The sequence below is a fragment of the Corythoichthys intestinalis genome, chromosome 5, assembly GCF_030265065.1.
Source record: "Corythoichthys intestinalis isolate RoL2023-P3 chromosome 5, ASM3026506v1, whole genome shotgun sequence".
Lineage (NCBI taxonomy): Eukaryota > Metazoa > Chordata > Actinopteri > Syngnathiformes > Syngnathidae > Corythoichthys > Corythoichthys intestinalis.
Window position 1 is genome coordinate 50313421 of NC_080399.1, and position 72089 is coordinate 50385509.

Here is a 72089-nt window from a genome sequence, read left to right on the forward strand (position 1 = left end):
TGGCTATTGGGGAAAAATACTTGGATAAAAAGAATATTCTCTAAAAATACTGGAGTAGAGAGACTGAAACAATGACATTTTGCGGCTCTTTTCGTTGCGTTTTCCTCGTTCTGAATATTCCCCCCTCAATGGGCTAAATAGTAAAACCGATGAGCCCAGTCTCCCGCTGACGTCATCCACCTGTTGGGGACGCTCAAGCCCTATAGACCCTACTCACCAACGTCACAGAATGACGTGTCGCTGTATCCGGCCGCCATATTGTCCGTCTCTGTTTAGCCCTATTCTCAATGGTTTCAATTTGTCGTGCAATTTATAGTGCAATTCATGGAAGCCCCGGTGCTTTCAGTCGCTGTAAACTCATTGGATGCGTTGCATAAAAGGCGTTATGTGTAAAAGCTTCAGTCTATCCATTCGCCAGATCCATATTTGATGTCTAAATCGATATTTTTCGACCCGCTGTCTTCGCCCTCTCTGCCTGACATCTGCTACTCTGATATCTACAACTATCTTTTCCACAGAAACTCGGCCTATTCTCACGAACCTTTGAAAAACATTAAGAGCAGCACTCTAAGCAACACTACCCTATGTGATTTCTAAAATGGCGACAATCAAAAAAAAAAAAAAGTTGACTGCGATGGCCAACGCTTCAAGGATAGGTAGATATTGGACTATTTGTTTAATAAAACACGCAATAACTGTGTCTGCCTCATTTGCAAAGAGTTCGATGTGACATGATAATGATATTACCGAACAAGACACGCTGACATGTACGACAACATTACAGGGCAGATACACAGTGAGAAATTATAGCAACTTGAAGCTAGTTTAATTGCACAGCAGCAGTATTTCGCAAGAGCCCGAGTGTCGAAAGAGAACGCCACAAAGACGAGACTGTTGAAATTATGAATTAAAAATAATAATAAAGCAAATGTGACACACAGAAGGGTTTGCTAACATTTGTTTAAATATATTGTTCTATGTAAATCAGCCAAGGTAGCCTCCCGCATTTTTACCACACCAAATCTGGCCCCCTTTGCAAAAGGTTTGGACACACCTGTTTAACTGATGATCCGTAGACGAGGCCAGTTTCTTTCACTTGGTACCAGCTAAATATTATTCAAAATGTAATGATGGTGGAAGAAATAAGCATCTTGAATTTGAAACTGTATGTTGTCGACGATTAGCCTCGCAATGATCTTAATTGTGGTTGTCAGCCCAAAACCCTCTAAATATATATTAAATGCATCTTACCAGATATAAAATGACTACTATATTATAGGATCTATAACGGTAGGCGTGGCTAACTGGCAGATGAAAAGACTAATTTCTCGTCATCTGCGCTTTGCTAAATTGTTGTATATAGACCCTACTCACATGACGTCACAACCACGCCCCCGCGCCATATTGTCCGTTAACTCATCGTGTTGACGTATTACCGCTATGTAAATTCCTCCTGTTATGGCATGTTTTTCTGCTCGTTAACATTAATAATCAAAATGGTGAAGGCGTGTGTGGCGATCGGTTGCAATAACAGAGAAGATAGACGGAGAGACTTGAAGTTCTACCGTATTCCGAGAGACCCAGAGAGGAGAGCGAGATGGACTGCTGCAATTAGACGAGAAAACTGGGCTCCAAACGATTACCACAGATTATGTAGTAGTCATTTTATATCTGGTAAGATGCATTTAATATATATTTAGAGGGTTCTGGGCTGACAACCACAATTAAGATCATTGCTAGGCTAATCGCCGACAACATACACTCAGACGTTGTGAATGAACTACCTGAAAAATATATAATTATAAGGGGATAATAAGACAGTTGTCATACAATTAATTTACAATTTCACTATTGAGGTCAAAAGCCAAAAAATCTGGAGTAGTTCTATCGCACTTCATATTTATTACGTATTATACAGTATATGTATGTAGTGAGAGTGCTATCGCTAAACCATAAAAACATTAAAAACCCTAGCTCCATTGACAAAAGACATGAAATACATTAAACTTGACAGGGGATGTTACCAAGAACAAAAGATTTTGAATTGAAAATTTCGTAACTCACCTTCCCGAGCACAAGATAGATTCCTGCCGAATTTTCGTGGACGAGGACCTGTTTCACCCAACCAGCAACGAAGTATTTATAAGCCTCCGAGCTCTTAAAGTTTTTCAAACTTTCGTGAGAATAGGCTGATTTTGTGTGGACAAGATAGTTGTAAATATCAGGGCAGCAGATGTCAGGCAGAGACGGCGAAGACTAGGGTTGCCACCTTTCAGAAATAGAAATAAGGGACGCCCCCCTCGCGCCCAAAGCCTTACGGGCGAAAAAAAGGGGCATCCCCAAAACTCCTAAAATGCATAGAAATGTATCTATTTTTAGATGAGAAAACTGTATTGTGCACTATGTGGACATGGCAGTTTCCTTGCAGCAGATTGTTTTTTTTTTTTTTTTCTTTCTGCAGGTTAGTGAAAACAAAGTTGTGAATATCGTAATTAACATTTGTGTTGTCGGCACTGAATCCGGTCATGTGATCCATTGACAAGCCAAATTTCTTAAGGGAATGTTCCAGGAGAGCTACAATTCCAGCAGCTGACTCGTCTGCATTATCTATGAAGTCCAGCATTTTGTTGGTTAGCCCAGACTCTGGACTGAAGTACTGGACAGCAAGGGGAAGCATCTTCCTGCTCAATTTATTCGAGGCATCGGTCTGTATGGAGAATGGGATGGGTGACGTTAAGATCTTGAGCACATCACCCACTGCCTTTGGACCCAGGACTTGTTTCAACAGTGCCTCTTGCTTTGTTCTCCCCAAAGTCATTTTCATCAGCATTTTGGAATCACATAAAAAATCTTCTGATTGAGCCTGTGTCCACAGTCAGCACTATTGTAGCTCTCGCTGGCTACGTTTTACTGTGTGGTATACCTGTGTCACCTCAGCTGCAGTAATTTAGAGGGTAGGAGTGGGATGATGTCAAATTCACTATCAATCAATCAATAGATAGTATATATCCGCAATAGGACTATTTAGTCAGTGTTTATTTGCTGTTAATCTATTAGGAATGATTCCAAATGAGGAGCATTAGTTAGCATAACAAAATATGATGTTCTTTATGGTTACATAAATTCATTCCATATGTTTAAAAAAAATATATATATATATATATCAACATTCCTGAAAATAATCAACCATAGTAGCAACTGAAATAGCCTAGCTATGCTCCTATCAATGCAAGATGTATGAAGGAAAATATAAATATAGCCTATATGTTATCCATATACAAGAGCATAATAACCAGGGGTGCACATAATTTTTTCACCCAGGTTCTCAGAGGAGGACCTGGAGATGTGACTTGGTCCTCATTGAGCTTGAGAGCCGACCCGCCTGATGCGATAAATTTATGACAAGCTTTACTTAGAGCCAATTAACTTTAATTAATTATATTAACAATTAATGCTTGATTAACATCAACTGGCACAACAAAATTGCCATTACTTTGTAGTGAAATGTAAAGAAATAAAAAGCACCAATTCAAAATAAAGGGCATTATGTGGCTCCCACATTAACTCCAAGTCTTTTTAAAAGTGGGATGTTCTCCTCATAAGACCTCATTGAACGTGCATGTTTAGCTTTGTAAAATGCGAGCAAAAACACGTTTGTCAGCGCATGTCGCTGTTCATTACCTTTATTCCGTCCTATTCTGCCACTTGTCCATAGGGCGAGTGGGGTCCTGTTTGACATCGATAGTTTGCTTAATTGCCACATGCTCTGTTTTTTTCGTGCTTTTCAAAGTTTGGATGGCTGAAATTCTTTGACCCTACATAAAATGCGCTGCTCTTATCGGCGACATTGGGATTCTCACGGCACGTTTTGTACCGCATTTCCGTGCGAGCATCATTTGTTTCTAGTCATGGTAACTCCTGTAGCCACTTTTCAGCAAAAGTCCTTTTTTTCGGTAGCTCCGGTGACGTCTCTGTCGTCTGTCTGTCTTTTGACGGGGGTGGGGGAACACGGAAGTAATTACTCAGTGTGGCCTGCCTCTTCGACATTTTGAGAAGTTATTTTCTCGTGTCCGCCGCAAATACAGTGGTCAGCCATCGGTACGCAAAAGCGTATGGAAACCGTTGAGGGCCAGCGCGTTTGTCTACGTCCAGTCCGCATGCGCGCATGCGGACCACTTATGTGCACCCCTGATAATAACATACCAAATCAAGCTCAGGGGATGTTTCAGGTACAAATAATTGTGATGAAGGCTCTTCTGGGATCTTATATTCCGTTTGTGGAGGTCCCCTGCAGCATGCTGTTTTACACTTCCGTGAGACGCTGCAAAAACTCTCCTGCCTGCATTGCAGTTCGCTTAATAATCATCATCAGTGACTCTATCAAGCCACGGGTTCCCCTCTTCCCACTCCACTGTATTTTTTGGAGACGTTTCCCCTTTTGAGGATGAGGTGGGGTGTCCTGAGTTTCTGCTGCTGAAGAAGACATTGCGCTGAACAAAGCGAGCGAGCGAGGTAACTAGGCAACGAACTCAGAAGTGGAGCGCAGTGCAGGGCAGACAGCAGCGGGCAGGCAGGTAACTATCTTGATGTCTTTAATATCTCCTGCCCTTTTTGTTCATTATTGTTGGCTCAGTGGTCACTCATGAGCGCAGGAGGTGTTTGTTTGTGTGTGACAGACATGCATGGGCTGGGCGCACCGCCGCCCGCCACTCCCCGCCACCGGAGCCGCGGGTCGCGCGGGGTCGCCCCATGGGACAATTGTGAAATACGGAATAAACTGCGTTCTGTATTGGTTCAATACGGAACGCAACTTTTAATTCCCAATCACGGAACGATTCCGTATTTCAAGGGACGAGTGGCAAGCCTAGCGAAGACAGCGGGTCGAAAAACATCGATTTAGGCATCAAATATGGATCTGGCGAATAGATAAACTGAAGGTTTTCCACATAACGCCTTTTATGCAACGCATCCAATGAGTTTACAGCGTCAGATAACACCGTGGTTTCCATGAATTGCTCTGTAAATTGCACGACTAATTGAAACCATTGAGAATAGGGCTTAAAAATGACGGACAATATGGCGGCCGGATGCAGCGACACCTCATTTTATGACGTAGGTGAGTAGGGTCTACAGACGTCACAGCCACGCCCCTGCGCCATGTTGTCCGTATCCTCGTCAAGTTAATGCATTACCGCTTCGTAAATTATGGTGTGTTTTTCTGCTCGTTAACATTAATAATCAAAATGGTGAAGGCGTGTGTGGCGGTCGGTTGCAAAAACAGAGAAGATAGACGGAGAGACTTGGAAGTTTTACTGTATTCCGAGAGACCTGGAGAGTAGAGTGAGATGGACTGCTGCAATTCGACGAGAAAACTGGGCTCCAAACGACTACCACAGATTATGTAGTAGTCATTTTATATCTGGTAAAATGCATTTAATCTACATTTAGAGGGTTTGGGGCTGACAACCACAATTAAGATCATTGCTAGGCTAATCGCCGACAACATACAGTTTCAAATTCAAGATGCTTATTTGTTCCACCATCTTTATTTTTTGAATAATATTTAGTTTGTAACAAGTGAAAGAAGCTTGCCCTGTCTACGGATCATCAGTTAAACGGGTGTCCAAACTTTTTGCAAAGGGGGCCTGATTTGGTGAGGTAAAAATGTGGGGGGCTACCTGGGCTGATTAACGTAGAACAATACATTTAAAGAAATGTTAGCAAGCCCTTCTGTGTGTCACATTTGCTTTATTATTATTCTTTTAAATACATAATTTCAACAGTCTCGTCTTTGTGGCGTTCTCTTTCGACACTCAGGCTGTTGCGAAATACTGCTGCTGTGCTAGCTTCAAGTTGCTATAATTTCTCGCTGCGTATCTTTGTTGTCGTACATGTCAGCGTGTCTTGTTATTATCGCGCACATCGAACTCTTTGAAAACAGCGACTGTCTCTTTGCAAATGAGGCAGACACCGTTGTTGCGTGTTTTATTGAAGAAATAGTCCAATATTCACCTATCCTTGAAGCGTCGGCCATCGCAGTCAACTTTTTTCCTTTTTTGATTTTCGCCATTTTAGAAATCACACAGGGTAATGTTGCTTAGAGTGCTGCTCTTAATGTTTTTCAAAGTTTCGTGAGAATAGGCCGATTTTCTGTGGAAAAGATAGTTGTAGATATCAGACTAGCAGATGTCAGGCAGAGGGCGAAGACAGCGGGTCGAAAAATATCGATTTAGGCATCAAATACGGATCTGGCGAATGGATAAACTGAAGCTTTTCCACGTAACGCCTTTTATGCAACGCATCCAATGAGTTTACGGCGTCAGATAACACCGGGGTTTCCATGAATTGCTGTATAACTTGCACGACTAATTGAAAACAATGAGAATAGGTCTAAAAAAATAGGTACAATATGGCGGCCGGATACAGCGACACGTCATTTTGTGACGTAGGTGAGTAGGGTCTATAGTCGAATCGTCTCAAAATATGATTCTAATTCACATAGTAATGCTATTTAAGACTTTTTTTTCTCCTGTCGTATGCTCTTTAAGTCAAGGTCGGTAAGGGCGGGTCTGGTCAAAGGTCGTCAAATATGAAACATTTAAAGGAACAAAGATTTAAGGTTAAACGTCGGAGCCAGAGATTTTGACACCGTCCTACTGCACGTGTTGCTTCATCTTGGAGAAACTGAGACGCAAGCGGCAGGGGCACTGAGGGCGTGACGTCAGAGGTCAGCTGACGGGTTTGTTTTGCTCGCTTTTCCCAGCTCGTCATGATAAAAACACAGAGGAAGGAAGCGAGCACGTCGAAGCACATCGGGTAACGTCAACAGCTCCTCACTGCCATTACCACACAGTTCCACGCGTCCTTTGTCACGGACGGTGTCGTCAACAGCGGCCTTTTTGTTTGCTGACACCGCCATTTACCTCCGTTGTCGACTGGGACGACGACTTTGACGCAGTATGCCTTCAGAGAAATCCTTCAAACAAAGAAGAACATTCGGTAAGTGTTTTCCATCCACACGGCTCCATTTTTCCCATTTATGTCTCGTTCTTTGTGTGAGTAGCCTTGCCTGGTCAAAAAAGAAGGAAAAATGCCTCTTTGTTTGCTTTTATTTTGTCCAGTTGGGAGTGTTAACTGCGTCAAACACAAGTAGGAGCAGATGGATTTTGTTGACTGAAGGGCCTCTCTGTCTTGTCACTTTATAGCAAACATGCGAGCCATCTGACACTTATAAAAGCGTCTTTATAAATACAGTAACTGTTGTCTGTTCTATTAGGACTTTGTGTGTTTGCGAAGCGGTTGAGCGAAAACAAAAGTGGTGTCGAAACAGGGCACAGGACTGAGCTGAGCTGCAGGATTGGGGGATGGGACACATTCAGGAGCAGCAAGAAGTGCCTGTCTGGCAAAACAAAATAAGCAACACAAGTTAAAAGTTCCTGTATATATTTCTACGCCCTCAAAAATATGTGCAACGTGTACTTGGAAATGTCCGCTTTTAGCCCCTATATAATGGAAATGAAAGCCACTTCCGGTTAAAAGTCACGTTTATTGGTCTCACTTTACAGGGAAAGCACGTGAGCAACATCAGAATTTGAACATCTTTCTTGTCCTTGTACGCCGCCATTCCACGAAACGTTAGTAAAAAGTAAAAATACACAGTTGAAAACTTGTCAGTTTCGGTATGAAACGGTGTAAAATAGATTCCCAACATCCATGACCAGTATAAACCATCACAAAGAGTTAAATGGAAGAGAGTCCGGTTGTCCTTGTTATGTTATGCAAAGGGAAGGGTGAGCTCTCATGGTAAACATGTGGTCTTCCTGTTGACCACCTGATCAATGATGTTTATTACACTGTCACAAGTATCCTTACACTTCACGTAATCACCTAAATGTTTATTGGCATGTCAGTTATTCCCGAAGACAGATGTTTTGTTTTGGTACTGTAAACCTCACATTTTGGCCATTGGACATATTGCAAAGGCAGCCATATTTGGAAACCTTACCCGTTGAAATTCTATACAGTTTATCCTCACTAAGGTCACAAGATTGCTGCAGCCTATTCCATCTGTGTTACTGACCAAGAATAACTAACCAGTCAGATAAAATAATTACATTGTTGGCATCTTTGCACCAATGAATTATGTTGCACTAAATATAGAGTTTGCCAATAAAACTAACAAACTCCATTCAAGTAAGTTTACGTGTTTCATTTGTGCAACGAAGTATTATTTTTCTACCCTTTTATGGCATATATTTAGGCAATTGTAAACCTTTTTGGGCGGCTAATCGCTTGCTCATGGATTTCATCTATCTGGTGGTAAGGCTTGGTCCTTGTTATCCACAAGTTGGGCTGGCATATTGTCCTGTAAATCTTTAACCAAGCACCATTGGAATTGAGATCAACAAAACTGTTCTTTTTATGAACTAACAACCGAAAGCAGGTTTTGAACAACCTATTGGGGCACTTAAAGTGCATAGGACACCAAAAAGCATGTTTATTTCATATTTCACGCGGTGTTTTATGCTCCTGAATAAAACGGACCGCTTGGGTGTGTATAGAAGCGATCGTTTAAATATTCAATTTTTGAATCCCGCGACATGAAAATGAGTGACTTCCGGCTTCAGTCTCAGGTTTAGGACGAATGCAAATGTGAAGTCACCCGGATCAGCGTCTCACAATGCAGCGTTGCTTTATAGCTTGCAGATGGACTGCGGATTCAGCTGATCTTGCTTATTAATTCGTTTATTTTCCGCATCACGGCTGCAGAAATTTGTTGCCGCACTAGGGAGAGACCTGTGAGCCTAGAGCAGGGAGGTAAACCGGAAATTTACCGTCACCGAAATTCTTAACGATGACCGACGTAATTTTGACCATGTCGGTAAATTCGGTGAATTGATAAAACAAGAAAATAGTCTTTTCATCCCGCTTTGATTCTGTGTTGTTCGTTTATGTTCATTCCCCTTTAAGAAAGCAGTCAATGGGCTTACGTAGAGAGTCACGTGATCATCAAGAAGCCAATCAAACAAAAGCCTGGTAAACTAACGCTAGCAGCTAACGCTACAAGCAAAACGTGATGGAGTGTGGCTTAAGGGAGGTTCACCAAACTTTCACCCGACATTTAGTAGACTCATGGTGGCATCCAGATGGGCTTTCACCCGCTGTCCTCCCTTGTTCTCACGATTTCCAGAGATGGTGCTTTCAGTGCTTTCTACTGGTAGCCAGGCTAACGCTAGCTAGCGGCTAACGCTACAAATGAACGTGATGGAGTCGGATAGCGGCTCTAACTTTGTCGAAACGGCTGAATTTAATGAGTGGATTGGGCACGGACAGCATCTAGCAACTACTATGTGGCGTTATTTTGTATCTGTCTGTGTGTGATTCCTCTGATAGCTTTTGTGATGGTAAAGCATTCAGTATAAAGTACAATCCAACGGCGAAACTTATAATGACCGAGAAATGGCCCCAGCTATTTTTCTGTATGTGCTTATTTCTGTGTCATTATTGCTATCATAAAATCTTTATATAGCTTTAATGTGTCTGTGTGTGTGTCTCTCTGTTTGTTTGGGGGTTCATTTGTGCGTGCATTTATTAAAAAATGAACGGGGGGGGGGACCCTGAAACCATAAAGTAAACACTTGTATTTAATAATTATGTCACAGCAGCCATTAACAATAAGTTGTCTTTTTGAAGTGTACTGTTCAAGCTGCAAGTCATTTGTGTTACAATGACATGTTTGCACAGACATATTGATTTTGATAATGTACATTGTTCAAGTCATACACGCTGTTATAAATGTTCATACTTGAATTCTTATTGCTTACAATACATTTTTATAAACTGTAAAATGTTTAGACTGCATGTACAATTGTTAAATACAGTATATGAAATTGAATGCCGGTAAATAAATCAACAACAAACAGTTAATCTGTATTTCATGCATTGATTCAGATTTTCAAATTATATAACAGTATGCTTGGGCGAATTTATCGTCATTTATCGTTATCGAGATAAATCTGCTCAATTTATCGTGATACATGTTTAAGGCCATATCGCCCAGCCCTATGTGAGCCTTTTTGGGTTTCAGAAGGTTCCCGTTCATTTTGGCCTAATTAAGACCTACTACTGTGGGACCTTTGGACTTACGAGGAAGTGAGTAAACATCGTATTTTGTATTATGTCAGATACTGGGATCATGGCACACGTTTTAATACGGAAGTGGATTGCATTTTGTGGCTGATTATCCACCAAAAATGCCACTCGGCCGACGACCGGCGTCTTGTTGCACACCCCCTTACCAGGAGAGCGCTATACTCGACTTATTGCCCTCTTTGTGTGCCTGGTGTTCTGTCAAATTTTCAACCCCATCAGAAATTGCAACTTTGTGTTAAAAATGGCTGCGAATACAGCGATTACAAAGTAAACACTACAAACTTTCTTTAAACAAAGGACTATTTACTTACCTTTAATCATGGACAAACATGTAGAAAAGTTCTCCTCAGACAAATCCTGCCATGTTAGCTGCACAACAACTGCACGCCAGTCTCTGTTTATGTCTTCGCCATGTTGAAAAGGATTATTTTACGCCATATTCGTGTTGACCATGTGCCAGCTACGCGCTCCTCCGACGTCGGCCGGTTTGTCCGGCGGTACTCTCCAGCTGCTTCCCCAGCGACCTCTCCTGTCCGTAGTAGGGGAACAAGCTGTAACTTGCTCGCCGCCGGGTAAGTTGCAGATGGGCAAAGACAATCGACAAACCCGCCGTCGTGTGAGATGATCCTGGCTAGTTTTGTGTGATTTTTTTTTTTTTGCTTCGAAAAGCATAAATAAGACTTGGAGACGTCACTCGACTCGGGTTAGCATGTCCGCTAGCTGTCACGCCTCTTGGTTTGTTTACATTCTCCGAAGCCGGGGCAGGGAAATGACAAAAGCCTGACCAACTACGGTGGCATAAAATATCGTTTGGGAGGTGCGACAGTAAAGGTGAAGTTGACAGTTTTCACCATTATGGAGTAATATTGCCATGTCGTGCTAAATAAATGCATTTTTTATTCCGTTTAGCACAGGACTGTTGTTTGTCATGACCATAACATTTATTTAGCAATTGGGTGAAAATACTTTCGCAAAAAGAATATCCTGTAAAAATATTGGAGTAGAGAGACTGAAACAATGACATTTTGCGGCTCTCTTTGTCGCATTTTCCTCGTTCTGAATAATTCCCCCTCAACGGGTTGAATTCTAAATCAGATAAAACCATGACCCTGCCCTGCCGACGTCATCCTCTTCATGGGGACGCTCGAGCCCTATAATGGTTGGCGTGGCTAAACGGCGGATTAAAAGACTGATTTCTCGTCATTTGTGCTTTGCCAAATTGTTGTATATAGTCGAATCGTCTCAAAACATGATTGTAATTCACATAATAATGCTATTTAAGACTTTTTTTCATCCTGTCGTACATTAAGATGTAATGAAAGGGAAGAAAAATATCCAGATTATGTTTACAGCGTGTTGATTTGACTTGTTCGCTCACTTTCTGTTTATGTAAAATGGTTGCCGTTTAACATAAACAAAAATAAAAAACCTAGACCTATAGGTATATTGCAAAATACAGGTAGTCCCCAGTTTATGACGTTCTCGACTTACGTGATTTCGACTTTACGACGCTTTAGTCCCGTCCGCCATTGTGTGTCGTTTATTTTTTTTTTTCCCGCGTAAACAGTGTCTTATGTTTTACTTTACTAATATGACGCATTTCCTCACTAAACGTGAAGTTGTTCAGTTTGACAGACCGCAAACAAGGCAATTGTGGTTTTTGAAACTTTATACTAGAGCTGAAACGAATACTCGAGCAACTCGAGTAACTCAAGTTTAAAAACTGATCCGAGTAATTTTATTCACCTTGAGTAATCGTTTATTTTGACAGCTCTAAGCATCACGTTTTGCTTGGACTACTTTTAATGCGGGACAACGCGCTGATGTCACGTGCGTAGAGGAAGAAGCAAAAAAAAAAAACTTACTGCAGCCGACAACCGCTACAAACGACGCCGACGTTGCTAAATACTAGCCCGCTCATGCTACGTTAGTGGCAGGTAGCGTCCAATGAGTCTCATAGAGATCACATGTATGTTGAACTAGATGCGCAATGACAGACTAGGCCGCGTCTGGGCAGCGTTAGCAAACAGCCGCCATCTTAAAGCAGTAGAGCGCTAAACGCTAATAAAGAGCGCTAAGCGCTAATATATAAGATTACCGTTACTGTCACTACTAGCTCACCTTACGTTAGCACTGCGGAGGGCTAGGTTTCAATTCATTAAGACCGCTTTCGATGCGTGGCTAACGTGTCTTACATACAGGCTTTAACATAACATAGCGTTGTGGAGTGATGAGGGTGTCAAATAAAAACTCAATAATGCTAACTATCAATTTTAGCTCAGTAGTCATTGCTGAATAAAACACCAAGTAGCACTAGTCCCTAATGTGCTCCAATACAGCCTGTATCATACATTTATTTTGAACAGTGCAAAAACTCAAAATCCTATCAGGACTTACAGTTTAGACTAACTTAAAACTTAACTAGAACTTAAAAATGGCTTGACACAAATAGAAATTTAATTGAAAAACGTGGGAAAAAAATCCTAACTTTTAAGTGATGAGTGTTATCAAGCGTAAAGGCATTTTTAGGTGTGTGTTTATATCTATATATAATATATATATATATTTTTTTTAAAATAAGATCTAAAGGTTTTTTGAGTGAAAGCAGTGAATTAGTCATTTTTTAAAATTCTAGTTACATCTGAGATGCAATTGTTGGCTGTTTTCAACAATATACATCAAAAATAAAGACATTGATTGACTGAAAATGATAAAATGTCTTGTTTTCTCATGTATATCTATAATTGCTCTTCACCTAAAAATATATTTGTTTTATCCGATTACTCGATTAATCGATAGAATTTTCAGTCGATTACTCGATTACTAAAATATTCGATAGCTGCAGCCCTACTTTATACTTCCTTCACTTTTGACAATTTGTAAAGCTGTAACACACATATGTACACTTATGTTCAAAACGACACGCATTTTAACAATAAAACACTTGACACAAAACAATAGGTGTTCAAACGTCCATCTAGTATGATCAAAATGTAAATTTAGTAGATTAAGTTAGCCTTAAAAAAGTCCAACTTAAATGCTACTAATGTTAACGTATTTACAATAGCGCACCGCATGAATGCTATTTTTAGATCGCAAGGCTGCATGATGTTTGCCTGGCACGGCCAGACTGTTCTCGCTGTATTTTTCAAACGCTGAGAGAAAAGTCTGGGATCCAGCCCATTAACGGCCTCTCGAGCAGGTACAAAATCAATCGACAAATCAGATTCGCTTATTTGCGTGACGTGTTCTTAATGAGCAACGTCACTCTTGCGCGTTGAAAGTCGTCTCCACAACAACACAGATGGTGAACAGGAGAGCCGAGAATATGTTCCAATTCACTGTAAAATCGGTTTTAAATTACCAAAAACACATCGACACGAGTCCTTGACAACAGTCTGTCTCGCGCTAGCCATGTTAAATAAACTCTGCTCTCCTCGTATGTTTACTTCCGCGCGCAAGTCCCTCGTCCTGCCCTCGTCGTTTTACTAACGTCACGTCTGCCCGTTGCTGATTGGTCCACTCCGCTGTCTGTTTACTGTGGCTTGCTCCGCCCTGGAAATTGTATCCGCTGAATGGTGGCCAGACTCAATAGCTGGAACAGCGGTGAGTCTGGTGTACCAGGCAAGCATGATGTCACCATCGTAAACCGGAAGGGGGTCAACATAGAAGCGCGCTCGCATACAACCAATCCTAGTAATGCTTGTTTTCTGCCGCTGATCTTTCAAAAAAGAAAATGCCGATTAAACACTGCCACTATGGAACTTGTAGAAACGACTAGACATTACGACCGTCCACATATGAAGATTGTTTCTTCATATGTATCCCGAAGCCAAAAACTCAAAGGAGAAAAAATGTGAACAATGGATTAACTTGTGCGGACGGCCAAAAGAAAAATTTAACGCCAGCAAGGTGAAGCCATTCGCCTTCATATGCATTAAATATTTTGTTGGGGGCCATGGTCCTACAGATAGACGATCCTGCCCCGAAGAGGTTTTATATTTATATTTTTACTTATTTTTTAGCGTGGTGTTTTGCCGTGCTGCTTCTGTCTGACAACGAATGACCTGAAATTATTATCTTTTTGTAGTAAGCCTGTTCATGCCTACAGGTAGGCTCTAGACTTAACAGCTTTACCTTTTCTGTTGTAAAGAAAAAACCTTAGTACGGGGGAAGTGTGAATAAATTAATAGAATTAAGATTTGATATTAATCAAAAAATTAAAAGTTCGTTACTGCCACTCAGCTGTCACTGAGTGGCATTTGTGATCGCTACACAAAAATAGCAATATAAATGCCCCCTATGAACGGTCACAGACGTAAGACAGACGACATAATATATAGGAAAGACAGGGCATATGGTGGTAAAGGATAGCTTGTTGAAACAGGAGAAGGTCATCATCAGTGTCGCAAGGCAATGCACACAAGATAAAGGTGTCGATAACAAATTTACCTCTGTATCAGGTCGGCTCTTTTTCTGGTCCTTTTCAGCCCTCGATACTCAAGTCATCTCTTTAACTGAACATTTGTATGTTCTTCCACATCTTTACCAGTAATTCTGGCACCAGCGACATCATTTTCAGAATTGGTAGGTTTACCTCAGTAAACATCTCGTTCGTACACTATTTGCATGCATCTAGCTTGAGGGACAAACGTGAGTTTGACCCCCCTTGCAACAGTTGCTAACATCATGAATATTAATGGGCAAAAGTGACGTTTTACGTGCGGTACGCTATTCTCATACCAAATTGCTTACCCATAACTCCACAAACTGTAGCTCTTAATTACAATTACATACACAAACATATATTAGGTGAAACAACTTCCAGCCTTATGTGGGTCAAACCAGAGCACCTTTATCCATGTCAGATGAGTTTGCTCCTCAGTTATACAAGGCGACAGTCCAGCCAGACCCAACACTGCCACCACACTTTAGTGTATCCCCATCATTAAACAAAATACAATACGTTTAGACTTTTTGGGTAGTTATTTTGTGGTTTAGGGGTACCTAAAGGGTTAATACGTCAATCGGGTGCACCGATTTACGTGAAAATTCGGGTTATGTCGCTAGCGTAGGAACGGAACTCGTTCATAACCCGAGGACTACCTGTATATATATTTATATTTCCACTTCTGAAACAAACTTTCAAATGTTCTGAGATGGCAAAAAAAAAGTAAAGAAAGTCACAACCAACATAGTTCAAATGGAGAAGCACTGTTTAAAGTGATCCTCTAACTTAAATACACGTAGGCTCTAATAAACCACAATTGTTCTCTTGTACTAAAATATGTTGTTAGAAACACATAAAATGTCAAATCAATGGCAATATTTTATAATATTTCGTACATATTTTGACCGTTAGTTGGCGCCATGGTTTGCGGGCTCGCAGTGATGACGTAATTGGGATCTTTCCAAATGTGTAGCGTGTTCAAAAATTGCTTGTTGCTGCCTAAACTCACGAAGTAAAATGCCACGATGTGCTGCTTTTGGATGCAATTTCCAGTCAAATGGAAACAAGGGGAGTGAAGTGAGTGGTCAAGGTGGAATTATTATTTTTAGTGAATAAATGTGCATAAGTGGAAGCTTCTCCCCCTATTTGGTCCCTGTATCCACCTATCCTATCCACCGATCCTACCCACCACGGCACAACTGGCGCCCGAACATTTTTCCTGGATCCTCTGTCAAGTAAGGGATCCGTCTAATTTCTGGATCCCACAGTCCCACCGCGTCTGCAATGTTGGTTTCGGATCTGTCCATTTTTTTTGATTCGTCAGCCCCATAGCAGCTTTTCGGATCAGTCTATTTTGTGGAATCGACAGCTGCGACATTGCCATGGGATCGGTCTAATTCCTGGATCTTCGAGTGAGTAAAAAATGCGGATTTGGATTACTATTGCTATCTTTTATGTTGACTATTCTTCGTGGGAGTTTTCCCCAAATCATACTAAATAATTAAAGCACTATGGCACGCTACACTGACGACAGTGACTCTGATGTGGACCTCACAACAATGTTGGAGTTCGTCAGGGAACGCGTGTTTGCTTACTGCTGAGCTCCCGAGTGAAGAGTGGTTAAGGTGGAAATATTTTTTGTGAATAAATGTGCATAGTGGAAGCGTATCCCCTTTTTGGTATGTTTATACACATATCCTAGCTACCACGCGTTACAGTGTACAAGACATGGCTTACACAAGGTGTGCTCTTTGGCCTGTACTGTATGTAAAGCACACGACAGCTCTGGATGCTACATAATTATATTGGGATAAGTTTGAAAACGCAAATGCTTACCTTGAATATCTGCTAATAAAACCGGAGTTCCAAACAGCATACACTCTCGCTCCCAACCGGAGTTCCAAACAGCATACACTCTCGCATCACCAGTTTTGCCCAACTTTGTCTTATCAGGTATTTGATGCATGCATTTTTCGCTGAAGGTCATCTTGTTAACAACCGACAGTGCTTTCCTGCTCTTCACTTTCCAGATCTGGTTCAAATAGGAAGGGTAGAACTGACGACATGTTGGGAAAGCTAACGAGTAACACGCTGGAATTTCCGCAACGGGCCCGGTGACGTCACGCACTGCGACATAACAAGAATGGCGACCTATCACTTAAAATAATTTTACAAACTTTATTAAAACAAAAACATAAAGAGGGGTTTTAATATCAAATTATTATAACTCATACTAACATTTATCTTTTAAGAATTGTCTTAAAAATATAGGATCCCTTTAAGTCTATAGCTCCATCTGGAGTTAAAGCTGAGAGTTGCAACAGAATTTAGAAAAGCTTCTTTATGGGCCATTTTCAATGAAATTTTGATTATTTGATGCAGGCTGATTAAAACTGCAATGGGGCCATAGTTTTTACCGTTGTATTTAACCATTACCTCCTTGGTTGGGCTGTGACTAGCAAAGCAAGTAGTTACCTTTTTGACACAGACAGGAACAGACGACCTCTGTGTTATGTATGGTGGACAAATTTATGATTATAATAAACTCTTGGTGGTGGTAAGGTTCTAATGAAGAAGTCCGTTTTGACCAAAATGTGATAACTACCCAACCTGGTCTTTGAAAGGGTCAACATTTCCAAGATTATGAAAACAAGAAATGCAATGGAAAATCCCAACCCCCTAAACCTCCACCTTCCTCAGACTAACACGGGCCAGCTTCCTTTTTGTCTGTCTTGTCCACTGAAAAGCGATGACTAAAACATGTCATGAGAGACAAACGAGCTGTCCTGTTCCTGCTCAGTGAATTTAACCTAATTAAGGTGTTATCAGAAGACATAGTCCCACATTTCACAGTAACATAAGCACACTTTAAGCATGGAAATTTGATTTAGGCACTTAGTTTACTGTTACAGCAATGTTTGCTTGTAAATCAACAGATGGCAAGTGTCTTTGTGTCTTCGAATACACCAATATTAAACTAGAACCACATCTCTGATGTGCACTTGAATGTGGATTTTGAGCTGATTGCGACATTCTTGCATACATGCTCTTATGTCATTCGGACAACCAAATTATGGTGTTGTTGAATTAGTAGGTTCAAAGTACGCTAAGCCTTCTATATGGGCGGCTAGAGGAATGAATAAATTTCACTATGATTATTGTTTTCACTTTGTTTGCAGTTCATCACCATATATTGAGTACAGGTCTTTTTTATTTGGGTGTTTTTTTTTAATGGCAGGATGGGTAATGCAACATAAATGGAAAGGGACTAATTATTTTTCCTTTCTAGCTGTATATACTGTAGTAAAATGTATTTATACTGTGAATGGATTATGGATAAGCACATTACACTTTGGCTAGGCTTTTTTTTGGCTATTCATTATCGGGTATTGCCTTTTCAGCCATTTTGTGAAAATATGACAAAGTTCCTTGAATTTTATTAGATGTTCTCATTGGTTTATTTCCGTATACCTGCTACGAATATATTCCATATATCAATCTGGGAAAGGTCCAGTTGAGACTTCTATCACGGGAGGAATCTTAAAAAAAATTCATGGCTGCTGATTGGATGATGACTCTTCTCGTCACACGCGAAAACATCGTTTCCCATCAAAAAAGGCTTTTAATGAGGTTCTTTGCTCCTCTTTTTACCGTTTAACACCTAAGCCTATTTCGGCCAAAGCGCATGCCTTTGATGTTGCCTTTATATTTCAAAGAAAAATTTTTTCACCATGGCCAGGTTAGGTCTCTTTTTTCAGGACACCATAACCTTAATGTCCAAACTGTTATTTTCTTCACTGACCAATTATAATCAACAACCCTAATATAAATACATATATTTCATCTAACACAAAAAATGTTTTTTTTTTTCTATGTACAAATTGAAAAGATTGATAGTGAAGAAAAAAATATATATATAACATTGAAAAAAAAAAAAGGCTTTTCACAAATATTGAAGATAAACTAGTTGAGTTCAATTTTTTCAGGAATGCGACTCAAAGGTTAGTGGAGCTACGTCACATACCCCACTCTTCCGCCGTTTGCGCACTGCTGTCAGCCTGTCACTCTTCTAACTCGCCGACTCATCTGAGGAAAACGACGACAAATGCGGCTCATTATCTTCCTTGAGTTGATGAAAAAATGCATTAGCTTGCTCTAAATTTAGTTTTTGATTCATTCTGCGTGTCGCCCGCTTAATCCAACCAGCCGTCGTTCGCTCTCATGCCTCCCGCTCCTTAGGTGGCGCCTCTCTCGGCAATTAATTAAAAATGTTCACATTAAGTTCTTCTTGAGCTTACAACGGCTCCTGGGATATGTAGCCTTTCATAGTGCTTTCGGTTTTGGAAAAAGGACAAGAAATGATGGAAATATGGACATACGGACATGGTCAATGCAGCGTTTGATTGCTTATTTATCAGTGCAATAAAACTGAAATGACATTATCTCCTGCTTTACTTGGTCGACTGACTTCAAGTAAAAACTAGTGTGGACCTCAATTTCGCACTTTCAAAGTGAAAGTGGGAGAACAAGTGGGAGCACAAGTATTTGATACATTGGCAGTGTATCAAATACTTGTTCTCCCCACTGTATGTCCATTACATAGCAGCTGCTGATCAGTATTCCATATAACTGTTACTTTATATTGCGTTGATCATAAGGGTGTAACGGTACATGTATTTGTGTTGAAGCGTTTCGGTACGTAGTGCTCTGTTCAAAACGGAGGTGTACCGAACGAGTTTCTGACGTAATGTAACTTACTTTTTGAGGCTGTGAGTCGATCGGGTTACAATATCTTTGTGTAGATTATATTTACTCCGTCTTCTCTCCTATAATGAGGACCAACATGGTAGGACCGTATATTACCCAGAAACATCAGCGGCGCGACAACGTGGCCGCTGCGAGAACGCAGTGAAACGCGGGCGTTAAAGTCAATCAGCCAATGCACACCAGTCGCAATGCGGCCGCGTGTAGACGCGTTCCAGAAGCGGCTCAATACGACGCACGCGAAAAGAACGGCAGATTTTATTATTTGACGCCAGACGTGACCCTCCTGCGTCAATACTACTACCGGTAGCTAGGATCGGGCCGACCGGAAGTCACTCGTGTAAAAATACGGTGGATCCAGTCGATTTTCAAACTAATATGCAATCGTAACCTACTTTTTGACTCCATCAGATCTCTTGAGTGGTAGATCGGGGCACAGTTGACTTGTCTTTGTTGATTTACTGCTGTCTTCTCAGCTATAATGATAACCAACATGGCCCCGTGTTCAATACAAAACCCTCCTACCACAACGAAACAAGTAGGAACTAATATTCACATAGGAACTAAAGTTATACAACATAAAATATACAATATAAATAATTACTACATCACATTTTTAAAATATAAACAAATAATAAAATAAATAATTGCCCATTTAAATAAAATTTATTGAAATGAGCTAAAACACCTGTAATTAAATGATAAGAATACTAGACAGATCCTGCTTACACAATTAAATTTATTAATTTCTGTGTGGCGCTTTAACTTGAGAAAATCCACCAATAAAGCTTTTGAAAACTGTTCATAAGAAAAAAAAAATGATTCATTGAGGCATTTCATTTGTAAAATCTTTGTCATTGGGATTGCTTTTCTCTTTAGCACAGGACTTCTTTTTTTCTTCTTTCTTCCAGAAAGAAAGATGACCAATAACCGGGGTCTGAAATGCAAATTGTTGTTGGATTATCTTTAAATACCCGCTACTTTTTGAGCAGAATTCTAGCTTTGTATAGGCTATTGGCTGGCAACCAGTTCAGGGTGTCCCCTGCCTACTGCCCATAGTTAGCTGGGATAGGCTCCAGCACCTCCGCGACCCTCGTGAGGAAGAAGCGGCATGGAAAATGAATGAATGAATGAATGAATGTTCCTATTGTTGAAAGCACAAAGGTGTGTAATAAACAACTAGCACATTTATATTTTGCATTTTGTTTTCTTACTACCGAACCGAGATTTTTGTTTACCGTTACACCCCTAGTTGATCAGCATTTCATACAGTAGTACTGTCACTTCATATTGCATAACAACTGCATCAGTTGCACCATTGTTGCTATATCATATTACTGCACTTGAGTTCACTTTATATACTAATGGACATCACTCTTCATCAATTGCACAGTAACTTAACTCCATTCCATTAATGGCTAAATGTCTCTCTGACCCCAAGGGTCACGTTCTAAATGTGCTTTGTTATCGAATAGCTTACTTGTTGTTCTCTGTTTTTCTAACTTGGCCAATAAAGGTTATTCTTGTTCTGACATCCCATTTAATGACAAAATCTCAATATATTTGTCTTGAATAACCAAACCTCCGAAATATCATTTGCGATGTTGTTATTGTTTCTAACATAACATGAAGCCAGAAACCTGACGAACCTGAGTGGCAGTAAAAGCTGCTCCTCATCACCACTCTGGCATGCAGTGATGGTGTCAATTGCATGACAATTATTTAATTTAATGATTGCCTAAAATGGGATAGGGGTTACTTGGCTCTTCATAGCAACACTTCAAAACACATCATATACTGATTGATGTGACCCACAGTCTACTCAGATGGTGGCATTCGGCCATACTGTAGAGACATCAGCCGGAACCTACCGGCTCAGCCGCTTTCAGACATGAGACATGCCTGTGTAGAGGGAGACAAAGGCATGACGTGACGTTTTGCTTTCTGCTTTTTTTATATTCCGCTAAGGAAATAAAGTTAATTTACTGTACTGATCTGACATTCACTTGTAAGAGATGAGACTGTACGACGACATGTTCGCAATCACAATTATTTAAAAAAAAATTTTTTTTTTAAATTACATGAAGAAAATACTGCTGTAAACACTCCCGCTGCCTTTAAGCAGCGATGACTCATTCAAAAACTTTCCATGCTATGTGATCAGCAAACAGTTGTTGGATTTAATTCGCCCTTTTCATAGTTAATAAGTTATTTTCTTAAGGTTGGCAAATGTTATTTGGTCTTCCGATGAAGAAAAATAAGAAACGTCATCAACCTCTATGCTCTGAAACAGAACCCTGGGAATGTTCCGGACGTGTGACTAGGTTGGTAGTTAGGTTTCAGGTAATGTCCGAGTCAACTTAGCTGGCAGAAGTTCACACATGAGTACAAATCCGGTAACATTCTGGACTTCAGAGCATGTCTTAGTGTCTTAATGGGGCTCAGTTGTTACTAGGAGTATAACTTACTAATCCTATTCATTGTATGGACAGCTATACGATAATGGCCTATACAGTGATACATCTACTTACGAAATCTATATACGGAATTTTCAGGTTACGACAAGCCTAACGGGAAAATACTGTCTCTTGCGACGAAAGAAATTTCAGGATCCGAAAGACATAACTACAGTATGGGCTGCTACTCACAGCTCCCAGTGTTTACTGAAAGTAACATCATATAAATAAATTATTCCTTATTGTAGGCTATCCAGGTGTGTGAATGCTGTCTGTTTTTATATGTGAAACTTGTCTGAACAAGCTTCCCTGGGAAAAAAGATCATGGTGTCTGTATTGGAACGGCCTGGTTAAGGAAAGGCAAATGAATAAAGTAATTGTCTAAATATTCCCGCTTAATAACACGTGTGTTTTTTTTGTCCTGCAGATCAGAGGGTAGAAGATGTCCGGCTGATCCGAGAGCAGCACCCTAACAAGATACCTGTGAGTGTTCTTATGTTTCAAATGTGTCATGATTCACAGTTCCCTTTGAGTTTAGTACTATTAAATTTATTCTTAAAATTAAAAAAAAAAAAAAAAAAAAAACAACTAAATAATACGATAAAGTTGAATAATAATACCATATTTTTCGGGCAATAGCAGTAAAAAATGGAGGGGGGGGGCATTTAAGTCACGCCAGAGTATTAGTCGCATTTTTGAGAGGCAATTTTTAGTTTATCAGTAACTGAGAACAAACATTGTAAAATGGAGAACAACAGGCTAAATAGGCATCTGATAACGTAACATATGTTTTTCAGATAACTAAAAAAATCATAACAGGTTGTTGGCTCAGAAAGGGAAAAACCAAAAAGGTCACACTTGTGTAAAAGTCGCAGGCCCAGCTAAACTGAAAAATGTAGTACGGAAAATACGTGTTTATACACTGCTCCCCAAAATTAAAGGAACACTTTTATTATTGGGCCTTGCATGAATTGAATTAAACCTGTCTGATTATTTTCTGGTTGGTTAATTAGCTGAGGGCCTCGCTAATCAATTTTAGCTGTATTGGTGTTCATGCAATTAACAAAAGGTGCACTTCAGTGGCAACAATTAAAAACCCTCAAAACAGGACTGGTTTTACATGTGGAGGTCATTTCAAGTATCTCTTGATCTTTTTTGGCTGGTTTTCCACTCGTGCTGATTTTGGCTTGGGTAATTATCTCTACTGGCAGTATGAGGCAATTCCTTAACCCTACAGAAGTTGCACAGGTTGTTCAACTTTTCCAGGATGGCACATCCATACGTGCTGCATGAAGGTTTAATGTGTCTCCCAGCACAAGCTCCAGAACATGGAGGAGATTTCAGGAGACTGGTGGTTATTCTCAGAGAGCTGGACAGGGCTGTAGAAGGTCCTCAACCCCTCAGCAGGACCGATACCTGCTCCTTTGTGCAAGGCAGATGAGGCTGAGCACTGCTCATGCCCTACAGAATGACCTCCAGAGGGGCCACTGGCGTGATTGTCTACCCAATCAGGAACAGACTTATGTCTCTACCCAAACAATCAGGAACAGACTTCATGAAGGTGGCCTGAGGTCCCGCCGTCCTTTCGGGCCCTGTGCTCAATGTCCATCACCGTGGAGCTCGACTGGCATTTGCTCAAGAGCACCAGAATTAGCAAGTCCGCCACTGGCGCTCTGTACTTTTCACAGACGAGAGCAGGTTCCCCCTGAGCACTTGTGGTAGACCTGAAAGTGTCTGGAGAAGACGAGGAGAATATTATGCTGCCTGCAACGTCATTAAACATGACAGGTTTGGTGGTGGGTCAGTGATGGTCTGGGGACGCATATCCATGGAGGGACGCACAGACCTCTATTGCCTAGGAAATGGTGCTCTGACTGCCATAAGGTATCGAGATGAAATCTTTGAACCCATTGTCAGACCCTACGCTGGTGCAGTAAGTCCTGGTTTCCTCCTAATGAACGACAATGCTCGGCCTTGTGGCAAGAGTATGCAGGCAGTACCTGGAGGATGAAGGAATTAAAACAATTGAATGGCCTTCACGATCCCCTGACTTAAACCCAATAAAACAGCTCCACGAAATTATGTTTCTGTCCATTAGGCGCCGCCAGGTTGCGCCTCAGACTGTACAACAGCTCAGGGATGCCCTCACACAGATCTGGGAGGAAATGCCCCAAGACCCCATCCGTCGTCTCATTAGGAGCATGTTGTGACGTTGTCAAGCATGCATACAAACTGTTCAGGGTCACACAAGATACTGAAAAGCATTTTGAGTTGCAGAAATTAAGTTTTGGAAAAAATGGACTAGCCTGCCACATCTTCATTTCACTCTGATTTTATGGTGTCTACACAACTGAGCCCTCTTTAGGCTGAAAACTTTTATTTCCAATAAAAGACTTGCCCTCATTTTGTTCCTAAGACACTGCCCTGTAGTTATTTGTATAGATATCCAACTTCATATTGAGATCTGATGTATCTAATGTGTTTCTTTAAAGTGTTCCTTTAATTTTTGTGAGCAGTGTTTATAGCTATATACAGTGAGGAGCAAAATTATTTACACGCCTTGTGATTTTTTGTAAGTTCACCCACTTAGAAAATACAGTGGGGAGAACAAGTATTTGATACACTGCCAATTTTGCTGGTTTTCCCACTTGCAAGCCATGTAGAGGTTCTCTTCAACTGTGAGGGACGGAATCTAATACAAAAATCCAGAAAATCACATTGTATAATTTTTTACATAATAAATTTGTATTTAACTGCATGAAATAAGTATTTGATACATTACCAACTAGTAAATATTTCGGGTCTTAGTTCTTTTTTAAGAACCCCTCCTGTTCTCCACTCATTACCGGAAGTAACTGCACCTGTTTGAACTTGTTGCCTGTATAAAAGACACCTGGTCACATGCTCAAACAAACAAACTCCAACCTCTCCATAATGGCCAAGACCAAAGAGCTGCGTAAGGACATCAGGGATAAAATAATAGACCTGCACAAGGCTGGGATGGGCTACAGGAAAATAAGCAAGCAGTTTGGTGAGAAGGAACAACTGTTGGAGCGATAATTAGAAAATGGGAGAAGTTTAAGTTGACGGTCAATCTGCCTCGTTCTGGGGCTCCATGCAAGATCTCACCTCGTGGGGCATCACTGATCATGAGGAAGGTTAGGGATCAGCCCAGAACTACACGGCAGGACCTGGTCAATGACCTGAAGAGAGCTGGAACCACAGTCTCGAAGAAAACCATCGGAAACACATTACGCCGTCATGGATTAAAATCCTACAGCGCACGCAAGGTCCCGCTGCTGAAGCTAGTGCATGTCCAGACACGTCTGAAGTTTGCCACTGACCATCTGGATGATCCAGAGGAGCAATGGGAGAAGGTCATGTGGTCGGATGAGACCAAAATGGAACTTTTTGGTCTAAACTCTCGTCGTGTTTGGAGGAAAAAGAAGAATGAGTACAACCCCAAGAACTCCATCCCAACCGTGAAACATGGAGGAGAAAACATCATTTTTTGGGGCTGCTTCTCTGCCAAGGGTACAGGACGACTGCACCGTATTGAGGGGAGAATGGATGGGGCTATGTATCGCCAGATCTTGGCTGACAACCTCCTTCCTCCAGTGAGAGCCCTGAAGATGGGTCGTGGCTGGGTCTTCCAGCATGACAACGACCCAAAGCACACAGCCAAGGCAACTAAAGAGTGACTCCGTGAGAAGCATCTTAAGGTCCTGGAGTGGCCTAGCCAGTCACCAGATCTGAACCCAATAGAAAATCAATGGAGGGAGCTGAAAGTCCGTGTTGCCCGGCAGCAGCCCCGAAACCTGAAGGCTCTGGAGAAGATCTGCATGGAGGAGTGGGCCAAAATCCCTGCTGCAGTGTGTGCAAACCTTGTCAAGGACTACAGGAAACATTTGGTATCTGTAATAGCAAACAAAGGTTTCTGTACCAAATATTAAGTTCGATTTTTGTGACGTATCAAATACTTATTTCATGCAATTAAATGCAAATTTATTATTCAAAAGCATACGTTATTTTCTGTTTTTTTGTATTAGATTCCGTCCCTCACAGTTGAAGAGAACTTATGATACAAATTACAGACCTCTACATGCTTTGCAAGTGGGAAAACCAGCAAAATCGGCAGTGTATCAAATACTTGTTCTCCCCACTGTAGGTTGAGGTCTGAAATGCATTTCCACTCATAGAGATGTAATCTTAAAAAAAAAAAAATCCGATAAAACATATTGCGATTAGGCAAGTGCTGTTTTGAGATTTTGACGGTACGATAACCTTGAGGAAAATAGTGCGGTTTCACGGTATCACGGTATTGCAATTATAGCTCCAAAATGTGTCATTTTGAGGTGTATAATTTAAAAAAAAAAAAAATTTTCCGAGATTTTTTTTTTCTTTTCAGAAAATATTTGCAAATTGGAACATGAGTATAATGTTAAAATAAATACACAAAAAAATAACAAATATTTTAAATAAAATTAAAATCAATAGAATTTCGAGACAACCCACAGCTCAGGTTGCTCAAGATTAGAGCAAGAACAAAAATAACTGCCATAAAAAAGTAGAAACACTTCTAAATAAAATTAAAATATATCTACGGTACGACCTTTTTTTTTTGTTGTTGTTGAGGGGGCAGAAAGCTCAAATGAAGTTTCACCATTTTCAGCCACTGTGTCAACTACAGTCTACATGTCATGCCTTTGTGTTAAAAAGACATGAAGAATTCATAAGTTATTAAGTTATAAATGTATAAGTTGGTTAAAATGTAAATATTGTTGTGAAAAGGTTTCATCTAAAAAACATTGGGAGTGAGACAACGTTTTAAATGTATTTGTTTTGTTTATTTCAGTTACCATGATTTGAGACATCCATAAATGCAAGAAAAGTACACCTTGTGTTTGGAGTGTTTCTTTTTTGGTTCACTGGCTGTATGGAGGAAGTCGGCGTGTTGTCATGATGACGTCACCTTGCTTAGCAACGTGTCGCCATTTTGCAAAAGGGGGCACGCACAGCTAAACATTCCGTAGACAAACGACTGAAATTCATATATTTCAGGTGTGTTTTGCGTCTTTTTTCATAAAAACGTCTTAAACATGGCTTACTATTATCACGAGTCACTGCCGACAGACGCGAGGAGGTGATACAATTTAAAATTACTGTGTATTGGCTTGCAAATCTGCCCATACAAAGTCTCAGCTGATAGCTGGATGAACTACCTCATAAAGTCACCCAGTAAGTTGACCTTTATCAATTACGTGGAATATGTACTGTGTGGAACTAAGAAAACTGGTAGTATATACGGAGTGATTATTTCTGCCGTAACCGGTAATTTGGATCCAAGCGTTATTTAGCCGTGAACACGTCACGGCAAAATAACCAATTCCCACCAGGCCAATAATATACCGATTGACGAATCAGAGCAGTTCACGGCAAAAGAAAAATAACGCTTTGCGCGTTGCCGGTTACGGTAATAATAACCACTGTCTAGTCTATTGAATCCTAGCAGCTAATTGGGGCAAAAAAAAAGATTAAAGTTTACTCACCAGTAATAAAATGTCAGCTGCAAATGTAAATGTGCTTGGATTTAGGTTCCCACAGGCGAGAATAGTCCACGGAACAGTCTTCTTTTACCGTGCCTTGATTAATTGCTTTCAGCCATTTGTTTCTCCTTTTTTTCTCACGAGGAAGAATGAAGAACTTCAAATGCGGCTCTGAACTCTTCCTTATGTGACAACCCACAACACAGCAACTTTTAGTCATTCCGACGGAAAAAAGACCGCAAATAAGACGAAAGTTCAACATGTTTGTATTACAATGCACGACAGAGCAACTGCTTGTGACTCGTCTTTTGCCCTGTTTTAAATATGGCGACGCTTTGTTGTGGCTGGTGACGTCATTAATGAGCTTGAGAACAATAAACCGATACGACCTGATATCCGGTTTTACAGGTGAGAGATACAGATGCTTCGATAGTAAAGTTACCACTCGACAGTAATTAGCCATTAAATATTCAATGAACCGATAGTAGAAATAGAATTCGGCTATCGCGAGCACGAGAATCGGCTTCTAATGCCTAGCTCAATGCATTGCTTCATATTTTACTTCGCATGCTGCACTTGTGTCATTCACCACACAGCGCACTTGGATCGAGACCGCACGCATGATATAATTATCTGGTCTTTGCCTTTTTGGCAAAGCCAGATAATGTTATTCTGCAACTTTATATGGACAAGCACTACTCACAGTCGTGGTTGCCTCAACTTCCCATGCATTACGGCAGAACCACTACTAGTCGCCGTCATTACCCGATCGTCACGGGCGTGTCATAACAACGCGCGAGCTAACGAAACCACTGTAACGCACGCTACGTAGCCTTTTCTTCACAGCCCAAAACGAAACTAGTAGTGTCAACGAAGCAACATGCTACAACAATGGACAGTTTGCGCACCACGCCAGCGACGTGCAGCGATTGATTTTCAATGCACCCAGGAAAACAAAAGTTGGACTTTGAAGTGATGAAGGCAGCCAGATCTGTTCGCATGGGACAGAGCTTGTGTGAAGTGTGGAGCGGTACAGCGATCGTGAGTTTTTAACCCTGAAAAATAACCCACTACAATGGTGGAAAGGGCGGCATATTGTTTCCACGAAACGCAGTCTACTTAAACATGAACATGCGGATTAGTTGATCTTCCTCAAGAAAAATCTGCCCTTCAAAAAAGATATGGACAGTGATGAAGAATAAAAAATGAGGAAGCACTGGCATAAGTGAATGACTTTGCTGTGTATTAGGTTAAAGTAATGATTATTGACCTGTCTAAAATGCCATGTTTTTATTCCCCCAATTATACCCGTCATAAAGCATAATTTGTTATTTATTTATGATAACACTAGCAGGTTTAATTCTTTTTTTTTTTCTAGAGCTGCTGCATATAAATAATATTTTTTGTTTGTAAGATGTTTATGTTGAAAGTTTGCACTTAAATTACTTACCTCTTGTGTTAAAAACACCAGGAAATACATTAATTGAATTACTGCACTTTATTGTTGTCTGTCACTGGAGTTTTATTTTATTATCAATCCCATCCAACAAAATGACGGTCATATAGTAAGCCAAAATTTTTTTTCATAAAAAAATAAAACATAACATTGGTATCAAATTTTAATTTTGCTATATTTGAAATGTGGTCTTTTTATATGTTTAAAATACTGTACAAACACAACAAATATTTACTATCGTATCGTTTTCACTCTATCGAACCGTATCGTTCTTACACTGTATCGTATCGAATCGCTTGGCCTTAAAAATGTATCGTTTTTTTAACCGAATCGTAACCTTTGTATCTAGACACATATTGAATCGGCTTCATGCCAGAGATTCCCAACCCTAGTTTTCATACTGCGGTAAACATCCCCCTCAAATTCACAATGATAGTTTTTTCCAATATTATTCAGGTCTAATACATAATGTATGCTGGTTCATGCTTTTATAAGGACTGCTGCATAGACATCGAGCAGATAGACAATCCGACATTTTGTTGAGTTGACCCAAAGCCAAAATCGAAAGCATTTGTGGTAATCCCTTTCAATATGACTCCTGACATGTTTATGGGCAGCGTCTATTGTGCTGTGGATAGAATCTGCATTGAGATCTTTGTGTGCTGTTTAGGTGATCATTGAAAGGTACAAAGGAGAAAAACAGCTGCCCATCTTGGACAAGACAAAGTTCTTGGTGCCAGACCATGTCAACATGAGTGAACTGATCAAGATTATCAGGTAGGCCTGAGCACCTTAATCTTGCGTATCCTCGCCAGTTGTCTTTTGTCCCAGGTCTCGCCTGATGTTATACTTGCCTGTAACCATTAGGCGGCGCCTCCAGCTGAACTCCAACCAGGCTTTTTTCCTGCTGGTCAACGGCCACAGCATGGTGTCAGTCTCTGCCGCCATCTCGGAGGTGTATGAGCGCGAGCGTGACCAAGATGGCTTCCTGTACATGGTCTACGCTTCCCAGGAGACCTTTGGCGCCGACCCGACCCCCCAGTGATCGCTCTTCTCTCTTATTCCTCCCGGCCAGCCATTGGACAATTGTATTTTTTTGTTTTAAATTTGCTCCTTTCCGTGTTGTTTCCAGTAGTAACGCCGTCTCCTCGCCACGTTAGTCTAACTAAAACAATCCGCTAAACGTAAGCGCCAAGTAGAGGCTTTTCTGTTTTGACTGCAGAGCGTCTGAGCCCCAGTCTTTAACGGGCTGTCATGGCAACGTAGCATTTATTCCCGTGTTGTGGCTAGATGAATCTTCCACTTACTTCTATTCATCTTTCGGTACGTCTCAGCTTGCCGTTTCACAAAAGTAGTGCGTTACCGCTGCTTTTTATATCTTTATATTAGCAAATGAACAAAGCTAACGCGATTTGAAGCATTGCCCAAGTGGATGTAGCCTCAAGGATGACCTAACTGCATGTCCAATTGTATAGAACGAAACAATTCAGCGCTGCTCATTTTGTAAATAATGGCAACCCATTAACTGCAGCACATCAATATTACGTTGGCTTCACCCTCTGGCCTGAATACGGTCACGTCTGACGCCAAAAATGAGGTTACGTTCACTTTTTATACTGTTTCATCAACCTCCTCTAGTTCACCTGGTGTGTTCTGCTTTCTTCCGGTTTATCGAACTGACAGTGTCAACTATATTAAACGGTTTTATCGACTCTCATTCCCTGCCAGCTTTCTCGATTAAAATGGATGTTTGACGGCTATCACCGTCAATGGCAGTGAATGAGTAACACAATTACCAAGTTGGTCACTAAAATTAGTCCGGTGGAGAAACTTGATGGTTTTTTTTTTCTTTCTTTTTTTAGTCTCAAGTAATTAGCTGTTTTAGTAAGTTAAAGAAAAGTGAATAAGGTCTTACAAGTGTGTAGCTGTGTCAGTGTGTTGACTTTGGTACACAGGGTTGATTTCTTGTCGCTGTTGTTGCCATTCAACACGCGCAGCTGCGCACGGGGACCTTTGTGCTTTTTATGTTGCGCTTCAACTGCTTTTATAATGCAGTATTTTATTTATCATTTGGATTTCTTTAATTTAACTCTCATTGTTCAACAAGTCTTTATCCTCAATCTTTCCAGCTATTTCTGCATTGGACAAGTCAAAGCCACTGTGTGTTTATTGCTGAGGGGAGAGCATTTGTGTGTCTTCCAGCCCCTCCATTTCTCACACATTCACACTGAGCAATAGCCATATGTGTATTTATGTTGGTATTTTGTTAACAATAAAAGGTTAAAAAAGATTAGTCATATGCATGTTTTTTTCTGTCCTTGTGGACAGCCCAAGTGCAGTCAGTGATGGATGAAGTACTCCCTTTTTTTTTACTCAAAAGTATCTAAGATAAAATTACTCAAGCAAAAGTACTTGTATTAAAATGTACTTAACAAGTAAAAAGTAAAAGTATTTTGTCCCAATGTGATAAATTCAATTTATTTAAAACTTAAGAAAAAAAAATTAAAAGTAATTTAGGTTAATGGTGAATAGCGTACCGCACGCAACACATCACTTTTGTTCATTAATATTCATGACATTAGCAACTGTTGCTAGGGGGGACAAGCTCGCATTTGTCCCTAATGCTAGATGCATGTAAATAGTGTATGAACGAGATGTTTACTGAGCTAAACCTACCAATTCTGCGGGAAAATGATGTCGCTGGTGCCAAATTCACTGGTAAAGATGTGGAAGAACATAGAATTGTTCGGTTAAAGAGACTGCTTGAGTGTCGAGGGCTAAAAAAAATTGGGAAAAAGAGCCGACCTGATCCAGAGGTAGCTTTTTTATAGACACCTTTTTCTTGTGTGCATTGCCTTTTGCCACTGACAGTGACATTGTCCTGTGTCAACAAGCTATCCTTTACCACCATATGCCCTGTCTTTTTTATATACTGTATTATATCCGTCCATTTATATTGCTACCTTTATATAGCGTTCCTTTACCACCATATGCCGTCTTTCTTATATACTGTATTATATCTGTCCTTTTACATTGCTATCTTTTTGTAGCGATCACAAATGCTTCTCAGTAACAGCCAACGAACACTTTGAATTTTTTCATTAATAACAAATATTTATTTATTTACACTCCCCTCCTTACTTAGGTTGTTTCTTCACAACAGAAAAAGTAAAGCTGTTAATTCTAGAGCCTACCTGTAGGCATGAACAGGACAGGAACAGAACCGGAACAAGGCCAAGGCCAAACATGGCTCATTTATTTAAACGTCTATCTAGAAAAATAGGCCTCACCTTGGTGGCATTAAACTGGTCCTTTGGACGTCCGCACAAGTCAATCCATTGTTCACATTTTTTTCCCTCCGGGTTTTTGGCTTCGGGAAACGAAGAAAACATCCTTCATATGTGGATGGTTGTAATGTCGAGTCGTTTCTAAGTTCCATAGCAGCAGTGTTTAATCGACATGTTCTTTTTTGAAAGATTATCGGCAGAAAACAATGCGAGCGTGGTTATATGTTGACTCCCTTTCAGTTTACGATGGTGACGTCACGCAGCCTTGTGGTCTAAAAATCGCATTCGTGCTGTACGCTATAGACCCTACTCACATGACGTCACAACCACGCCTCCGCGCCATATTGTCCGTCAACTCGTCATGTTGACGCATTACCGCTACGTGAATTCCTCCTATTATGGCGTGTTTTTCTGCTCGTTAACATTGATAATCAAAATGGTGAAGGCGTGTGTGGCGGTTGGTTGCAATAACAGAGAAGATAGACGGAGAGACTTGAAGTTCTACCGTATTCCGAGAGACCCGGAGAGGAGAGCGAGATGGACTGCTGCAATTCAACGAGAAAACTGGGCTCCAAACGATTACCACGGTTTATGTAGTAGTCATTTTATATCTGGTAAGATGCATTTATTATATATTTAGAGGGTTATGGGCTGACAACCACAATTAAGATCATTGCGAGGCTAATCGCCGACAACATACCGTTTCAAATTCAAGATGCTTATTTCTTCCACCATCATTACATTTTGAATAATATTTAGCTGGTACCAAGTGAAAGAAGCTGGCCTCGTCTACGGATCATCAGTTTAACAGGTGTATCCAAACCTTTTGCAAAGGGGGCCAGATTTGGTGGTAAAAATGCGGGGGGCTACCTTGGCTGATTTATATAGAACAATATATTTAAACAAATTTTTGCAAGCCCTTCTGTGTGTCACATTTGCTTCATTTTTTTTTTTTAGTTCATAATTTCAGCAGTCTCGTCTTTGTGGCGTTCTCTTTCGACACTCGGGCTCTTGCGAAATACTGCTGCTGTGAAATTGAACTAGCTTCAAGTTGCTATAATTTCTCGCTGCGTATCTTCCCTGTAATGTCGTACATGTCAGCGTGTCTTGTTCGGTAATATCATTATCGCGTCACATCGAACTCTTTGAAAACAGCGGCTGTCTCTTTGCAAATGAGGCAGACACAGTTGTTGCGTGTTTTATTGAAGAAATATCCACCTATCCTTGACGCATAGACCATCGCAGTCAACTTTTTTATTTTTATTTTTATTGATTGTCGCCATTTTAGAAAATTGGAAGTAAAGGGTCACACGGGGTAATGTTGCTTAGAGTGCTGCTTTTAAAGTTTTTCAAACTTTCGTGAGAATAGGCTGATTTTGTGTGGACAAGATAGTTTTAGATATCAGGGTAGCAGATGTCAGGCAGAGAGGGCGAAGACAGCGGGTCGAAAAATATCGATTTAGGCATCAAATATGGATCTGGCGAATGGATAGACTGAAGCTTTTCCACATAACGCCTTTTGTGCAACGCATCCAATGAGTTTACAGCGTCTGAAAGCACCAGAGCTTCCATGAATTGCACTATAAATTGCACGACAAATTGAAACCATTGAGAATACGTGTAAACAATGACGGACAATATGACGGCCGGATACAGCGACACGTCATTCTGTGACGTTGGTGAGTAGGGTCTATTGCAAGCAACTATAATGTGCATACCCCCACCTACTGGACAAGAGTATGCAGCACCCATCTGAAGGCGTGCTTCTGTCACTGTTGGGTTTTATTGGTCAATATCTTTTTCACCTGCCTAATCTCGTGCGCAATTACTGTATACAGTAGCTTATCGATGCGCCGGAGGCATGACAACGAAACTATCCAATCACAGTGAGGGGGAAAAAACAAAAGTAACCTTTAACCCAGCCGACAATTATAAAAGTAGTTGGAGTAAAATACAGATTCATGCTGTAAAATGTAGTGAAGTAAAAGTAAAAAGTACACAAGTAAAGTACAGATACACAAAAAAATGTACTTAAGTACAGTAACGAAGTACTTTCACTTCTTTACAAAGGTTGGGTTTTGTTCCAACATCCAAAGATCAGAAAGTTAGTGATAGTTTTATTATATAGATTGGTCTTTAGCTTCTAGGCATTGTTTGGAGCAAGTGTCCACCCAAATTTCGACTGAAGTGCCAAATTTGCCCACATTTCCGGTGCAAATTATTTTTCGAACGTCATCACATTGTTTTATGGTTGCAAACATTCAAATTACAATCTAATTTTTCTTTGATTGCGATTTCAACAATCTTTTTTTTTTTTGCTATTCTCAGTGAAAGTATGTACTGTAGGTCTGTGTAAATCATATTGTACACTATACAGGGTTTATGCGGGTCATTAAAAAAGTTATAAAATGGATTTTCCTCAAAATGTAGGCCTTAAAAAGCATTAAACTAAATATTTGAGGCAATAAAAGTTATGTAAACTTGATGGTTAAAGACTTTTTTTTTAAAAACATATTTTATTACAGCAGTCAAACTCATTTAAAATTATATCGGATAATAGCATTGGTTATGGGCCAATATGCATGTTGCCTTCAAAGTGAATGGCGAAACCCTTTGTTCAAGGGCTGGTCACAGCCTAGCACAATATTTATCCTTATTGACCGTTATAAGTCTACAAACTAAGATGTTTGTGATTTGTTATTTAAGCATACTAATTGCATTCATTGTAAAAAAAAAAAAAAAAAAAACCAAAAAAAAAAAAAAACAATAAATGATTGAAAATTAATGAATTACAAACTAATTACCTTGGTCTTTCCAAGGGAAAGAACAAGGTATTGTTATTGTGCAACTTTATTATTATTATTACCTTGGTCTTTCCAAGGGAAAGAACAAGGTATTGTTATTGTGCAACTTTATTACCTTGGTCTTTCCAAGGGAAAGAACAAGGTATTGTTGTTGTGCAACTTTATTGTACTTCTTTATTTCTTTATTATTATTACCTTGGTCTTTCTGAAAGAAAGAACAAGGTTATGTTATTCTACAACTTTATTATTATTACCTTGGTCTTTCCTATGGAAAGAACAAGGTATTGTTATTCTGCAACTTTATTCGCCTTATTATTATTACCTTGGTCTTTCCAAGGGAAAGAACAAGGTTATGTTGTTGTACAACTTTATTGTACTTCTTTATTACCTTGGTCTTTCCAAGGGAAAGAACAAGGTAATGCTGTTCTGCAACTTTATCGTACTTATTTTTATTACCTTGGTCTTTCTGAAAGAAAGAACAAGGTATTGTTATTGTGCAACTTTATTGTTCTTATTACCTTGGTCTTTCTGAAGGAAAGAACAAGGTTATGTTATTCTACAACTTTATTATTATTATTATGCAATGGTTTCTCCGCGTTTTTTCGGCGCGCCGCGCAGCCCGAACCGTACCACCGATCGGCACCGTTCAAGTATCGACACGACCGGAATTTTCGCGCGACGATGGGAATTTTTCAAACGACCCCGAAAATTTTTTCGTTCGCCCGTAAACGGCGATTTTCCGATTTTTTACAACTTTTTCAAAACGCTACTTGTCCTACAATTTTTGACCAAATCACATAATTTGGACATCAAAAATTCCGGGACGGTGGGGGGCATAAAGATTGTATACAGAATTTGGAAAAAATTTACGGTTCCCCAGAAATTTGACAAAAACTTGCCCATTCATTTTTAATGAGAAAAATAAAATTTCAAAATGTATCTAGTCCTACAAATTTTCACCAAATCACACAATTTGGGCATCAAAAAATCCAGGATGGGGAGGGGAATAAAGGTTATTAACACAATTTGGAAAAAATATACGGTTCCCCGGAAATTTGCCAAAAACCTGCCCATTCATTTTTAATGGGAAAAAAAGACAACTTTCAAACTGTTACTAGTCCGTCAATTTTTGACGAAAACACACAAGATGGGCGTCAAAAATTCCGGGATGGTGAGGGGCATAAAAAATACCGAGAAATTTTTTTTGATAAAATGTACGGTTTCCCGGCAAATTGCCAAAAACTGGCCCATTCATTTTTAATGGGAAACAAAGAAAAGTTTCAAATTGTATCTTGTCCTTCAATTTTTGACCAAATCACACAATTTGGGCATCAAAAATTCAGTGATGGTGAGGGGCATAAAAGTTGTATACAGCATTTGTAACAAATTTACGGTTTCCCAGAAACTTGCCAAAAACTTTCCCATTCATTTCTAATGAGAACATTTCCCATTCACTTCCAATGGGATTTCCAATTGAATTTTTTTTTTTTTTTTTACATTGCAGTGATGCCATTGACGGCCATGCATGTCGAATCTATTGATGCCAATGTACTTGGATTCAATTGACTATATGGATGTCGATGCCATTGACGGCCATGGACGTCCAAAATTTTTCCCATTCATTTTAAATGGGGAAAAAACTACATTTCCCCAAATCAACAGAAAATGACCAGATATCAAGAGGACGTGTCCCCCAAACATCCCCAACTCCATTGAGGCTTATAGGGGGTGCTGCCATTGACGTCCATGGACGTCCAAAATTTTTCACATTCATTTTCAATGGGGAAAAAACTACATTTCCCCAAATCAACAGAAAATGACCAGATATTAATAGGACGTATACCCCAAACGTCCCCAACCCTATTGACGCTTATGGGGGGTGCTGCCATTGACGTCCATGGACGTCCAAACTTCCCATTCAATTCCAATGGCATTTCTTCATGTTTGTTCATTCTATTGATGCCAATGTACTTGGATTCCATTGACGCTTATGTAAGTTGATACCATTGACGTCCATGGACGTCCAAAATTTTTCCCATTCATTTTCAATGGGAATTTTTTTTTTTCCCCAAATCAACAGAAAATGACTAGATATCAATAGGACGTGTCGCCCAAATGTCCCCGATTGCATTGCCTCTTATGGAGGGTGATGCCATTGACGGCCATGGACGTCCAAATTTCCCATTCATTTCTAATGGCTTTTAATCATGTTTTTTCATTCTATTGATGCCAATGTACTTGGATTCCATTGACGCCTATGTAAGTTGATACCATTGACGTCCATGGACGTCCAAAATTTTTCCCATTCATTTTCAATGGGAAATTTTTTTTTTCCCCAGATCAACAGAAAATGACTAGATATCATTAGGACATGTCCCCCAAATGTCCCCGATTGCATTGCCGCTTATGGAGGGTGATGCCATTGATGTCCATGGACGTCCAAACTTCCCATTCATTTCCAATGGCATTTCTTCATGTTTGTTCATTCTATTGATGCCAATGAACTTGGATTCCATTGACGCTTATGTAAGTTGATACCATTGACGTCCATGGACGTCCAAAATTTTTCCCATTCATTTTCAATGGGAATTTTTTTTTTTTTCCCCAAATCAACAGAAAATGACTAGATATCAATAGGACGTTTCCCCCAAATGTGCCCGATTGCATTGCTGCTTATGGAGGGTGATGCCATTGACGTCCACGGACGTCCAAACTTCCCATTAATTTCCAATGGCATTTCTTCATGTTTGTTCATTCTATTGATGCCAATGTACTTGGATTCCATTGACGCTTATGTAAGTTGACACCACTGACGTCCATGGACGTCCAAAATTTTTCCCATTCATTTTCAATGGGAATTTTTTTTTTTTTTCCAAATCAACAAAAAATGACTCGATATCATTAGGACGTGTCCCCCAAATGTCCCCGATTGCATTGCCGCTTATGGAGGGTGATGCCATTGACGTTCATGGACGTCCAAACTTCCCATTAAATCCCAATGGCATTTCTTCATGTTTGTTCATTCTATTGATGCCAATGTACTTGGATTCCATTGACGCTTATGTAAGTTGATACCATTGACGTCCATGGACGTCCAAAATTTTTCCCATTCATTTTCAATGGGAATTTTTTTTTTTTCCCCAAATCAACAGAAAATGACTAGATATCATTAGGACGTGTCCCCCAAATGTCCCCGATTGCATTGCCGCTTATGGGGGGTGATGCCATTGACGTCCATGGACGTCCAAACTTCCCATTAAATACCAATGGCATTTCTTCATGTTTGTTCATTCTTTTGATGCCAATGTACTTGGATTCCATTGACGCTTATGTAAGTTTATACCATTGACGTCCATGGACGTCCAAAATTTTTCCCATTCATTTTCAATGGGAATTTTTTTTTTTTCCCCAAATCAACAGAAAATGACTAGATATCAATAGGACGTTTCCCCCAAATGTGCCCGATTGCATTGCTGCTTATGGAGGGTGATGCCATTGACGTCCACGGACGTCCAAACTTCCCATTCATTTCCAATGGCATTTCTTCATGTTTGTTCATTCTATTGATGCCAATGTACTTGGATTCCATTGACGCTTATGTAAGTTGATACCATTGACGTCCATGGACGTCCAAAATTTTTCCCATTCATTTTCAATGGGAAATTTTTTTTTTTTCCCCAAATCAACAGAAAATGACTAGATATCATTAGGACGTGTCCCCCAAATGTCCCCGATTGCATTGCCGCTTATGGGGGGTGATGCCATTGACGTCCATGGACGTCCAAACTTCCCATTCATTTCCAAAGGCATTTCTTCATGTTTGTTCATTCTATTGATGCCAATGTACTTGGATTCCATTCACGCTTATGTAAGTTGATACCATTGACGTCCATGGACGTCCAAAATTTTTCCCATTCATTTTCAATGGGATTTTTTTTTTTTTCCCCAAATCAACAGAAAATGACTAGATATCATTAGGACGTGTCCCCCAAATGTCCCCGATTGCATTGCCGCTTATGGAGGGTGATGCCATTGACGTTCATGGACGTCCAAACTTCCCATTCATTTCCAATGGCATTTCTTCATGTTTGTTCATTTTATTGATGCCAATGTACTTGGATTCCATTGACGCTTATGTAAGTTGATACCATTGACGTCCATGGACGTCCAAAATTTTTCCCATTCATTTTCAATGGGAATTTTTTTTTTTTTCCCAAATCAACAGAAAATGACTAGATATCAATAGGACGTGTCCCCCAAACTTCCCCGATTCCATTAACAATTATGGAGGGTGCTGCCATTGACGGACATGGACGTCCAATTCTCCCAATCTTTTCTAATGGCTTTAACTATGTTTAGTGCCAATGACTGGCATTATGATCCATTCTATTGATAGACATGAGTGGGGCTAAGACCTGTATCTCCACAGAGGAAAGACCAAGGTGTGTAATTTCTCCCGAAATTGCAGTTTCTAGTTACCTGGGTCTTTCCTATGGAAAGTCCAGGTAGTGCTGTTCTGCAACTTTATTCGTCTTATTATTATTATTATTATTTATTATATCATCATCTTATTCTCCGCGTTTTTTCGGCGCGCCGCGCAGCCCGAACCATAGCACCGATCGGCACCGTTCAAGTATTGACACGACCGGATTTTTCGCGCAACGATGGGAATTTTTCAAAATCCCCCGAAAAATTTTCCGTTCGCCCGTAAATGGCAATTTTCCGGAAAAAAAAAAAAGTTTAAAAATGTATCTAGTCCTACAGTTTTTGACCAAATCACATAATTTGGGCATCAAAAATTCCGGGACGTTGAGGGGCATAAAAGTTGTATACAGAATTTGGCAAAAAATTACGGTTCCCCGGAAATTGGCCAAAAACTCTCCCATTCATTTGTAATGGGAAAAGTTCCCATTCACTTCCAATGGGATTTCCTATGGACTTTACATTGCATTGATGCCATTGACGGCCATGCATGTCGAATTTACTGATGCCAATGTACTTGGATTCTATTGACTATATGGATGTCGATGCCATTGACGGCCATGGACGTCCAAAATTTTTCCCATTCATTTTCTATGGGGAAAAGACAAAATGTCCCCAAATCAGTAGGAAATCAACAGATATCAATAGGACCTTTACCTCAAATGTCCCCGATAGCATTGATGCTTATGGAGGGTGATGCCATTGACGTCCATGGACGTCCAAATTTTTCCCATTCATTTTCAATGGGGAAAAAACAAAATGTCTCCAAATCAGTAGGAAATCACCAGATATCAATAGGACCTTTACCCCAAATGTCCCCAACTGCATTGACGCTTATTGAGGGCTCCGCCATTGACGGCCATGGACGTCCAAATTTCCCATTCATTTCTAATGGCATCTAATTATGTTTTTTCATTCTATTGATGCCAATGTACTTGGATTCTATTGACGCCTATGTAAGTTGATACCATTGACGTCCATGGACGTCCAAAATTTTTCCCATTCATTTTCAATGGGAATTTTTTTTTTTTCCCCAAATCAACAAAAAAAGACCAGATATCAATAGGACGTGTCCCCCAAACTTCTCCAATTCCATTGACGCTTATGAAGGGCGCCGCCATTGACGGCCATGGACGTCCAAATTTCCCATTCATTTCTAATGGCATTTAATTATGTTTTTTCATTCTATTGATGCCAATGTACTTGGATTCCATTGACGCCTATGTAAGTTGATACCATTGACGTCCGTGGACGTCCAAAATTTTTCCCATTCATTTTCAATGGGAATTTATTTATTTTTTTCCCAAATCTACAAAAAATGACCTGATATCAATAGGACGTCTCCCCCAAACGTCCCCAATTCCATTGACGCTTATGAAGGGTGCCGCTATTGACGGCCATGGACGTCCAATTCTCCCAATCATTTCTAATGGCATTAATTTGTTTAATGCAAATGACTGGTATTATTGTCCATTCTATTGCTACACCTGAGTGGGGCTAAGATCTGTATCTCCACTGAGGAAAGACCCAGGTGTAATTTCTCCCGAAATTGCAGTTTCTAGTTATTATTATTATTCATCTTATTCTCCGCGTTTTTTTGAGCCAACGCACAGCCCAAACCGTAGCACCGATCGGCACCGTTCAAGTATCGGCACGACCGGATTTTTCGTGTGACGATGGGAATTTTTCAAACCGCCACGAAAAATTTTCCGTTCGCCCGTAAACGGCAATTTTCCGAAAAATAAAAAAAGTTTAAAAATGTATCTAGTCCTACAATTTTTGACCAAATCACATAATTTGGGCATCAAAAATTCCGGGACAGTGAGGGGCATAAAAGTTGTATACAGAATTTGGCAAAAATTTACGGTTCCCCGGAAATTTGCCAAAAACTTTCCTATTCATTTTGAATGGAAAAAAAACGCGCGCTTCACAGCCCGAACCGTTAGACCGATCGGCACCGTTCAAGTATCGGCACGACCGGAATTTTCGCGTGACACAGGAAACTTTACAAATGGCCCCGAAAATTTTTCCGTTCATCCGTAAACGGCAATTTTCCGTGAAAAAAAAAAAAGTTTCAAAATGTATCTAGTCCTACAATTTTTGACCAAATCACATAATTTGGGCATCAAAAATTCCGGGACGGTGAGGGGCATAAAAGTTGTATACAGAATTTGGAAAAAAATTACGCTTCCTCGGAAATTTGCCAAAAACTATCCCATTCATTTCGAATGGGAAAAGTCCCATTCACTTCCAATGGGATTTCCAATGGAATTTACATTGCATTGATGCCATTGACGGCCATGCATGTCGAATCTACTGATGCCAATGTACTTGGATTCAACTGACTATATAGATGTCGATGCCATTGACTGCCATGGACGTCCAAAATTTTTCCCATTCATTTTCAATGGGGAAAAAACAAAATTACCCCAAATCAACAGAAAATGACCAGATATCAATAGGACGTGTCCCCCAAACTTCCCCAATTCCATTGACGCTTATGAAGGGTGCCGCCATTGACTTACATGGACGTCCAAAATTTTTCCCATTCATTTTCAATGGGGAAAAAACTACATTTCTCCAAATCAACAGAAAATGACCAGATATCAATAGGACGTATATCCCAAACGTCCCCAATTCCATTGACGCTTATGGGGGGTGCTGCCATTGACGTCCATGGACGTCCAAAATTTTACCCATTCATTTTCAATGGGAAATTTTTTTTTTTCCCCAAATCAACAGAAAATGACTAGATATCAATAGGACCTGTCCCCCAAATGTCCCCGATTGCATTGCTACTTATGGAGGGTGATGCCATTGACGTCCAGGGACGTCCAAACTTCCCATTCATTTCCAATGGCATTTCTTCATGTTTGTTCATTCTTTTGATGCCAATGTACTTGGATTCCATTGACGGTTATGTAAGTTGATACCATTGACGTCCATGGACGTCCAAAATTTTTCCCATTCATTTTCAATGGGAATTTTTTTTTTTTCCCCAAATCAACAGAAAATGACTAGATATCATTAGGACGTGTCCCCCAAATGTCCCCGATTGCATTACCGCTTATGGGGGGTGATGCCATTGACGTCCACGGACGTCCAAACTTCCCAATCATTTCCAAAGCCATTTCTTCATGTTTGTTCATTTTATTGATGCCAATGTACTTGGATTCCATTGACGCTTATGTAAGTTGATACCATTGACGTCCATGGACGTCCAAAATTTTTCCCATTCATTTTCAATGGGATTTTTTTTTTTTTTCCCAAATCAACAGAAAATGACTAGATATCATTAGGACGTTTCCCCCAAATGTCCCCGATTGCATTGCCGCTTATGGAGGGTGATGCCATTGACGTTCATGGACGTCTAAACTTCCCAATCATTTCCAAAGCCATTTCTTCATGTTTGTTCATTTTATTGATGCCAATGTACTTGGATTCCATTGACGCTTATGTAAGTTGATACCATTGACGTCCATGGACGTCCAAAATTTTTCCCATTCATTTTCAATGGGATTTTTTTTTTTTTTTCCCAAATCAACAGAAAATGACTAGATATCATTAGGACGTGTCCCCCAAATGTCCCCGATTGCATTACCGCTTATGGGGGGTGATGCCATTGACGTCCATGGACGTCCAAACTTCCCAATCATTTCCAAAGCCATTTCTTCATGTTTGTTCATTTTATTGATGCCAATGTACTTGGATTCCATTGACGCTTATGTAAGTTGATACCATTGACGTCCATGGACGTCCAAAATTTTTCCCATTCATTTTCAATGGGATTTTTTTTTTTTTTTCCCAAATCAACAGAAAATGACTAGATATCATTAGGACGTTTCCCCCAAATGTCCCCGATTGCATTGCCGCTTATGGAGGGTGATGCCATTGACGTTCATGGACGTCTAAACTTCCCATTCATTTCCAATGGCATTTCTTCATGTTTGTTCATTTTATTGATGCCAATGTACTTGGATTCCATTGACGCTTATGTAAGTTGATACCATTGACTTCCATGGACGTCCAAAATTTTTCCCATTCATTTTCAATGGGAATTTTTTTTTTCCCCCCAAATCAACAGAAAATGACTAGATATCATTAGGACGTGTCCCCCAAACTTCCCCGATTCCATTAACAATTATGAAAGGTGCCGCCATTGACGTCCATGGACGTCCAATTCTCCCATTCATTTCTAACGGCTTTTACTTTGTTTTTTGCCAATGACTGGCATTATCATCCATTCTATTGATAGACCTGAGTGGGGCTAAGATCTGTGTCTCCACAGAGGAAAGACCAAGGTGTGTAATTTCTCCCGAAATTGCAGTTTCTAGTTATTATTATTATTCATCTTATTCTCCGCGTTTTTTCGGCGCGCCGCACAGCCCGAACCGCTGCACCGATCGGCACCGTTCGGATATCGAAACGTCCGGAATTTTTGCGCGACGATGGCTTTTTTAAAAAGGGCCCCGAAAAATTTTCCGTTTTACCGCAAACGGCAATTTTCCAGATTTTTTTTTTTTTTTCAAAATGTATCTAGTCCTACAATTTTTGACCAAATCACATAATTTGGGTATCAAAAATTCCGGGACGGTGAGGGGCATAAAAGTTGTATACAGAATTTGGTAAAAATTTACGCTTCCCCGGTAATTTGCCAAAAACTATCCCATTCATTTCTAATGGGAAAATTTCCCATTCATTTCAATGGGATTTCTATGGAATTTACATTGCATTGATGCCATTGACGGCCATGCATGTCGAATCTACTGATGCCAATGTACTTGGATTCTATTGACTATATGGATGTCGATGCCATTGACGGCCATGGACGTCCAAAATTTTTCCCATTCATTTTCAATGGGGAAAAAACTACATTTCCCCAAATCAACAGAAAATGACCAGATATCAATAGGACGTGTCCCCCAAATGTCCCCAACTCCATTGACGCTTATAGGGGGTGCTGCCATTGACGTCCATGGACGTCCAAAATTTTTCCCATTCATTTTCAATGGGGAAAAAACTAAATTTCCCCAAATCAACAGAAAATGACCAGATATTAATAGGACGTATACCCCAAACGTCCCCAACTCCATTGACGCTTATGGGGGGTGCTGCCATTGACGTCCATGGACGTCCAAAATTTTTCCCATTGATTTTCAATAGGAATTTTTTTTTTTTTCCCAAAATCAAAAGAAAATGACTAGATGTCAATAGGACGTGTCCCCCAAACTTCCCCAATTCCATTTATGCTTATGGAGGGTGATGCCATTGACATCCATGGACGTCCAAACTTCCCATTCAATTCCAATGGCATTTCTTCATGTTTGTTCATTCTATTGATGCCAATGTACTTGGATTCCATTGACGCCTATGTAAGTTGATACCATTGACGTCCATGGACGTCCAAAATTTTTCCCATTCATTTTCAATGGGAATTTTTTTTTTCCCCAAATCAACAAAAAATGACTAGATATCATTAGGACGTGTCCCCCAAATGTCCCCGATTGCATTGCCGCTTATGGAGGGTGATGCCATTGACGTCCATGGACGTCCAAAATTTCCATTCATTCCCAATGGCGTTTCTTCATGTTTGTTCATTCTATTGATGCCAATGTACTTGGATTCCATTGACGCTTATGTAAGTTGATACCATTGACGTCCATGGACGTCCAAAATTTTTCCCATTCATTTTCAATGGGAATTTTTTTTTTCCCCGAATCAACAGAAAATGACTAGATATCAATAGGACGTGTACCCCAAATGTTCCCGATTGCATTGCTGCTTATGGAGGTTGATGCCATCGACGTCCATGGACGTCCAAACTTCCCATTCATTTTAATTGTCATTTCTTCATGTTTGTTCATTCTATGGATACCAATGTACTTGGATTCCATTGACGCTTATGTAAGTTGATACCATTGACGTCCATGGACGTCCAAAATTTTTCCCATTCATTTTCAATGGGAAATTTTTTTTTTTCCCCAAATCAACAGAAAATGACTGGATATCATTAGGACGTGTCCCCCAAATGTCCCCGATTGCATTGCCGCTTATGGATTTTGATGCCATTGACGTCCATGGACGTCCAAACTTCCCATTCATTTCCAATTGCATTTCTTCATGTTTGTTCATTCTATTGATGCCAATGTACTTGGATTCCATTGACGCTTATGTAAGTTGATACCATTGACGTCCATGGACGTCGAAAATTTTTCCCATTCATTTTCAATTGGAATTTTTTTTTTTCCCCAAATCAACAGAAAATGACTAGATATCAATAGGACGTTTCCCCCAAATGTCCCCAATTCCATTTAGGCTTATGTAGCGTGATGCCATTGACGTTCATGGACGTCCAAACTTCCCATTCATTTCCAATGGCATTTCTTCATGTTTGTTCATTCTATTGATGCCAATGTACTTGGATTCCATTGACGCTTATGTAAGTTGATACCATTGACTTCCATGGACGTCCAAAATTTTTCCCATTCATTTTCAATGGGAATTTTTTTTTTTTCCCCAAATCAACAGAAAATGACTAGATATCATTAGGACGTGTCCCCCAAATGTCCCCGATTGCATTGCCGCTTATGGAGGGTGATGCCATTGACGTTCATGGACGTCCAAACTTCCCATTCATTCCAATGGCATTTCTTCATGTTTGTTCATTTTATTGATGCCAATGTACTTGGATTCCATTGACGCTTATGTAAGTTGATACCATTGACGTCCATGGACGTCCAAAATTTTTCCCATTCATTTTCAAAGGGAAATTTTTTTTTTTTCCCAAATCAACAGAAAATGACTAGATATCAATAGGACGTGTCCCCCAAACTTCCCCGATTCCATTAATAATTATGGAGGGTGCTGCCATTGACGGACATGGACGTCCAATTCTCCCAATCTTTTCTAATGGCTTTAACTTTGTTTAGTGCCAATGACTGGCATTATGGTCCATTTTATTGATAGACCTGAGTGGGGCTAAGATTTGTATCTCCACAGAGGAAAGACCAAGGTGTGTAATTTCTCCCGAAATTGCAGTTTCTAGTTTTTTATTATTACCTTGGTCTTTCTGAAGGAAAGAACAAGGTTATGTTATTCTACAACTTTATTATTACCTTGGTCTTTCCTATGGAAAGAACAAGGTATTGTTATTCTGCAACTTTATTCGCCTTATTATTACCTTGGTCTTTCTGAAGGAAAGAACAAGGTTATGTTATTCTACAACTTTATTATTATTATTATGCAATGGTTTCTCCGCGTTTTTTCGGCGCGCCGCGCAGCCCGAACCGTACCACCGATCGGCACCGTTCAAGTATCGACACGACCGGAATTTACTCGCGACGATGGGAATTTTTCAAACGACCCCGAAAAATTTTTCGTTCGCCCGTAAACGGCGATTTTCCGATTTTTTACAACTTTTTCAAAACGCTACTTGTCCTACAATTTTTGACCAAATCACATAATTTGGACATCAAAAATTCCGGGACGGTGGGGGGCATAAAGATTGTATACAGAATTTGGAAAAAATTTACGGTTCTCCGGATATTTGCCAAAAACTATCCCATTCATTTCCAATGGGAAAAGTTCCCATTCACTTTCAATAGTATTTCCAATGGTCTTTACATTGCATTGATGCCATTGACGGCCATGCATGTCGAATCTATTGATGCCAATGTACTTGGATTCATTTGACTATATGGATGTCGATGCCATTGACGGCCATGGACGTCCAAAATTTTTCCCATTCATTTTCAATGGGGAAAAAACTAAATTTCCCCAAATCATCAGAAAATGACCAGTTATCAATAGTACGTCTCCCCCAAACGTTCCGAACTCCATTGACGCTTATAGGGGGTGCTGCCATTGACGTCCATGGACGTCCAAAAATTTTCCCATTCATTTTCAATGGGGAAAAAACTAAATTTCCCCAAATCAACAGAAAATGACCAGATATTAATAGGACGTATACCCCAAACGTCCCCAATTCCATTTACGCTTATGGAGGGTGATGCCATTGACGTTCATGGACGTCCAAACTTCCCATTCATTTCCAATGGCATTTCTTCATGTTTGTTCATTCTATTGATGCCAATGTACTTGGATTCCATTGACGCCTATGTAAGTTGATACCACTGACGTCCATGGACGTCCAAAATTTTTCCCATTCATTTTCAATGGGAATTTTTTTTTTTTCCCCAAATCAACAAAAAATGACTAGATATCATTAGGACGTGTACCCCAAATGTTCCCGATTGCATTGCTGCTTATGGAGGGTGATGCCATTGACGTTCATGGACGTCCAAACTTCCCATTCATTTCCAATGTCATTTCTTCATGTTTGTTCATTCTATTGATGCCAATGTACTTGGATTCCATTGACGCTTATGTAAGTTGATACCATTGACGTCCATGGACGTCCAAAATTTTTCCCATTCATTTTCAATGGGAAACTTTTTTTTTTCCCCAAATCAACAGAAAATGACTAGATATCATTAGGACGTGTCCCCCAAATGTCCCTGATTGCATTGCCGCTTATGCAGGGTGATGCCATTGACGTCCATGGACGTCCAAACTTCCCATTCATTTCCAATGTCATTTCTTCATGTTTGTTCATTCTATTGATGCCAATGTACTTGGATTCCATTGACGCTTATGTAAGTTGATACCATTGACGTCCATGGACGTGCAAAATTTTTCCCATTCATTTTCAATGGGAATTTTTTTTTTCCCCCAAATCAACAGAAAATGACGAGATATCAATAGGACATTTCCCCCAAACGTCCCCAATTCCATTTAGGCTTATGGAGGGTGATGCCATTGACGTCCATGGACGTCCAATTCTCCCATTGATTTCTAATGGCTTTTACTTTGTTTAGTGCCATTGACTGGCATTATGGTCCATTCTATTGATAGACCTGAGTGGGGCTAAGATTTGTATCTCCACAGAGGACAGACCAAGGTGTAATTTCTCCCGAAATTGCAGTTTCTAGTTATTATTATTATATCATCAAATTATTCTCCGCGTTTTTTCGGCGCGCCGCGCAGCCCGAACCGTACCACCGATCGGCACCATTCAAGTATTGACACGACCGGATTTTTCGCGCGACGCAGGGACTTTTTCAAAATCCCCCGAAAAATTTTCCGTTCGCCCGTAAATGGCAATTTTCCGAAAAAAATAAAAAGTTAAAAAATGTATCTAGTCCTACAATTTTTGACCAAATCACATAATTTGGGTATCAAAAATTCCGGGACGATGAGGGGCATAAAAGTTGTATACAGAATTTGGCAAAAATTTACGGTTCCCCGGAAATTTGCCAAAAACTTTCCTATTCATTTTGAATGAAAAAAAAACGCACGCTGCACAGCCCGAACCGTTTGACCGATCGGCACCGTTCAAATATCGGCACGACCGGAATTTTCGCGCAACGATGGGAATTTTTCAAACGGACCCGAAAATGTTTCCCTTCGCCCGTAAACGGCAATTTTCCGGGAAAAAAAAAAAGTTTCAAAATGTATCTAGTCCTACAATTTTTGACCAAATCACACAATTTGGGCATCAAAAATTCCGGGACGGTGAGGGGCATAAAAGTTGTATACAGAATTTGGAAAAAAATTACGCTTCCTCGGAAATTTGCCAAAAACTATCCCATTCATTTCGAATGGGAAAAGTCCCATTCACTTCCAATGGGATTTCCAATGGAATTTACATTGCATTGATGCCATTGACGGCCATGCATGTCGAATCTACTGATGCCAATGTACTTGGATTCAATTGACTATATGGATGTCGATGCCATTGACTGCCATGGACGTCCAAAATTTTTCCCATTCATTTTCAATGGGGGAAAAAACAAAATTACCCCAAATCAACAGAAAATGACCAGATATCAATAGGACGTGTCCCCCAAACTTCCCCAATTCCATTGACGCTTATGAAGGGTGCCGCCATTGACTTACATGGACGTCCAAAATTTTTCCCATTCATTTTCAATGGGGAAAAAACTAAATTTCTCCAAATCAACAGAAAATGACCAGATATCAATAGGACGTATATCCCAAACGTCCCCAATTCCATTGACGCTTATGGGGGGTGCTGCCATTGACATCCATGGACGTCCAAAATTTTACCCATTCATTTTCAATGGGAATTTTTTTTTTTTCCTCAAATCAACAGAAAATGACTAGATATCAATAGGACCTGTCCCCCAAATGTCCCCGATTGCATTGCTGCTTATGGAGGGTGATGCCATTGACGTCCACGGACGTCCAAACTTCCCATTAATTTCCAATGGCATTTCTTCATGTTTGTTCATTCTATTGATGCCAATGTACTTGGATTCCATTGACGCTTATGTAAATTGATACCATTGACGTCCATGGACGTCCAAAATTTTTCCCATTCATTTTCAATGGGAATTTTTTTTTTTTTCCCCAAATCAACAGAAAATGACTAGATATCAATAGGACGTTTCCCCCAAATGTGCCCGATTGCATTGCTGCTTATGGAGGGTGATGCCATTGACGTCCACGGACGTCCAAACTTCCCATTAATTTCCAATGGCATTTCTTCATGTTTGTTCATTCTATTGATGCCAATGTACTTGGATTCCATTGACGCTTATGTAAGTTGATACCATTGACGTCCATGGACGTCCAAAATTTTTCCCATTCATTTTCAATGGGAATTTTTTTTTTTTCCCCAAATCAACAGAAAATGACTAGATATCATTAGGACGTGTCCCCCAAATGTCCCCGATTGCATTGCCGCTTATGGGGGGTGATGCCATTGACGTCCATGGACGTCCAAACTTCCCATTCATTTCCAAAGGCATTTCTTCATGTTTGTTCATTCTATTGATGCCAATGTACTTGGATTCCATTGACGCTTATGTAAGTTGATACCATTGACGTCCATGGACGTCCAAAATTTTTCCCATTCATTTTCAATGGGATTTTTTTTTTTTTCCCAAATCAACAGAAAATGACTAGATATCATTAGGACGTGTCCCCCAAATGTCCCCGATTGCATTGCCGCTTATGGAGGGTGATGCCATTGACGTTCATGGACGTCCAAACTTCCCATTCATTTCCAATGGCATTTCTTCATGTTTGTTCATTTTATTGATGCCAATGTACTTGGATACCATTGACGCTTATGTAAGTTGATACCATTGACGTCCATGGACGTCCAAAATTTTTCCCATTCATTTTCAATGGGAATTTTTTTTTTTTTTCCCAAATCAACAGAAAATGACTAGATATCAATAGGACGTGTCCCCCAAACTTCCCCGATTCCATTAACAATTATGGAGGGTGCTGCCATTGACGGACATGGACGTCCAATTCTCCCAATCTTTTCTAATGGCTTTAACTTTGTTTAGTGCCAATGACTGGCATTATGGTCCATTCTATTGATAGACCTGAGTGGGGCTAAGATTTGTATCTCCACAGAGGAAAGACCAAGGTGTGTAATTTCTCCCGAAATTGCAGTTTCTAGTTATTATTATGCAATGGTTTCTCCGCGTTTTTTCGGCGCGCCGCGCAGCCCGAACCGTACCACCGATCGGCACCGTTCAAGTATCGACACGACCGGAATTTTCGCGCGACGATGGGAATTTTTCAAACGACCCCGAAAATTTTTTCGTTCGCCCGTAAACGGCGATTTTCCGATTTTTTACAACTTTTTCAAAACGCTACTTGTCCTACAATTTTTGACCAAATCACATAATTTGGACATCAAAAATTCCGGGACGGTGGGGGGCATAAAGATTGTATACAGAATTTGGAAAAAATTTACGGTTCCCCAGAAATTTGACAAAAACTTGCCCATTCATTTTTAATGAGAAAAATAAAATTTCAAAATGTATCTAGTCCTACAAATTTTCACCAAATCACACAATTTGGGCATCAAAAAATCCAGGATGGGGAGGGGAATAAAGGTTATTAACACAATTTGGAAAAAATATACGGTTCCCCGGAAATTTGCCAAAAACCTGCCCATTCATTTTTAATGGGAAAAAAAGACAACTTTCAAACTGTTACTAGTCCGTCAATTTTTGACGAAAACACACAAGATGGGCGTCAAAAATTCCGGGATGGTGAGGGGCATAAAAAATACCGAGAAATTTTTTTTTGATAAAATGTACGGTTTCCCGGCAAATTGCCAAAAACTGGCCCATTCATTTTTAATGGGAAACAAAGAAAAGTTTCAAATTGTATCTTGTCCTTCAATTTTTGACCAAATCACACAATTTGGGCATCAAAAATTCAGTGATGGTGAGGGGCATAAAAGTTGTATACAGCATTTGTAACAAATTTACGGTTTCCCAGAAACTTGCCAAAAACTTTCCCATTCATTTCTAATGAGAACATTTCCCATTCACTTCCAATGGGATTTCCAATTGAATTTTTTTTTTTTTTTTTATTTTACATTGCAGTGATGCCATTGACGGCCATGCATGTCGAATCTATTGATGCCAATGTACTTGGATTCAATTGACTATATGGATGTCGATGCCATTGACGGCCATAGACGTCCAAAATTTTTCCCATTCATTTTAAATGGGGAAAAAACTACATTTCCCCAAATCAACAGAAAATGACCAGATATCAAGAGGACGTGTCCCCCAAACATCCCCAACTCCATTGAGGCTTATAGGGGGTGCTGCCATTGACGTCCATGGACGTCCAAAATTTTTCCCATTCATTTTCAATGGGGAAAAAACTACATTTCCCCAAATCAACAGAAAATGACCAGATATTAATAGGACGTATACCCCAAACGTCCCCAACCCTATTGACGCTTATGGGGGGTGCTGCCATTGACGTCCATGGACGTCCAAACTTCCCATTCAATTCCAATGGCATTTCTTCATGTTTGTACATTCTATTGATGCCAATGTACTTGGATTCCATTGACGCTTATGTAAGTTGATACCATTGACGTCCATGGACGTCCAAAATTTTTCCCATTCATTTTCAATGGGAATTTTTTTTTTTCCCCAAATCAACAGAAAATGACTAGATATCAATAGGACGTGTCGCCCAAATGTCCCCGATTGCATTGCCTCTTATGGAGGGTGATGCCATTGACGGCCATGGACGTCCAAATTTCCCATTCATTTCTAATGGCTTTTAATCATGTTTTTTCATTCTATTGATGCCAATGTACTTGGATTCCATTGACGCCTATGTAAGTTGATACCATTGACGTCCATGGACGTCCAAAATTTTTCCCATTCATTTTCAATGGGGAAAAAACAAAATTTCCCCAAATCAACAGAAAATGACCAGATATCAATAGGACGTGTCCCCCAAACTTCCCCAATTCCATTGACGCTTATGAAGGGTGCCGCCATTGACTTCCATGGACGTCCAAAATTTTTCCCAATCATTTTCAATGGGGAAAAAACTAAATTTCTCCAAATCAACAGAAAATGACCAGATATCAATAGGACGTATACCCCAAACGTCTCCAACTCCATTGACGCTTATGGGGGGTGCTGCCATTGACGTCCATGGACGTCCAAAATTTTTCCCATTCATTTTCAATGGGAAAAATTTTTTTTTCCCCAAATCAACAGAAAATGACTAGATATCAATAGGACGTGGCCCCCAAATGTCCCCGATTGCATTGCTGCTTATGGATGGTGATGCCATTGACGTCCAGGGACGTCCAAACTTCCCATTCATTTCCAATGGCATTTCTTCATGTTTGTTCATTCTATTGATGCCAATGTACTTGGATTCCATTGACGCTTATGTAAGTTGATACCATTGACGTCCATAGACGTCCAAAATTTTTCCCATTCATTTTCAATGGGAAATTTTTTTTTTTCCCCAAATCAACAGAAAATGACTAGATATCATTAGGAAGTGTCCCCCAAATGTCCCTGATTGCATTGCCGCTTATGGAGGGTGATGCCATTGACGTTCATGGACGTCCAAACTTCCCATTAAATCCCAATGCCATTTCTTCATGTTTGTTCATTCTATTGATGCCAATGTACTTGGATTCCATTGACGCTTATGTAAGTTGATACCATTGACGTCCATGGACGTCCAAAATTTTTCCCATTCATTTTCAATGGGAATTTTTTTTTTTCCCCCAAATCAACAGAAAATGACTAGATATCAATAGGACGTGTCCCCCAGATGTCCCCGATTGCATTGCCTCTTATGGAGGGTGATGCCATTGACGGCCACGGACGTCCAAACTTCCCATTCATTTCCAATGGCATTTCTTCATGTTTGTTCATTCTATTGATGCCAATGTACTTGGATTCCATTGACGCTTATGTAAATTGATACCATTGACGTCCATGGACGTCCAAAATTTTTCCCATTCATTTTCAATGGGAATTTTTTTTTTTTCCCCAAATCAACAGAAAATGACTAGATATCATTAGGACTTGTCCCCCAAATGTCCCCGATTGCATTGCCGCTTATGGGGGGTGATGCCATTGACGTTCATGGACGTCCAAACTTCCCATTCATTTCCAAAGCCATTTCTTCATGTTTGTTCATTCTATTGATGCCAATGTACTTGGATTCCATTGACGCTTATGTAAGTTGATACCATTGACGTCCATGGACGTCCAAAATTTTTCCCATTCATTTTCAATGGGAAGTTTTTTTTTTTTTCCCAAATCAACAGAAAATGACTAGATATCATTAGGACGTGTCCCCCAAACTTCCCCGATTCCATTAACAATTATGAAAGGTGCCGCCATTGACGTCCATCGACGTCCAATTCTCCCATTCATTTCTAACGGCTTTTACTTTGTTTTTTGCCAATGACTGGCATTATGATCCATTCTATTGATAGACCTGAGTGGGGCTAAGATCTGTATATCCACAGAGGAAAGACCAAGGTGTGTAATTTCTCCCGAAATTGCAGTTTCTAGTTACCTTGGTCTTTCCAAGGGAAAGAACAAGGTAATGCTGTTCTGCAACTTTATCGTACTTATTTTTATTATTATTATTATTCATCTTATTCTCCGCGTTTTTTCGGCGCGCCGCACAGCCCGAACCGCTGCACCGATCGGCACCGTTCGGATATCGAAACGTCCGGAATTTTTGCGCGACGATGGCTTTTTTAAAAAGGGCCCCGAAAAATTTTCCGTTTTCCCGCAAACGGCAATTTTCCAGATTTTTTTTTTTTTTTCAAAATGTATCTAGTCCTACAATTTTTGACCAAATCACATAATTTGGGTATCAAAAATTCCGGGACGGTGAGGGGCATAAAAGTTGTATACAGAATTTGGTAAAAATTTACGGTTCCCCGGTAATTTGCCAAAAACTATCCCATTCATTTCTAATGGGAAAATTTCCCATTCATTTCAATGGGATTTCTATGGAATTTACATTGCATTGATGCCATTGACGGCCATGCATGTCGAATCTACTGATGCCAATGTACTTGGATTCTATTGACTATATGGATGTCGATGCCATTGACGGCCATGGACGTCCAAAATTTTTCCCATTCATTTTCAATGGGGAAAAAACTACATTTCCCCAAATCAACAGAAAATGACCAGATATCAATAGGGCGTGTCCCCCAAACGTCCCCAACTCCATTGACGCTTATAGGGGATGCTGCCATTGACGTCCATGGACGTCCAAAAATTTTCCCATTCATTTTCAATGGGGAAAAAACTAAATTTCCCCAAATCAACAGAAAATGACCAGATATCAATAGGACGTATACCCCAAACGTCCCCAACTCCCTTGACGCTTATGGGGGGTGCTGCAATTGACGTCCCTGGAAGTCCAAAATTTTTCCCATTCATTTTCAATGGGGAAAAAACTAAATTTCCCCAAATCATCAGAAAATGACCAGTTATCAATAGTACGTCTCCCCCAAACGTTCCGAACTCCATTGACGCTTATAGGGGGTGCTGCCATTGACGTCCATGGACGTCCAAAAATTTTCCCATTCATTTTCAATGGGGAAAAAACTAAATTTCCCCAAATCAACAGAAAATGACCAGATATTAATAGGACGTATACCCCAAACGTCCCCAATTCCATTTACGCTTATGGAGGGTGATGCCATTGACGTTCATGGACGTCCAAACTTCCCATTCATTTCCAATGGCATTTCTTCATGTTTGTTCATTCTGTTGATGCCAATGTACTTGGATTCCATTGACGCCTATGTAAGTTGATACCATTGACGTCCATGGACGTCCAAAATTTTTCCCATTCATTTTCAATGGGAATTTTTTTTTTTCCCCCAAAATCAACAAAAAATGACTAGATATCATTAGGACGTGTCCCCCAAATGTCCCCGATTGCATTGCCGCTTATGGAGGGTGATGCCATTGACGTCCATGGACGTCCAAAATTTCCATTCATTTCCAATGGAATTTCTTCATGTTTGTTCATTCTATTGATGCCAATGTACTTGGATTCCATTGACGCTTATGTAAGTTGATACCATTGACGTCCATGGACGTCCAAAATTTTTCCCATTCATTTTCAATGGGAATTTTTTTTTTTTTCCCCAAATCAACAGAAAATGACTGGATATCATTAGGACGTGTCCCCCAAATGTCCCCGATTGCATTGCCGCTTACGGAGGGTGATGCCATTGACGTTCATGGACGTCCAAACTTCCCATTTATTTCCAATGGCATTTCTTCATGTTTGTTCATTCTATTGATGCCAATGTACTTGGATTCCATTGACGCTTATGTAAGTTGATACCATTGACGTCCATGGACGTCCAAAATTTTTCCCATTCATTTTCAATGGGAATTTTTTTTTTTTCCCCCAAATCAACAGAAAATGACTAGATATCAATAGGACGTTTCCCCCAAATGTGCCCGATTGCATTGCTGCTTATGGAGGGTGATGCCATTGACGTCCACGGACGTCCAAACTTCCCATTAATTTCCAATGGCATTTCTTCATGTTTGTTCATTCTATTGATGCCAATGTACTTGGATTCCATTGACGCTTATGTAAGTTGATACCATTGACGTCCATGGACGTCCAAAATTTTTCCCATTCATTTTCAATGGGAAATTTTTTTTTCTTCCTCAAATCAACAGAAAATGACTAGATATCATTAGGACGTGTCCCCCAAATGTCCCCGATTGCATTGACGCTTATAGGGGGTGCTACCATTGACGTCCATGGACGTCCAAAATTTTTCCCATTCATTTTCAATGGGAAATTTTTTTTTTTTCCCAAATCAACAGAAAATGACTACATATCAATAGGACGTGTCCCCCAAACTTCCCCGATTCCATTAACAATTATGGAGGGTGCTGCCATTGACGGACATGGACGTCCAATTCTCCCAATCTTTTCTAATGGCTTTAACTTTGTTTAGTGCCAATGACTGGCATTATGGTCCATTCTATTGATAGACCTGAGTGGGGCTAAGATTTGTATCTCCACAGAGGAAAGACCAAGGTGTGTAATTTCTCCCGAAATTGCAGTTTCTAGTTATTACCTTGGTCTTTCCAAAGGAAAGAACAAGGTAATGTTATTGTACAACTTTATTGTTCTTATTATTATTACCTTGGTCTTTCTGAAAGAAAGAACAAGGTTATGTTATTCTACAACTTTATTATTATTATTACCTTGGTCTTTCCAAGGGAAAGAACAAGGTATTGTTGTTGTGCAACTTTATTGTACTTCTTTATTTCTTTATTATTATTACCTTGGTCTTTCTGAAGGAAAGAACAAGGTTATGTTGTTGTGCAACTTTATTACCTTGGTCTTTCCAAAGGAAAGAACAAGGTAATGATATTCTACAACTTTATTGTACTTATTATTATTATTATTATTATTTATTCATCTTATTCTCCGCGTTTTTTTGAGCCAACGCACAGCCTAAACCGTAGCCCCGATCGGCACCGTTCAAGTATCGGCATGACCGGAATTTTCGCGTGACGATGGGAATTTTTCAAAACGCCACGAAAAATTTTCCGTTCGCCCGTAAACGGCAATTTTCCGAAAAAAAAAAAAAGTTTAAAAATGTATCTAGTCCTACAATTTTTGACCAAATCACATAATTTGGGTATCAAAAATTCCGGGATGGTGAGGGGCATAAAAGTTGTATACAGAATTTGGCAAAAATCTACGGTTCCCCGGAAATTTGCCAAAAACTTTCCTATTCATTTTGAATGGAAAAAAAACGCGCGCTTCACAGCCCGAACCGTTAGACCGATCGGCACCGTTCAAGTATCGGCACGACCGGAATTTTCGCGTGACACAGGAAACTTTACAAATGGCCCCGAAAATTTTTCCGTTCGTCCGTAAACGGCAATTTTCCGTGACAAAAAAAAAAGTTTCAAAATGTATCTAGTCCTACAATTTTTGACCAAATCACATAATTTGGGCATCAAAAATTCCGGGACGGTGAGGGGCATAAAAGTTGTATACAGAATTTGGAAAAAATTTACGGTTCCCCGGATATTTGCCAAAAACTATCCCATTCATTTCTAATGGGAAAAGTTCCCATTCACTTTCAATAGGATTTCCAATGGACTTTACATTGCATTGCCATTGACGGCCATGCATGTCGAATCTATTGATGCCAATGTTCTTGGATTCAATTGACTATATGGATGTCGATGCCATTGACTGCCATGGACGTCCAAAATTTTTCCCATTCATTTTCAATGGGGAAAAAACTACATTTCCCCAAATCAACAGAAAATGACCAGATATCAATAGGACGTGTCCCCCAAACGTCCCCAACTCCATAGACGCTTATAGGGGGTGCTGCCATTGACGTCCATGGACGTCCAAAATTTTTCCCATTCATTTTCAATGGGGAAAAAACTACATTTCCCCAAATCAACAGAAAATGACCAGATATCAATAGGACGTATACCCCAAACGTCCCCAACTCCATTGACGCTTATGGGGGGTGCTGCCATTGACGTCCATGGACGTCCAAAATTTTTCCCATTCATTTTCAAAGGGATTTTTTTTTTTTTCCCCAAATCAACAGAAAATGACTAGATATCAAGAGGACGTGTCCCCCAAATGTCCCCGATTGCATTGCTGCTTATGGAGGGTGATGCCATTGACGTCCACGGACGTCGAAACTTCCCATTCATTTCCGATGGCATTTCTTCATGTTTGTTCATTCTATTGATGCCAATGTACTTGGATTCCATTGACGCTTATGTAAGTTGATACCATTGACGTCCATGGACGTCCAAAATTTTTCCCATTCATTTTCAATGGGAAATTTTTTTTTTTCCCTAAATCAACAGAAAATGACTAGATATCATTAGGACGTGTCCCCCAAATGTCCCCGATCGCATTGCCGCTTATGGAGGGTGATGCCATTGACGTCCATGGACGTCCAAACTTACCATTCATTTCCAATGTCATTTCTTCATGTTTGTTCATTCTATTGATTCCAATGTACTTGGATTCCATTGACGCTTATGTAAGTTGATACCATTGACGTCCATGGACGTCCAAAATTTTTCCCATTCATTTTCAATGGGAATTTCTTCTTTTTTCCCCAAATCAACAATAAATGACCAGATATCAATAGGACGTGTCCCCCAAACTTCCCCAATTCCTTTGACGCTTGTGAAGAGTGATGCCATTGACGTCCATGGACGTCCAAATTTCCCATTCATTTCTAATGGCATTTAATTATGTTTTTTCATTTTATTGATGCCAATGTACTTGGATTCCATTGACGCCTATGTAAGTTGATACCATTGACGTCCATGGACGTCCAAAATTTTTCCCATTCATTTTCAATGGGAATTTATGGGACGTCGGCGTCATCCGCACGTTGGACTTCGTCGACTGGACGTCGGCGTCATCCGCATGTTGAACGTCGGCGACGTTTGCTAGTTGGACGTCGTCACCGTCCGCTCATTGGACGTCGTCGCCGTCCGCTCGTTGGAAGTCGGCGCCGTCTTTATGTTGGATGTCGGCAGCGTCAGCACTTTGGACGTCGGAAGCGACAGCAATTAGGACGTCGGTGACGTCCGCTCGTTGGACGTCGCCAAACTTTGGACGTCGGCGTCGTCCACTCTTTTGACATCGTCACCATCCGCTCGTTGGACGTAAGACGGCGCATTCTGCACTTTTGACGTTTGCTTGTTGAACGTCGTCATTGTCCCACGTTGGACGTCGGCACCGTCCGCTTGATGGACGTCGGCAGCGTAAGCACTTTGGACGTCGGTGACGTCCGCTCGTTGGACGTCGGCGCCGTCAGCAGTTTGGAAGTCGGTGATGTCGGCTCGTTGGACGGCGCATTCTGCACTTTGGACGCCGGTGACGTCCGCTCGTTAGACGGCGCATTCTGCACTTTTGACGTTTGCTTGTTGAACGTCGTCACTGTTCCACGTGAGATGTCGGCACCGTGCGCTCGATGGACGTCGGCGTCATCTGCTCTTTTGAGGTCTTGGACGTCGGTGACGTCCGCTCGTTGGACATCGTATTCTGCACTTTTGACTTTTGCTCGTTGAACGTTGTCACTGTCCCACATGGGATGTCGGCGTTATCTGCTCTTTTGACGTCGATGACGTCGGCCTCTCACGCTAACTTTTGACGTCGGCGCCGTTTGCTCGTTGGACGTCGTCACCATCCGTTTGTTGATCGTCGGGGACGTCGGCGTCATCTGCTCTTTTGACGTCTTGGACGTCGGCTCGTTGGACATCGCATTCTGCACTTTTGACGTTTGCTTGTTGAATGTTGTCACTGTCCCACGTGGGATGTCGGCATCATCTGCTCTTTTGACGTCGGTGACGTCAGCCTCTCGCGCTAACTTTTGACGTCGGCGCCGTTTGCTCGCTGGACGTCGTCACCATCCGTTCGTTGATCGTCGGCGCTGTCCTCTCGATGGACGTTGGCGTCATCCGCTCTTTTTACGTCGGCGACGTCCAATCCACTCTGAGGTATACGCATAAAGTAGGAAACTGACCGGGGATCGAACCACCATCCTCTCGTACCATGGTCAGCGATATTAACACTGAGCTATCCATCTGCTAAATGCAGTGTTGTGTGATATGTATATAAAGTTATCATGTATGTGATACAGGCATTGACAAAAGCTAACTTGGTATTGACAGAGGTTCGATCCTGCGACCTCCCGCATCAAAGTCATTTTCAATTGGAATTTTTTTTTTTCCAAAAATCAAAAGAAAATGACTAGATATCAATAGGACGTGTCCCCCAAACTTCCCCAATTCCATTTACACTTATGGAGGGTGATGCCATTGACGTCCATGGACGTCCAAAATTCCCATTTATTTTTAATTATGTTTTTTCATTCTATTGATGCCAATGTACTTGGATTCCATTGTAAGTTGATACCATTGACGTCAATGGACGTCCAAAATTTTTCCCATTCATTTTCAATGGGAATTTTTCCCCCCCCCCAAATCAACAAAAAAACGACCTGATATCAATAGGACGTGTCCCCCAAACTAGTCCAATTCCATTGACGCTTATGAAGGGCGCCGCCATTGATGGCCATGGACGTCCAAATTTCCCATTCATTTCTAATGCCATTTAATTATGTTTTTTCATTCTATTGATGCAAATGTACTTGGATTCTATTGACGCTTATGTAAGTTGATACCATTGACGTCCATGGACGTCCAAAATTTTTCCCATTCATTTTCAATGGGAATTTTTTTTTTTTCCCCAAATCAACAGAAAATGACTAGATATCAATAGGACGTGTCCCCCAAATGTCCCCGATTGCATTGCTGCTTATGGAGGGTGATGCCATTGACGTTCATGGACGTCCAAACTTCCCATTCATTTCCAATGGCATTTCTTCATGTTTGTTCATTCTATTGATGCCAATGTACTTGGATTCTATTGACTATATGGATGTCGATGCCATTGACGGCCATGGACGTCCAAAATTTTTCCCATTCATTTTCAATGGGGACAAAATACAATTTCCCCTAATCAACAGAAAATGACCAGATATCAATAGGACGTAAACCCCAAACGTCCCCAACTCCATTGACGCTTATGAAGGGTGCCGCCATTGACTTCGATGAACGTCCAAAAATTTTCCCATTCATTTTCAATGGGGAAAAAACTAAATTTCCCCAAATCAACAGAAAATGACCAGATATTAATAGGACGTAAACCCCAAACGTCCCCAACTCCATTGACGCTTATGGGGGTTGCTGCCATTGACGTCCATGGACGTCCAAAATTTTTCCCATTCATTTTCAATAGGAATTTTTTTTTTTTTTCCCAAAATCAAAACAAAATGACCAGATGTCAATAGGACGTGTCCCCCAAATGTCCCCAATTGCATTGCCGCTAATGGAGGGTGATGCCATTGACGTTCATGGACGTCCAAACTTCCCATTCATTTCCAATGGCATTTCTTCATGTTTGTTCATTCTATTGATGCCAATGTACTTGGATTGCCGCTAATGGAGTGTGATGCCATTGACGTTCATGGACGTCCAAACTTCCCATTCATTTCCAATGGCATTTCTTCATGTTTGTTCATTCTATTGATGCCAATGTACTTGGATTCCATTGACGCTTATGTAAGTTGATACCATTGACGTCCATGGACGTCCAAAATTTTTCCCATTCATTTTCAATGGGGAAAAAACTACATTTCTCCAAATCAACAGAAAATGACCAGATATCAATAGGACGTATACCCCAAACGTCCCCAACTCCATTGACGCTTATGGGGGGTGCTGCCATTGACGTCCATGGACGTCCAAAATTTTACCCATTCATTTTTAATGGGAAATTTTTTTTTTTCCCCAAATCAACAGAAAATGACTAGATATCATTAGGACGTGTCCCCCAAACTTCCCCGATTCCATTAACAATTATGAAAGGTGCCGCCATTGACGTCCATGGACGTCCAATTCTCCCATTCATTTCTAACGGCTTTTACTTTGTTTTTTGCCAATGACTGGCATTATCATCCATTCTATTGATACACCTGAGTGGGGCTAAGATCTGTATCTCCACAGAGGAAAGACCAAGGTGTGTAATTTCTCCCGAAATTGCAGTTTCTAGTTACCTTGGTCTTTCTGAAAGAAAGAACAAGGTATTGTTATTGTGCAACTTTATTGTTCTTATTATTACCTTGGTCTTTCTGAAAGAAAGAACAAGGTATTGTTATTGTGCAACTTTATTGTACTTATTATTTATTCATCTTATTCTCCGCGTTTTTTTGAGCCAACGCACAGCCCAAACCGTAGCACCGATCGGCACAGTTCAAGTATCGGCACGACCGGAATTTTCGCGTGACGATGGGAATTTTTCAAACCGCCACGAAAAATTTTCCGTTCGCCCGTAAACGGCAATTTTCCGAAAAATAAAAAAAGTTTCAAAATGTATCTAGTCCTACAATTTTTGACCAAATCACATAATTTGGGCATCAAAAATTCCGGGACGGTGAGGGGCATAAAAGTTGTATACAGAATTTGGCAAAAATTTACGGTTCCCCGGAAATTTGCCAAAAACTTTCCTATTCATTTTGAATGGAAAAAAAACGCGCGCTTCACAGCCCGAACCGTTAGACCGATCGGCACCGTTCAAGTATCGGCACGACCGGAATTTTCGCGTGACACAGGAAACTTTACAAATGGCCCCGAAAAATTTTCCGTTCGTCCGTAAACGGCAATTTTCCGTGAAAAAAAAAAAAGTTTCAAAATGTATCTAGTCCTACAATTTTTGACCAAATCACATAATTTGGGCATCAAAAATTCCGGGACGGTGAGGGGCATAAAAGTTGTATACAGAATTTGGAAAAAAATTACGCTTCCTCGGAAATTTGCCAAAAACTATCCCATTCATTTCGAATGGGAAAAGTCCCATTCACTTCCAGTGGGATTTCCAATGGAATTTACATTGCATTGATGCCATTGACGGCCATGCATGTCGAATCTACTGATGCCAATGTACTTGGATTCAATTGATTATATGGATGTCGATGCCATTGACTGCCATGGACGTCCAAAATTTTTCCCATTCATTTTCAATGGGGAAAAAACAAAATTACCCCAAATCATCAGAAAATGACCAGATATCAATAGGACGTGTCCCCCAAACTTCCCCAATTCCATTGACGCTTATGAAGGGTGCCGCCATTGACTTACATGGACGTCCAAAATTTTTCCCATTCATTTTCAATGGGGAAAAAACTAAATTTCTCCAAATCAACAGAAAATGACCAGATATCAATAGGACGTATATCCCAAACGTCCCCAATTCCATTGACGCTTATGGGGGGTGCTGCCATTGACGTCCATGGACGTCCAAAATTTTACCCATTCATTTTCAATGGGAATTTTTTTTTTTTCCCCAAATCAACAGAAAATGACTACATATCAATAGGACCTGTCCCCCAAATGTCCCCGATTGCATTGCTGCTTTTGGAGGGTGATGCCATTGACGTCCAGGGACGTCCAAACTTCCCATTCATTTCCAATGGCATTTCTTCATGTTTGTTCATTCTTTTGATGCCAATGTACTTGGATTCCATTGACGCTTATGTAAGTTGATACCATTGACGTCCATGGACGTCCAAAATTTTTCCCATTCATTTTCAATGGGAATTTTTTTTTTTCCCCAAATCAACAGAAAATGACTAGATATCATTAGGACGTGTCCCCCAAATGTCCCCGATTGCATTGCCGCTTATGGGGGGTGATGCCATTGACGTCCATGGACGTCCAAACTTCCCATTCATTTCCAATGGCATTTCTTCATGTTTGTTCATTCTATTGATGCCAATGTACTTGGATTCCATTGACGCTTATGTAAGTTGATACCATTGACGTCCATGGACGTCCAAAAATTTTCCCATTCATTTTCAATGGGATTTTTTTTTTTTCCCAAAATCAACAGAAAATGACTACATATCATTAGGACGTGTCCCCCAAACTTCCCTGATTCCATTAACAATTATGAAAGGTGCCGCCATTGACGTCCATGGACGTCCAATTCTCCCATTCATTTCTAACGGCTTTTACTTTGTTTTTTGCCAATGACTGGCATTATGATCCATTCTATTGATAGACCTGAGTGGGGCTAAGATCTGTATCTCCACAGAGGAAAGACCAAGGTGTGTAATTTCTCCCGAAATTGCAGTTTCTAGTTATTATTATTATTATTCATCTTATTCTCCGCGTTTTTTTGAGCCAACGCACAGCCCAAACCGTAGCACCGATCGGCACCGTTCAAGTATCGGCACGACCGGATTTTTCGTGTGACGATGGGAATTTTTCAAACCGCCACGAAAAATTTTCCGTTCGCCCGTAAACGGCAATTTTCCGAAAAATAAAAAAAGTTTCAAAATGTATCTAGTCCTACAATTTTTGACCAAATCACATAATTTGGGCATCAAAAATTCCGGGACGGTGAGGGGCATAAAAGTTGTATACAGAATTTGGCAAAAATTTACGGTTCCCCGGAAATTTGCCAAAAACTTTCCTATTCATTTTGAATGGAAAAAAAACGCGCGCTTCACAGCCCGAACCGTTAGACCGATCGGCACCGTTCAAGTATCGGCACGACCGGAATTTTCGCGTGACACAGGAAACTTTACAAATGGCCCCGAAAATTTTTCCGTTCGTCCGTAAACGGCAATTTTCCGTGAAAAAAAAAAAAGTTTCAAAATGTATCTAGTCCTACAATTTTTGACCAAATCAAATAATTTGGGCATCAAAAATTCCGGGACGGTGAGGGGCATAAAAGTTGTATACAGAATTTGGAAAAAAATTACGCTTCCTCGGAAATTTGCCAAAAACTATCCCATTCATTTCGAATGGGAAAAGTTCCCATTCACTTCCAATGGGATTTCCAACGGAATTTACATTGCATTGATGCCATTGACAGCCATGCATGTCGAATCTACTGATGCCAATGTACTTGGATTCAATTGACTATATAGATGTCGATGCCATTGACTGCCATGGACGTCCAAAATTTTTCCCATTCATTTTCAATGGGGAAAAAACAAAATTGCCCCAAATCAACAGAAAATGACCAGATATCAATAGGACGTGTCCCCCAAACTTCCCCAATTCCATTGACGCTTATGAAGGGTGCCGCCATTGACTTACATGGACGTCCAAAATTTTTCCCATTCATTTTCAATGGGGAAAAAACTAAATTTCTCCAAATCAACAGAAAATGACCAGATATCAATAGGACGTATATCCCAAACGTCCCCAATTCCATTGACGCTTATGGGGGGTGCTGCCATTGACGTCCATGGACGTCCAAAATTTTACCCATTCATTTTCAATGGGAAATTTTTTTTTTTCCCCAAATCAACAGAAAATGACTAGATATCATTAGGACCTGTCCCCCAAATGTCCCCGATTGCATTACCGCTTATGGAGGGTGATGCCATTGACGTCCATGGACGTCCAAACTTCCCATTCTTTTCCAATGGCATTTCTTCATGTTTGTTCATTCTATTGATGCCAATGTACTTGGATTCCATTGACGGTTATGTAAGTTGATACCATTGACGTCCATGGACGTCCAAAATTTTTCCCATTCATTTTCAATGGGAATTTTTTTTTTTTTTCCCAAATCAACAGAAAATGACTAGATATCATTAGGACGTGTCCCCCAAATGTCCCCGATTGCATTGCCGCTTATGGAGGGTGATGCCATTGACTTTCATGGACGTCCAAACTTCCCATTAAATCCCAATGGCATTTCTTCATGTTTGTTCATTCTATTGATGCCAATGTACTTGGATTCCATTGACGCTTATGTAAGTTGATACCATTGACGTCCATGGACGTCCAAAATTTTTCCCATTCATTTTCAATGGGAAATTTTTTTTTTTCCTCAAATCAACAGAAAATGACTAGATATCATTAGGACGTGTCCCCCAAATGTCCCCGATTGCATTGCCGCTTATGGGGGGTGATGCCATTGACGTCCATGGACGTCCAAACTTCCCATTCATTTCCAAAGGCATTTCTTCATGTTTGTTCATTCTATTGATGCCAATGTACTTGGATTCCATTGACGCTTATGTAAGTTGATACCATTGACGTCCATGGACGTCCAAAATTTTTCCCATTCATTTTCAATGGGAATTTTTTTTTTTTCCCCCAAATCAACAGAAAATGACTAGATATCAATAGGACGTTTCCCCCAAATGTGCCCGATTGCATTGCTGCTTATGGAGGGTGATGCCATTGACGTCCACGGACGTCCAAACTTCCCATTAATTTCCAATGGCATTTCTTCATGTTTGTTCATTCTATTGATGCCAATGTACTTGGATTCCATTGACGCTTATGTAAGTTGATACCATTGACGTCCATGGACGTCCAAAATTTTTCCCATTCATTTTCAATGGGAAATTTTTTTTTCTTCCTCAAATCAACAGAAAATGACTAGATATCATTAGGACGTGTCCCCCAAATGTCCCCGATTGCATTGACGCTTATAGGGGGTGCTACCATTGACGTCCATGGACGTCCAAAATTTTTCCCATTCATTTTCAATGGGAAATTTTTTTTTTTTCCCAAATCAACAGAAAATGACTACATATCAATAGGACGTGTCCCCCAAACTTCCCCGATTCCATTAACAATTATGGAGGGTGCTGCCATTGACGGACATGGACGTCCAATTCTCCCAATCTTTTCTAATGGCTTTAACTTTGTTTAGTGCCAATGACTGGCATTATGGTCCATTCTATTGATAGACCTGAGTGGGGCTAAGATTTGTATCTCCACAGAGGAAAGACCAAGGTGTGTAATTTCTCCCGAAATTGCAGTTTCTAGTTATTACCTTGGTCTTTCCAAAGGAAAGAACAAGGTAATGTTATTGTACAACTTTATTGTTCTTATTATTATTACCTTGGTCTTTCTGAAAGAAAGAACAAGGTTATGTTATTCTACAACTTTATTATTATTATTACCTTGGTCTTTCCAAGGGAAAGAACAAGGTATTGTTGTTGTGCAACTTTATTGTACTTCTTTATTTCTTTATTATTATTACCTTGGTCTTTCTGAAGGAAAGAACAAGGTTATGTTGTTGTGCAACTTTATTACCTTGGTCTTTCCAAAGGAAAGAACAAGGTAATGATATTCTACAACTTTATTGTACTTATTATTATTACCTTGGTCTTTCTGAAAGAAAGAACAAGGTATTGTTATTGTGCAACTTTATTACCTTGGTCTTTCCAAGGGAAAGAACAAGGTTATGTTGTTGTACAACTTTATTGTACTTCTTTATTATTATTCTTTATTATTATTATTATTCAATAATTGTTGACGTTTTTTTCGGCGCGCCGCGCAGCCCGAACCGTAGCACCGATCGGCACCGTTCAAGTATCGACACGACCGGAATTTTCGTGCGACGATGGGAATTTTTCAAACGACCCCGAAAATTTTTCCGTTCGGCCGTAAACGCCGATTTTCCAATTTTTAAAAAAAATTTCAAAACGCTACTTGTCCTACAATTTTTGAGCAAATCACATAATTTGGACATCAAAAATTCCGGGACGGTGGGGGGCATAAAGATTGTATACAGAATTTGGAAAAAATTTACGGTTCTCCGGATATTTGCCAAAAACTATCCCATTCATTTCTAATGGGAAAATTTCCCATTCACTTTCAATAGTATTTCCAATGGACTTTACATTGCATTGATGCCATTGACGGCCATGCATGTCGAATCTATTGATGCCAATGTACTTGGATTCATTTGACTATATGGATGTCGATGCCATTGACGGCCATGGACGTCCAAAATTTTTCCCATTCATTTTCAATGGGGAAAAAACTCAATTTCCCCAAATCAACAGAAAATGACCAGATATTAATAGGACGTATACCCCAAACGTTCCCAACTCCATTGACGCTTATGGGGGGTGCTGCCATTGACGTCCATGGACGTCCAAAATTTTTCCCATTCATTTTCAATGGGGAAAAAACTAAATTTCCCCAAATCATCAGAAAATGACCAGTTATCAATAGTAGGTCTCCCCCAAACGTTCCGAACTCCATTGACGCTTATAGGGGGTGCTGCCATTGACGTCCATGGACGTCCAAAAATTTTCCCATTCATTTTCAATGGGGAAAAAACTAAATTTCCCCAAATTAACAGAAAATGACCAGATATTAATAGGACGTATACCCCAAACGTCCCCAATTCCATTTACGCTTATGGAGGGTGATGCCATTGATGTCCATGGACGTCCAAACTTCCCATTCATTTCCAATGGCATTTCTTCATGTTTGTTCATTCTATTGATGCCAATGTACTTGGATTCCATTGACGCTTATGTAAGTTGATACCATTGACGTCCATGGACGTCCAAAATTTTTCCCATTCATTTTCAATGGGAATTTTTTTTTTTCCCCCAAATCAACAGATAATGACTAGATATCAATAGGACGTGTCGCCCAAATGTCCCCGATTGCATTGCCTCTTATGGAGGGTGATGCCATTGACGTCCATGGACGTCCAAACTTCCCATTCATTTCCAATGGCATTTCTTCATGTTTGTTCATTCTATTGATGCCAATGTACTTGGATTCCATTGACGCTTATGTAAGTTGATACCATTGACGTCCATGGACGTCCAAAATTTTTCCCATTCATTTTCAATGGGAATTTTTTTTTTTTCCCCAAATCAACAGAAAATGACTAGATATCAATAGGACGTGTCGCCCAAATGTCCCCGATTGCATTGCCTCTTATGGAGGGTGATGCCATTGACGTCCATGGACGTCCAAACTTCCCATTCATTTCCAATGGCATTTCTTCATGTTTGTTCATTCTATTGATGCCAATGTACTTGGATTCCATTGACGCTTATGTAAGTTGATACCATTGACGTCCATGGACGTCCAAAATTTTTCCCATTCATTTTCAATGGGAATTTTTTTTTTTTCCCCAAATCAACAGAAAATTACTAGATATCATTAGGACGTGTCCCCCAAATGTCCCTGATTGGATTGCCGCTTATGGAGGGTGATGCCATTGACGGCCATGGACGTCCAATTCTCCCAATCTTTTCTAATGGCTTTTACTTTGTTTAGTGCCATTGACTGGCATTATGGTCCATTCTATTGATAGACCTGAGTGGGGCTAAGATTTGTATCTCCACAGAGGAAAGACCAAGGTGTAATTTCTCCCGAAATTGCAGTTTCTAGTTGTACTTATTATTTATTCATCTTATTCTCCGCGTTTTTTTGAGCCAACGCACAGCCCAAACCGTAGCACCGATCGGCACAGTTCAAGTATCGGCACGACCGGAATTTTCGCGTGACGATGGGAATTTTTCAAACCGCCACGAAAAATTTTCCGTTCGCCCGTAAACGGCAATTTTCCGAAAAATAAAAAAAGTTTCAAAATGTATCTAGTCCTACAATTTTTGACCAAATCACATAATTTGGGCATCAAAAATTCCGGGACGGTGAGGGGCATAAAAGTTGTATACAGAATTTGGCAAAAATTTACGGTTCCCCGGAAATTTGCCAAAAACTTTCCTATTCATTTTGAATGGAAAAAAAACGCGCGCTTCACAGCCCGAACCGTTAGACCGATCGGCACCGTTCAAGTATCGGCACGACCGGAATTTTCGCGTGACACAGGAAACTTTACAAATGGCCCCGAAAATTTTTCCGTTCGTCCGTAAACGGCAATTTTCCGTGAAAAAAAAAAAAGTTTCAAAATGTATCTAGTCCTACAATTTTTGACCAAATCACATAATTTGGGCATCAAAAATTCCGGGACGGTGAGGGGCATAAAAGTTGTATACAGAATTTGGAAAAAAATTACGCTTCCTCGGAAATTTGCCAAAAACTATCCCATTCATTTCGAATGGGAAAAGTCCCATTCACTTCCAGTGGGATTTCCAATGGAATTTACATTGCATTGATGCCATTGACGGCCATGCATGTCGAATCTACTGATGCCAATGTACTTGGATTCAATTGATTATATGGATGTCGATGCCATTGACTGCCATGGACGTCCAAAATTTTTCCCATTCATTTTCAATGGGGAAAAAACAAAATTACCCCAAATCAACAGAAAATGACCAGATATCAATAGGACGTGTCCCCCAAACTTCCCCAATTCCATTGACGCTTATGAAGGGTGCCGCCATTGACTTACATGGACGTCCAAAATTTTTCCCATTCATTTTCAATGGGGAAAAAACTAAATTTCTCCAAATCAACAGAAAATGACCAGATATCAATAGGACGTATATCCCAAACGTCCCCAATTCCATTGACGCTTATGGGGGGTGCTGCCATTGACGTCCATGGACGTCCAAAATTTTACCCATTCATTTTCAATGGGAATTTTTTTTTTTTCCCCAAATCAACAGAAAATGACTACATATCAATAGGACCTGTCCCCCAAATGTCCCCGATTGCATTGCTGCTTTTGGAGGGTGATGCCATTGACGTCCAGGGACGTCCAAACTTCCCATTCATTTCCAATGGCATTTCTTCATGTTTGTTCATTCTTTTGATGCCAATGTACTTGGATTCCATTGACGCTTATGTAAGTTGATACCATTGACGTCCATGGACGTCCAAAATTTTTCCCATTCATTTTCAATGGGAAATTTTTTTTTTTCCCCAAATCAACAGAAAATGACTAGATATCATTAGGACGTGTCCCCCAAATGTCCCCGATTGCATTGCCGCTTATGGGGGGTGATGCCATTGACGTTCATGGACGTCCAAACTTCCCATTCATTTCCAATGGCATTTCTTCATGTTTGTTCATTCTATTGATGCCAATGTACTTGGATTCCATTGACGCTTATGTAAGTTGATACCATTGACGTCCATGGACGTCCAAAAATTTTCCCATTCATTTTCAATGGGATTTTTTTTTTTTTCCCAAAATCAACAGAAAATGACTAGATATCATTAGGACGTGTCCCCCAAACTTCCCCGATTCCATTAACAATTATGAAAGGTGCCGCCATTGACGTCCATGGACGTCCAATTCTCCCATTCATTTCTAACGGCTTTTACTTTGTTTTTTGCCAATGACTGGCATTATGATCCATTCTATTGATAGACCTGAGTGGGGCTAAGATCTGTATCTCCACAGAGGAAAGACCAAGGTGTGTAATTTCTCCCGAAATTGCAGTTTCTAGTTATTATTATTACCTTGGTCTTTCTGAAAGAAAGAACAAGGTATTGTTATTGTGCAACTTTATTGTACTTATTATTTATTCATCTTATTCTCCGCGTTTTTTTGAGCCAACGCACAGCCCAAACCGTAGCACCGATCGGCACAGTTCAAGTATCGGCACGACCGGAATTTTCGCGTGACGATGGGAATTTTTCAAACCGCCACGAAAAATTTTCCGTTCGCCCGTAAACGGCAATTTTCCGAAAAATAAAAAAAGTTTCAAAATGTATCTAGTCCTACAATTTTTGACCAAATCACATAATTTGGGCATCAAAAATTCCGGGACGGTGAGGGGCATAAAAGTTGTATACAGAATTTGGCAAAAATTTACGGTTCCCCGGAAATTTGCCAAAAACTTTCCTATTCATTTTGAATGGAAAAAAAACGCGCGCTTCACAGCCCGAACCGTTAGACCGATCGGCACCGTTCAAGTATCGGCACGACCGGAATTTTCGCGTGACACAGGAAACTTTACAAATGGCCCCGAAAATTTTTCCGTTCGTCCGTAAACGGCAATTTTCCGTGAAAAAAAAAAAAGTTTCAAAATGTA

General features: G+C 40.2%; 1 protein-coding gene across 1 annotated transcript; it reads left to right on the forward strand.

Annotated features, from left to right (window-relative positions):
- Positions 1-6721: 6721 nt before the first annotated feature.
- Positions 6722-31114, forward strand: map1lc3b (microtubule-associated protein 1 light chain 3 beta). Its single transcript, XM_057836842.1, has 4 exons — positions 6722-6999; positions 22250-22305; positions 29495-29601; positions 29692-31114. The coding sequence occupies exons 1-4, from the start codon at positions 6960-6962 to the stop codon at positions 29867-29869; spliced, it is 381 nt and encodes a 126-aa protein (XP_057692825.1). The 5' UTR covers positions 6722-6959; the 3' UTR covers positions 29870-31114.
- Positions 31115-72089: the final 40975 nt, after the last annotated feature.

Bases quoted from the DNA above. Each gene is read 5' to 3' on its own strand.
- map1lc3b (XM_057836842.1), top strand. From the start codon at position 6,960: ATGCCTTCAGAGAAATCCTTCAAACAAAGAAGAACATTCG. The intron at 22,306-29,494 runs GTGAGTGTTCTT...TGTGCTGTTTAG, and splicing joins AGCACCCTAACAAGATACCT to GTGATCATTGAAAGGTACAA. The intron at 29,602-29,691 runs GTAGGCCTGAGC...TGTAACCATTAG, and splicing joins GAACTGATCAAGATTATCAG to GCGGCGCCTCCAGCTGAACT.